Source organism: Cervus elaphus, chromosome 11, assembly GCF_910594005.1.
Source record: "Cervus elaphus chromosome 11, mCerEla1.1, whole genome shotgun sequence".
NCBI lineage: Eukaryota > Metazoa > Chordata > Mammalia > Artiodactyla > Cervidae > Cervus > Cervus elaphus.
Window position 1 is genome coordinate 85,636,113 of NC_057825.1, and position 72,089 is coordinate 85,708,201.

Genomic DNA, 72,089 nt, shown 5'->3' on the forward strand with positions numbered 1-72,089 from the left:
TACAGGATGTAATGAACAAAGCTATCCCAAAGAAAAATAAATGCAAGAAGCAAAATGGTTGTCTGAGGAGTCTTTACAAGTAGGTGAGGAAAGGAGAGAAGAAAATGGCAAGGGAGAAAGGGAAAGATATACCTAATTGAATGCAGCATTCCAGAGAATATCAACAAGAGATAAGAAGTGTTTCTTAAATGAACAATGTGAGGAAATAGAGGAACATAATAGAATAGGAAAGACTAGAGATCTCTTCAAGAAACCTGGAGATATGAAGGGAACATTTCCTGCAAGGATGGACACAATAAAGTACAGGAACTATGAGGATCTAACTGAAGCAGAAGAAATTAAGAAGAATAAATAGAAGAACCATACAAAAAAGGACTTAATGAACCAGATAACCATTATGGTGTGGTCATTCACAAAGAGTGGACATCCTGGTGTGTTAAGTCAAGTGGGCCTTAGGAAGCATTACTATGAACAAATCTAGAGGAGTTTATGGGATTACAGCTGAGCTATTTAAAAATCCTAAATATGATGCTGCTAAAGTGCTGCACTCAGTATGTCAGCAAATATGGAAAACTCTGAGTGGCCATAGGATTGGAAAAGGTCAGCAAAAACATTCATACCAATCCCATAGAATGGCAATGCCAAAGAATGTTCAAATTAGCATACAATTGCACTCATTTCATATGCTAGCAAATTTATGCTCAAAATCTAACCTAGGCTTCAGAATTATATGAACTCAGAAATTTCAGATATACAAGCTGGATTTAGAAAAGGCAGATGAACCAAAGATCAAATTGCCAACATTCATTGATTCATAGAGAAAGCAAGGGAATTCCAGAAAAAAAAAAAATCTACTTCTGTTTCATTGACTATGCTAAAGTCTTTGATTGTGTGGATCACAATGAAGTACAGAAAATTCTTAAAGAAATGGGTGTACCAGACGACCTTACATGTCTCCTGAGAAACCTGTATGTGGGTCAAGAAGCAACAGAGCCAGACGTGGAACAATGGACTGTTTCAGAATTGGGAAAGGAGTATGGTAAGACTATATATTGTCACCCTGCTTATTTAACTCATATGCAGAATACATCATGTGAAATGCCCAGGCTGGATGAAGTGCAAACTGGAATCAACATTGACAGGAGAAATACCAACAACCTCAGACAGCAGATGATATCACTCTCATGGCAGAAAGTAAAGAGGAACTAAAGAGCCTCTTGATGAAGGTCAAAGCTGGCTTGAAACTCAACAGTCAAAAAAACTAAGATCACGCACGGCATCCAGCTCCTTCACTTGATGGCAATAAAAGGACAAAAACTGGAAGCAGGGTTTTATTTTTGGGGGCTGCAAAATCACTGGGAATGATGACTGCAGCCATGAAATCAAAAGACAGTTGCTGAGATCTATCTCCCATCTCCTGTGTCTCCTGCATTGTGGACGGATTCGTTACTGTTGAGCCGTCAGAGAAGCCCTCCTTGGAAGGAAAGTTGTGACAAATCTAGGCAGTGTATTAAAAAGCAGAGACATAAAAAAAAAAAAAAAAAAAGCAGAGACATCACTTTGCCAACAAAGGTCCATATTGTCAAAGCTATAGTTTTTCCAGTAGTCATGTATGACAGTGAGAGTTGTTCTATAAAGAAGACAGAGTGCTGAAGAATTGATGCTTTCAAATTCTGGTACTGGAGAAGAGTCTTGAGACTCTTCTGTCTGACTGACTCTTCAGTCAGTCCTACAGGAAATCAATCTTGAATATTTACTCGAAGGACTGATGCTGAAGCTGAAGCTCCAATACTTTGACCATCTGATGTGAAGAGTCAATTCATTGGAAAAGACCCTGATGCCAGGAAAGTTTTAAGGCAAAAGGAGAAGGGGCTGCAGACGATGAGATTCTTAGCATCACCAACTCAATGGACATGAATTTGAGCAAACGCTGGGACATAGTGGAGGACAGAGGATCCTGGCATGCTACAGTCCATGGAGTCACACAGAGTCAGGCATGACTTAGCAGCTTAGTGACTGAACAACAACAGCAAATAGAAAATTTACAAAAATTGAAGATGTAGGATACAAAACTGCAATCCCAACTTTTCTGTATATTCTTTACAACTATATGTATATTATCTGTCCTCTCTATACTATTTACTTTTATGCCAACCATTTTGAAGTTCCTAAAATGTGTACTTATTAGAAATGATAAAGACATTTCCCTTTGTAATTTTATTCATACTGTTGAAAGGAAACTGGTAAATATCTATTCTATATTGCCCTCTGGTATTTCCTGGATAGTAAATAACTTTGAATAATGTAATTAACAGGAAGGGTCTTTTTCACTTTTAATATATGTTCTTATGTATAAATGACTTCTCAGAGATTATGTCTGATTAGTGAATTGGCAGAAAGTGAAGAGGAACTAAAAAGCCTCTTGATGAAAGTGAAAGAGGAGAGTGAAAAAGTTGGCTTATAGCTCAACATTCAGAAAACTAAGATCATGGCATCTGTTCCCATCACCTCATGACAAATAGATGGGGAGACAGTGGAAACAGTGTCAGACTTTATTTTGTTGGGCTCCAAAATCACTGCAGATGGTGACTGCAGCCATGAAATTAAAAGACGCTTACTCCTTGGAAGGAAAGTTATGACCAACCTAGATAGCATGTTAAAAAGCAGAGACATTACTTTGCCAACGAAGGTCCATCTGGTCAAGGCTATGGTTTTTCCAGTGGTCATGTATGGATGTGAGAGTTGGACTGTGAAGAAAGCTGAGCGCCGAAAAATTGATGCTTTTGAACTGTGGTGTTGGAGAAGAGTCTTGAGAGTCCCTTGGACTGCAAGGAGATACAACCAGTTCATCCTGAAGGAGATCAGTCCTGGGTGTTCATTGGAAGGACTGATGTTGAAGCTGAAACTCCAATACTTTGGCCACCTCTGTAAAGAGTTGACTCATTGTAAAAGACCCTGATGCTTGGAGGGACTGGGGGCAGGAGGAGAAGGGGACGACAGTGGATGAGATGGCTGGATGGTATCACCGACTCTATGGGCATGAGTCTGAGTAAACTCCAGGAGTTGATGATGGACAGGGAGGCCTGGCGTGCTGCAATTCATGGGGTCGCAAAGAGTTGGACACGACTGAACAACTGAACTGACTGACTGACTGACTGACTGAGTGAGTGAATTGCACGTATCAGTTATTCATGCTGTATATCATCAAGAAAAGAGACTCTGACACTTAAAGCACATGTGTACACACACACCACTATAATCACCATCATAACTTTAACATCAGAATTCTGTTGGTCTTTATCTAAAATATAAGTTGTATTATAATTAGGTTTGTGCTACAATATTTAGGCTTCATGAAAGTAAGAATTTTACCTGTTTAATTTATTTCTGAATCCTCGTATCCAGAAAAGAGTCTGGAATACAGTATATGTTCATTGAATATTTTCAAGTAGAGTACAGTAATGTGCTTATTGAATATAATTTCAAAAATTTAACAGTGTATTTCCAATATTAATTGATTTACTATATAAATGAGAATAACTCAGTTTTTTCAATTAACTTTATTTGAAACAAAGCAACTTTGGAATACAAACTGGCAACAAAAATTGGGCAAACATCTTTTGGTCTACTCAGCATGACCATCTCTTTATATACCCTTCACTCATTTTGTTTATTCCAATTTCACTAAATTAAAAGTTAAACTAAATTATTTCCTTCCTTCAGTAGAGAAAGATGTATGTGTGTATGTATGTGTTTCTGTTTAAACTCAAATTATCTTTTTCAAAGATTTGCTTTAATTTATTCATTTACTGAGCACTTACTCTATCTACAAGGTAGTTATGTGAATGCATAAAATCATGGTTTCTTACCTCTATCATAATCTGACTTGGATTATATTAAATTGTTTTATTTTTAACTCCTTGTATGTCTCAGAACTACAACAGAAGTAGATATAAAATGCTTTTGAGCAGAATGAAGGCCATTCATTTCATTCCAAGGAGAGAGAATTCTATAAACCACACTAAAAACTGTGTAAATATATCTAAATATAACTATTTGTTTCAGAATTTGAATGTAAGATTATGAAGCATTTAGCTTGGAATATAGAATGGTAAAGTGAAGTGTTAGTCACTCAGTCATGTCCAACTCTTTGCAACCCCATGAACTGGGGCTCACCAGGCTCTTCTGTTCATGGGATTCTCTAAGCAAGAATACTGGAATGGGTTGCTATTTCCTTCTTCAGGAGATCTTCCCAATCCAGGGATTGAACCTGGGTCTCCTGCTTTTCAGATAGACTCTTTACCATCTCAGTCACCAGGGGAAAATTTTTGTCTTTACACTGAATTATTTAACTACAACTTAAATCTACAAGATTCCTGGGAAATCATTCATACTCTGTGTTAAGAATTTTACAGAGAAAATATTGAATAAAGTGATTATAATGTGATACTAATGCTGAAATTATCAGTGTATTTTCCTCCATGAATATAGGAGGATACAGGAGGAAATAGATGATGTTTTGATAGCAAATAACTCTAATGCCATCTGGAGGGCTTTTTCTTTTCTTAATGGGCAAAGCAAGCATTCATTATATTATTTAGCAGAAAAGCACTTCGCTCTGGTCTTTGTAAGTGTGTGCTCAATCACTCACTCAAAGGGACTCTGAGACCTTTGGACTATGCCCACCAGGCTCCTCTGTCCATGAGATTTCCCAGACAAGAATACTGGAGTGAGTTGCCATTTCTTCCTCCAGGGGATCTTCCTGACCCAGGGATCGAACCCGTGTCTCCTACAATCTCCTTGCATTGGCAGGCAGATTCTTTACCACTGAACCACTGGGAAGTCCCTCTAGTCTTTGTTGTTGTTCAGTCGCCAAGTCATGTCCAGCTCTTCACATTCCCATGGACAGCAGCACAGCAGGCTTCTCTGTCTCTCACCATCTCCCGAAGTTTGCCCAAGTTCATGTCCATTGAATGGGTGATGCCATCCAACCATCTCATCCTCTTCACCTTCTGCCTTCAATCTTTCTCAGTCTGAGGGTCTTTCCCAATGAATCAGTGTTCCTTAAATGTAAATCTATTTTAGATTCTTCAGTTCTTCTGCCTTATAGTGGTTGTAAGCTTGGGTTTTGGTGTCATTCTGATTTAAGTTTGAGTCACAGAAGTCCCATTCCCCAGTTGTCTCTTGAGCATGTTACTGGAGTGTCAGTTCCAGTGTGCCTTTCTCTAGAATGGAAATGTTAGTAACTTCTGCTCTATATGATGATTTTATGTATTAAGTGGTGTACTGCACATAGAGCACTTTGCTAGCTGCCTGATCTGTAATATGTTTTCAGTAAATATTAACAGTCACCACCACCATCAACAATGTCACCATCACCTCATGCCTATGACAAGACTACCACCACCATATCACTATCTCTGCTGATATATTACCATTCTTCTAACTAAAATGTTTGTAATTAGGAAAACACATGTTAGTTGGCTTCGCTGCTGTCTACCCAAGCTAATATGAATTACCAGTGAATCAATGTGTCTAGCCAGGACTTGGATTCGGAAAACCATAACTACTTGAGTCACATTTCTATATCACAATGAATCATACTGTTTTATCTGCAATGTGTTACTTGTAATTTCCCTATACAGTGTACTCATTGTGGTCATGAAATACAATGGGGGGAAATGTATGCACAATATACTGGAAGCAAACTATAATTCAAACTCATCAGTTACTTGCTATACAGAAGAAAGACCAATTTTCCTGTATCTTTAATTGAAAATAGAAAATCAAAGTGTAGTTTTCTTGTTGATCATCTATCATCCTTGGGGTTTCTATTTTAGACAAATGGACATTCAGATTGAAGGAGTCTGAAAGTTAATTCTTGTTAAAAATTGACTTTGTAGAGAAAGAAAAAGAGGCTTAGAATATTGTATAAAAGTAATGGTGAATATAATAGAAATTATATTGATAAAGAGAAGTATATTAAGTATAATAAGTATACAGTGAACATAGTAATTGAATTAATGAATTTGTGGAGGATAGACATTAAGAAAAATGATATATTAAGAAAGATAAGACTGAAGAGCTTCTCTGTGTTAGCAACCCCAGAAATATGAAAAGCCAAGAACACTTTCAGTGTTCAAGGAAATGGAGCATAGGGCAAAGCTAAAAACGGAAATACACAGACACTTCTCCTGGTTGCTGTGGTTACGGGTCTTCCTACTCTGGTTAGCTTAATATAATGAAAAAAATCTACATGAAAATGAAATAAACAGTAATTAGTCACATACATTTTGGGTAAAAATTTGGAATAGATTTGTGCTGTCTTCAAGGAAAAGATGCTATCACAAGGGGATGGTGAGAAAAGAGATTGTACTGAGTCCATGAGATTAAAAGGCTGTGAGCTCTGTCAAACATTTTAGGTATCTCTGGTTTGTGCAAATAAACTAAACAGAGTGGCTATCCTCTTGGGCTTATATCAGTGCAATGTAGAAGGAACCCTGGTCTGGCAAAGGGAGTTTTCTTTCTGGCCATTTTGGGAGAAGTGATTTAGTTAGTAATGCTAACTGCTTGAAGCCTTCCCCACTTTCCCTGCACCTCGCTTCCACCAAGGAGGACATATATTCTGAGAAAGAGCCACCTGGGCAAAATGAAGTTAATGTTTTCCAGTAATACAGCATTCTTTGAACAAATTCATTCATAAAATTCATATGGGGCAAATTCTAATTACCAGCAACAGTTCTAGCACTGGGGATAGGCAATGAACAAATGAGAGAAAGTTGTCTACATTCATGAAATGTATATTCTAGTTCATTCATGAAATGAACTAGAGATAAAATTGCCAACATCTATTGGATCATAGAAAAAACAATGGAATTCTAGAAAAATCTCTATACTGCTTCATTGACTTTGCTAAAGCCTTTTACTGTGGGATTACAAGAAACTGTGGAAAATTCTTAAAGACATGGAAATACCAGACCACCTTACATGTCTCCTGAGAAACATGTATGTAGGTTATGAAGCAACAATTAGAACCGAAAGTGGGACAACAGACTAGTTCCAAACTGGAAAAGGAGTACATCAAGCCTGTATATTGTCACCCTGCTTATTTAACTTATATGCAGACTACATGATATGAAATGCCAAGCCGGATGAATCACAAGCTAGAATCATGATTACTGGGAGAAATATCAACAATTTCAGATATGCAGATGATACCACTCTAATGACAGAAAGTGAAGAGGAACTAGAGAGACTCTTAATGAGGGTGAAAGAGCAGAATGAAAAAACTGGCTTAAAACTCATCATTCAAAAAATGAAGATCATGGTATCCAGTCCCATCACTTCATGGCAAATAGATGGGGAGAAAGTGAAAACAATGGCAGATTTTATTTTCTTGGACCCCAAAATAACTGTGAACAGTGACTGCAGCCAAGAAATTAAAAGATGCTTGCTCCTTGGAAGAAAAGCTATGACAAATCTAGAGAGAGTATTAAAAAGCAGAGACATCATTTTGCTGACAAAAGTTCATATAATCAAAGCTATGGTTCTCCTGGTTGTTTTGTACAGATGTGAGAGTTGGACCATAAAAAAGGCTGAGTACTGAAGAATTTATAATTTTGAATTGTGGTGCTGGAGAAGACTCTTGAGAGTCCCCCTTACAGAAAGCAGATCAAACCAGTCAATTTTAAAGGAAATCAACCCTGAATGTTCATTTAAAGGACTGTTGGTGAAGCTGAAGCTCCAGTACTTTGACCACCTGTTGCGAAGAGCCAACTCATTGGAAAAAAAAACCTGTTAGTTGGAAAGATTGAGGGTAGAAGGGGAAGGAGGCGACAGAGAATGAAATTGCTGGATGGCATCACTGACTCAATGGACATAAGTTTGAATAAACTTCTGTAGATAGTGAAGGACAGGGAAGACTGGTGTGCTGAAGTCCATGTAATCACAAAGAGCTGGACACAACTCTGTGACTGAACAAACAAACAAACAAACAAAAAAAACACATGGTTATCTTTGGATATTTGTACTTAAGTGTAAATATACTTCAAATTTTACATTCTGATATTCCATAGCATGGATGAGGCTTAATTTATTTAATTATTTCTCTATTGCTGAACACTTATTTCATTAAGATTTAAAATCACAGTTGTTATGAATGTTATAAATATTAAAATGAATATAAAGAAATACAAGTATAAATCATTTTCATTGGCTTATGTGCATCTGTGACTTTGAGTACAGTTCTAAAACTGGCATTTTATATGAAAGGGTATGGGCATTTTGATTCTTAGAGATACTATTAAGTGAGTTCGTTCAGTCATGTCTGACTCTGCAATCCCATGGACTGTATGGCCAGAATACTGGAGAGATACTATTAGATTTACCTAAAAAATTATTTATAATATCAAAACCAGAAAATGATATTAATACAATCCACAGAGCTTGTTTAGATTTAACCAATTTTTGATGAACTCGTGTGTGTGTGTTTTAATTTTTGTCACATTGTAGATTTAAGTAGCACCACAATCAAGATACAGACTGTTTCATCACTACAAGGTTCCCTCATGCTGTCTCGTTGTAACTACACCCATCCCTTCAATTTTTTGGAATTGTCTTTTTAAATTCAGTATAATTCCCTTGAAATTATATCAAGTTGCTGTATGGATCAATAATTTATTCCTTTTTATTGCTAAATATTATTCCATGGTACTGATTACCAAAGTGTGTTTAAACATTTACTTTTTAAAGATATTTAGTTTCCAGTTTGGAGCTATTACAAATAAAGTTGCTATAAATATTACTGCACACATTTCTGTATAAACGTAAGTAAGCTTTAATTTTCTGGGATAAATGCCCAAGTGCAATTCTTAGGTCATATGGTAAGTGCACATTTAATTTTATCAGAAACTGCCAAACTATTCTTCAGAGTGGTTATATCATTTTATATTCCTACTGACAAAGCATGAGAATAAGCGGTTTTTCTGCATCTTAATCAACATTCGGTGTTACCAGTATGTGTTTTTTACTTTAGCAATTTTGATATTTAGATAATCCATTTTTAATTCATTATAAGGCAGAATATATTTTGTTATTTGCATAAGTAGATAAGTTGGGCATTTTAAACATATTAAAAAGGAAAAAAATGTGTACACATCAGCTAGCTATTTTAGTATATAATTATAAAATGATAAATAAAGGTGCTGAAATTAAATGGTGGAATAGATTAAATGGTGGAATAGATTCTAAAAGTCATAACTTCAAATTTATGCTCTGCTATTTACTAGTTATGTAATCCCTGGTACGTCCCTTTTGCTCTCTAATATTACTTTTTTATATGGTAGAGGATATGAATGCCAACTTTCAAGTTTTAGGTGAGAATTAGACAAAATACTGAGTTAAGCTACTTATAAACCCTAAAGGATCACGCTTATTTTCAAATATTTTCAAATATTTGATCTGTGTAGAAAATATTAAATATGGCTACATAATTTTTGATAAGGAATATGATACTGTGATCCTACAGGAATCCACAAAGTTAAGCTAAGTTGGATATGTGTGACAGCAAGAAACAGTTCAGACACATGTGACTACTTGGGAAAAGCACTGAATAGTCTTTTTAAAAATGTACCATATATGAAATAAAGAAATCCTCTGATGATTCACATTGAATTTTTTCTTTTAAATTGTTAGACTTTAAATTAAATGGATTAAAAAAATCTAGAATCTTTAAACAAATTCTTTTGACAGTTTTTTTTCCCCCATTTATTTTTATTAGTCGGAGGCTAATTACTTTACAATATTGTAGTGGGTTTTGCCATACATTGACATGAATCAGCCATGGATTTACATGTATTCCCCATCCCGATCCCCCCTCCCACTTCCCTCTCCACTTGCCTCATGCATCCAACCTGGGCTGGTGATCTGTTTCACCCTTGATAATATACATGTTTCGATGCTGTTCTCTCGAAACATCCCACCCTTGCCTTCTCCCACAGAGTCCATAAGTCTGTTTTGTACATCTGTGTCTCTTTCTCTGTTTTGCATATAGGGTTATCGTTACCATCCTTCTAAATTCCATATATATGCGTTAGTATACTGTATTGGTCTTTATCTTTCTGGCTTACTTCACTCTGTATAATGGGCTCCAGTTTCATCCATCTCATTAGGACTGATTCAAATGAATTCTTTTTAATGGCTGAGTAATATTCCATGGTGTATATGTACCACAGCTTCCTTATCCATTCGTCTGCTGATGGACATCTAGGCTGCTTCCATGTCCTGGCTATTATAAACAGTGCTGCGATGAACATTGGGGTGCACGTGTCTCTTTCAGATCTGGTTTCCTCAGTGTGTATGCCCAGAAGTGGGATTGCTGGGTCATATGGCAGTTCTATTTCCAGTTTTTTAAGGAATCTCCACATTGTTTTCCATAGTGGCTGTACTAGTTTGCACTCCCACCAACAGTGTAAGAGGGTTCCCTTTTCTCCACACCCTCTCCAGCATTTATTGCTTGTAGACTTTTGGATAGCAGACATCCTGACTGGCGTGTAATGGTACCTCATTGTGGTTTTGATTTGCATTTCTCTGATAATGAGTGATGTTGAGCATCTTTTCATGTGTTTGTTAGCCATCTGTATGTCTTCTTTGGAAAAATGTCTGTTTAGTTCTTATAGGTGCTTAAATGAACCAGGAGAAACAAAAAGAGAACAGTACCATTTTGGATGCCCATCATCTAGCAAATAGATCCACCAGCCCATATTAATCTAAAAATTAGAGGGAAAATACTGTCTTCAGTTTCTATAAGTCCAATATAGTATATTGTTTTTGCAATTGTTAATAAGTCAATGAGAAAATTGCAAATGCTACTAAAAAAGCAATTTCAGCTTATTTTAAATTGCTAAGCTGAGAGATTTTATAGCCAATTCAAGAAACAGGTGGTTTTTTTTTTTATGATAGTGTTACTCTCTCTATAATAACTGTATGACGATTCTAAAATGAAGCATTTTATTAATACTAAATAATCCCAGTGATGATGATGCAATGGCCAATTAAAGGTAATTTGCTTTGCTTATATTCCCACGGTAATATGAGTAACTTTATCAATTATTTGCATTGTTGTAAAATGTTGATGATTTCCATGTATTAATATCTTCACACTGACATAGAATAATGTAAAATGCAATAGTACATAAAATGTTCCATCACTTTTATTCTATTGTTTCCATAAACTCTTATAAAGAGTGTTATTACAGAACTATTTTATACTGAACCTATTTTATGCTAAGCATATTATGAATAGTCATTGCTTATTCTCATAATACCTCTGTCTAGGTCAGTTTTAAGATAGAGTCACATTAGGACTTACCTCAGGTGAAATGGTGAACTTAATAAAGAATAACTTTGGTGCAATGCTCCATTTCTAAGTGCAATGTCTCAAATACCGTTTGCCATCATGCCTATCAATTATAATAAACATCTCTCAAATACATTTTATGAATAACTTCACCTTTAACATTTGTATGTATTGAAGTTAAACTATGTATAAATATTAATAACTACTGATCAACCTTTCTTAAGATTAATCATTGAGATTTTCCACCTCACAACTATTCCCTGCTCTTTTCTCTCACTCTTTTCTCCTTTCTCAGCCTCCTATTCATGAGAGACTTAGTATTCTCTTTCTTACTCATTACACACCTGAACATTTTTATACCCAAAGGTCTCAACAAAAAAATCTAATTTAAAGGGACATTTGCCTTCCTTCTTCAATGTCTTCATCTATGGCTTATAATTTAGTTGCCTAATTGTGTGTTTTCTACTACAGGAAAAAAGTTAATGACTGCATATTATTTTAGTACAAGTGTATATCATAATAAAAGTAACCAAATGCCTACTGATGATGTTTGGTAGTTTTAGAATTTCAAGTATTTTTAAATGCTAAAATAAACTCATGAAATAAGCTCTTATTTTAATCCTTATAGAAAATTCTTAGAAGTACAATATTTGAGAAGCATAATCATTCTTTAAAAAGTGCTTCTCAGAAGAGTTGCAGAAATTCATGGTTAGATGAATACACACACAAACACAATGTTCATACACAAATAGGCATCAGGAGACTCAACTCTTTGCTAATCCAGGGCACTACAGTTTTTATTAAATTTATACAACTGTGATAGAAGAATGTGAATCTCAGTACTTAGTTATATTATTTGATTATCCTGAGGTTTAAAGTTTATATGTACATATATTTAATATTCAATCTTTACTGTTCTGAAAGTTGCCTTTATGTTTATGTCCATTACCTTTTTCAATAATATCAAAGATCATATTTTAGGAAAATTATTTTGGCAACACATGTTATTAAGTTCATTTAGGAGAACATCACAATATTTCATGAATGGGCCATGATGACATGAATTACAGTGGTAAGGTACAAATATAAAGCAAATGCAAAATGGAGAAGTTATGAGATAAATGCATGGTCAAGTGGTTCAGAAAGGTTTAACGCTAACTGAAAGGAGAATTAATCTGGGATAAAGATCATGGGTGCTTTGTTGAAGGTGGATTCAATATGAGAGTGAGCACATCCAAGCAGAAATGACCCAAAAGCAATTACAGATATGGGACAGCATCTCAACTGAGAGGACAAGCCCTATTAGTTATTTCTAGATTCCTACCAACTGAACATTACTATAATTAAACACTCAGAACATATTGTTTTCAATGTCAAAATGCATATTATACAACCTTAACCACTCATCGATGCCCAGAGGGAGCATTACATATGTGATGAACTAAACAGCATTCATATGAACATAGGAAAAAATGCCAACAGATAATTCCAAACAATAGGGTTTCATCTTGACTGATTAGGTTTTCTCAATAACCTCAGATGTGCAGATGACACCACCCTTATGGCAGAAAGCAAAGAGGAACTAAAGAGCCTCTTGATGAAGGTGGAAGAGGAGAGTGAACAATCTGGCTTAAAACTCAACATTCAAAAAGCGAATATCATGGCATCCAGTCCCATAGATGGGCAAACAATGGAAACAGTGAGGGACTTTATTTTCTTGGGCTCCCAAATCACTGTGGATGGTGACATCAGCCATGAAATTAAACGATGCTTGCTCCTTGGAAGAAAAACTATGACTAATCTAGGCAGCATATTAAAAAGCAGAGACATTGCTTTGCCAAAAACAGTCCATCTAGTCAAAGCTGTGATTTTTCTAGTAGTCATGTGTGGATGTGAGAGTTGGACCATAAAGAAAGCTGAGTGCCAAAGAATTGATGCTTTTGAACTGTGGTGTTAGAGAAGACTCCTGAGAGTCCCTTGGACTGCAAGGAGATCCAACCAGTCAATTGTAAAGGAAATCAGTCCTGAATATTCATTGGAAGGACTGATGCTGAAGCTAAAGTTCCAATAGAACTTTTTTCATTAGAGAAGACTCTGATGCTGGGAAAGATTGAAGGCAGGAGGATAAGGGGATGGCAGAGGATGAGATGGTTGGATGGCATCACCAACTCAATGGATATGAGTTTGAGCAAACTCTGGGAGATGGTGAAGGACAGCGAAGCCTGGCATGTTGCCGTCATGGGGTCACAAAGAGTCAGAGATGACTGAGTGACTGAACTGAACTGAACTGAATAAGCTTTTGATGAATACACCTTTGCATTCTATCAATAAGTTGTGATTATCAGAATGTAAGCAAATGAAACAAACCTTCCAGCAAGATTTGCAGCAAGAGAATTTGAAATTATCATAATTTCCTATTTTGTGCCAAGGCTTTTATCCTCTCTCAATTGCAGAAACTTAATTACCTCTGGAACCAAGATAAAGGTAGCTGTCTAAACAAACAGCAGCTTCCCTCTAATCGTACTCTATTATTCTGTTTCATACCTCCTGCCTCAAATATCATAGCCCAGAAACACAGCATGCTAGGATGGGGAAATGGGTGGACCAGTGAAAACTACAAAAAGCAAAGTGGTGAAACCTAACTGCAAAAAGAGGATTAAAATATTGATACAGTTCATCATATATTTAAGGGAACCTGGAAAATTGTGTATAATCTGCAAGTATCAGGCTTTAAGGTGACTGTCATGAGAAGGGCAGGAAGACTGGGGAGTAAGTCTAGGTCCAGGCAGTTCTTCCTGTCGCTCCGAGTTCAGGCTCTGTTCTAGATGAGCTACAGAAGTTTAGAAGCTGTTTGGGAGAATTGAATGAGAAACAGTCTAGCTCTGAGAAAATGGGTTAGGGTGAAAGGACTGAAAAGGGAGTTACCGAGTTTCTTTGTAATTCCACTGGTGCAAATACTAAGAAATAACTTGACAAATACATGCGAGCTGACATGAGTCCTTGAGCCCTTACTGAGAGGGGGGGAGGGGTGCTCTTTGATAGGGCTTGCCCATCTCCAGCCTGTACGGTACAGTATAAGAGGGTCGCAGCTTACTTCAAGGCCTTCTGTGAGGTGGAGAGGAAGTCAGGTATTTCTTCTAGCCTGAATGTTTCTGGTTTGTAAGGTCAGGGTGGCCAATCCTTCACTGAGCTCTATATCACGGTGGACATCTCTGGTAAGCTGAGCAGAGCGTTAGAATGTGCTGAGACCCTGACCGATGCACCACTATGAGCTTTGCAGAAAAAGCCCACTGCTACACTTCAGATTGCGTGAAGTGAAAAAGTGAAGTCACTCAGTCGTGTCCGACTCTTTGCCACCCCATGGACTGTAGCCTACCAGGCTTCTCCGTCCATGGGATTTTCCAGGCAAGAGTACTGGAGTGGGTTGCCATTTCCTTCTCCAGGGGATCTTCCCGACCCGGGGACTGAACTTCAGTCTCCCGCATTGTAGGCAGACGCTTTACCCTCTGAGCCAACAGGGAAGCCCGTAGATTGCATAGACATAGTAAAATAAACAATAAATATACAATCAACCAAATTTATTGTCTACTATGCTTAATCACATAAGGGAAACTTACAACCGTGGTTTAAAATATAGAAGCTGGGAAGGTTACAATCCATTTGAAAATAGCCAAGTAAGAATTAAAAAAGAGACAAGATCTCAGAATGATTCTAAAAAAATAAATAAGTTCTTTCATTTTTTTTTCATTTTTAATAGGTGCATGTCAAATGCCCTAGAAATGTGATGTACACACATTTCTACCTGTACATCTCTAAGTGTAATCATCTTCTAAGTGATGTTACACATAGAGGCATAAATATTTCCAATATTATCACTCTCAATGTACTTTCATATATAACATTATCATTCTTTTATTGCTTTTTTGGTGACTGTAGTATCATTTATTTTTCAGTATAGTCTATCTCTTTGCTAAGTAGGTCTTCTAGTAAATCAGTATTATGGTTTTATTTTTTCACTGTGGGTTTAAGGTTTTTATTGATTAGTTCTGGAAAAGTGAGACTCCTACAAATTGCATTAGCTGAAAAGATCAATGGCTCATTAGACTGGCATTTTATAAAGACCTAGACTCAATGCTTCAGGAGAAGGCTGAAAAAAATTACCTTTCATAAAGCACCTGTCCAATTGTTCAATATTATACCACAGGGGAAATTTTTTCCTAATTCCAGCTGGTTATCATTTTATGCTTTGAAACACAACAATTGATGATGCTTGTAATTTTAGCTTGGCTTGTAAAACTGCACATAGTTTATTATTTATAGTCACATAAATGCCCATTCTATTGTTTTAATCTTCCTAAGATATTGGCCACCATAATTTGCACCATAATTTGCAGCAGGCTTCAAAATAAATACTTTGAAGAATGATTTCTGAGAAAAACAACAATTTTGAGTTTAACCAAAACAAAAATGCATAGGATGAGTCTTCCTGGCATTAGGGCATTCCAGATTGTCCTGTCACAAATGTATGATAGAGCAGGGTGATAAGAGAAACCATGGAAATGGTTTTCCATGTAATATATGTAATATCTTCCTTCTATGCTGCAGTTATATACAAACAATGTGACCTGATTCTTTGCTTACTTCCACATCTAATGTTTGTATTTATTTATAAGGTCATTATTTATAAGGTCATGGTCATTTTCATGACTTTAAGGGAATCATTTTCTTTATGAGTTTCACTTGATTGCTATGTCTTGCCATCTGCATCATCTGTAGATGCTGATACTTTCATCCTACAGTCTCAGCCATACCTAGGTTTTCAGGGGTTTATTCCTGCCAAATTTGCAGACAAGAATAAACAAAGTCATATCTAGTGAATCTGGATTAAGCTTTGCATTCTGGGTATTTACTAAGCCCCTATTTCCTCTTAATCCTTACCATTTTTTGATACTTCATGCAAGCTAAAGTCTACTCCAGGATCTTAAAATTCATATGTTCACTACTTTAGGAAATACTAGAATTCTGTTATTTTTAGTTTTGTTCTTCCATGACTTTACCATGAGCCTTTTTCCTGAGGTGTAGAACCCTAATGAGAGTCTGTTCCAAGAGATAATTGGTCATGTACAACTAAGATGTTTCCATGCATCTGTCCTGAGTATTTTCACTATCTGAGAAATCTTTCCTGTCATAGCCATAATTATGAGCATCTTTCTATGTCAACAAAAAGGTGAGAGCCATTATCAAGTGTCAATCTGTCTAATTTTCTCAAGAGAATCCCTAGAGTTTTCTCTTCATAAACAGAATATTTAAATCTAAATTATTTAAGAAAATAATCCTGCCCTCCAGATAAGATATTTTATTGCTTTCAATGATGGAAGTTTAATAGCTTAGGTCAAATGAACAGTGAAAAGTAACCATACTTTCTAAAGGTCATTGCAGAGGAAGATTTTTTTTTTATTTTCCTCTTTCTTCAATTGTCTCCCTGGTGGCTCAGATGGTAAAGAATCTGCCTGCAATGCGGGAGACCCAGGTTCAGTCCCTGACTTGGGAAGATCCTCTGGAGAAGGGAATGGCTACCTTTGGATTGCAAGGAGATCCAACCAGTCAATCCTAAAGGAAATCAGTCCTGAAAATTCATTGGAAGGACTGATGCTGAAGCTGAAACTCCAATACTTTGCCACCTTATGCAAAGAACTGACTCATTGGAAAAGACCCTGATTCTGGGAAAGATAGAAGGTGGGAGGAGAAGGGGATGACAGAGGATGAGATGGTTGGATGGCATCACTAGTAGGCTCCAGAAGTTGGTGATGGGCAGGAAAGCCTGGTGTGCTGCAGTCCATCAGGTGACAAAGAGTCGGAAATGACTCAGTGACTGAACTGAACTGAACCCACATTAGTATTCTTGTCTGAAGAATTCCATGGACAGAGGAGCCTGGTAAGATATACCATCCATGGGCACAACTGAATGACTACCATTTTCTGTTACACTGGTGTGATATTTGAAAGCAAGATGCCTGAGGAGACAGGGTAACAGTAGAATAGTCTTTTCTCTCATGGAAAGCATGTTTTCATCAACATGAGGTATGTTGAGGTTACTGTAAATGAACAGCTGACAGTGAAGGTTTCTATGTATTTCATGCTCTCTTTCATATTGATAGCCAGAGGAGTCTTGGAAATGATAATTTTTTAATCCTTTATAAAAGAATAAAGTGAACACATGCTCAAGTAATTTTAAGCAATAGGAAATAGGATAGCAGATATCAACTAACCTTACTGGGAAAATAAGAAACTTTATGGGCTTCCCAGGGGGCTCAGTGGTAAAGAATCTGCCTGCTAATGCAGGAGACACAGGTTCAATCCCTGGGTCAGGAAGATCCCCTGGAGGAGGAAATGGCAACCCACTCCAGTATTCTTGCCTGGAAAATTCCATGGACAGAGGAACCTGGAGGCTATGGTCCATGGGTTTGCAACAGTGTCAGAAATGACTTAGCGACTAAACAACAATAAACTTCATAAAGTTCATATCTCCTTATAAGTACAGTTATCCTTCAGTATCCATAGAAGATTGGGTCCAGAATACTGTCCTTTCTCAGCCAGAAATATCAAAATCCAAGGATTCTCAAGTTCTTTATGTAGAAGGATATAGTATTTGCATACAATCAATGCTCATACTTCCATACACTTTAAATCATCTCCAGATTATTTATGATAACTTATATAATACAAATGCTATGTAAGTATCTATAAATACAATTTAAATATTATGTAAGTGGTTGCCAGGACACCACTTTCTAGAACTTTCTGGAATTTTTTTCCCAATATTTTTGATCTGAGATTGATTGAATCTGTAGATGTGAAACATGATTACAAATGGCTACAGCTGAAGTTCATATAAAATCATTATTAAATTGAATTTTAAATATTATACAGCTCATATTCATTATAAATCTTATTAATTCTGGAATTACTGTTAACACTTTTTGGCAAGCAATCTGAAGATATGAAATACTTTTTCTCTCATATTTTCCACAGATGTGGAATACTTTTATCTAACTCCCATATAGCAGCTTCAGTTTATCCTGAACAAACTTATACAGAGTTGAGTCGCACTTTGGAAAAGAGTTCTGAATTCCCTGGGGAAAGTCTTGTTTCTGTGAGCATTACATTAGCAAAGTAAAATTTCTATTATTTTGTAATCTTATAGCATAGATAGTGGTTTCCAAGCATGCTGAGATGGTACCCTTGGGAATGCAATCCATGGCAGAATATATACAGATATATGTATAAATATGGGCTTCCCTGGTGGCTCAGAGAGCAAAGAATCCTCCCACAATGCAGGAGACCTGGGTTGGGAAGATCCCCTGGAGGAGGGCATAGCAACCCACTTCAGTATCTTGCCTGAAGAATTCCCATGGACAGGGCTACAGTCTATGGGGTCACAAAGAGTTGGACATGACTGAGGGGCTAAGCACACCATGTATAAATAAATCAATAAATATGTATGTGTTTATATTAATATCCATCTAAACAGATATGTGTACATATACATATATACAATTATTTTCTCTTTTATGATTATGAATTTTTGATATATGATGCCGATGCATAGTCAGTTCTTGTTTAGAAATTTACAAACAAGTGTAGTGATTTCAAACTGTATAGGTAACTCAGGTGCTTGTTTAAAGAGCACATTTCCCCCAGTCACTGCCACAGAAATTCTCATTCCCTAGTGTGAAATAGGGCTCACTGCTCTACATTTTTACAAATCTTTCTAAGTAGAATTTTTGCAGGTTGAAAAGTATTTTTTGTATCTATTGGAAAAAACGACCAAGGCAATATTATCAACAATAGGAAGTCACTGATAGTATTCAGTAGGAGGAAAACAGTCTGGTTCTGAGCCATGACCAAGAGTTCATGTTCAATAAAGGTGAATATGACTATTTGGAACCTGACAAAGATAGGTATTTTAAGAAGTTTGCTTGAGGCAAACAATGTAGGGAGGAAAAGGGTGATTAAAGTGTCTAGGCAATTCATTAATATAAACACCCATGACTTTTTATCATAAGAAACAGTTTTCTTGGCCAAATCGAACATTTGATTAATTCCTTGTTCTGTTCTGAGTTACATTTCTGTGATTTTTTTCCTCTCAGTCTGTTAGAATGAGGTGTTTTCTGTTATTAAGTATCCTAAGAAAAGGAAATTTATGGATAAAATTTTAAAGTTTTATCTATATATTTTAAGTATTTTAATCAAGTAAACCCACAGCCACACACATTCATTTCTTTCACCACTTAAATATCAATCACAATTGTCTATATCAAGAGAAGTGCAATAAAAAGTTTAACTATAACTAGTGAAGACACTATAATTCAGAACTGAGGAAGAAGGGGCTTTCCCTGTTACACTCTGTAAGTAACGTAATAAAAATTCTTTGAAACTGTACATTCTGAGACTGTATCAGCCTTTGGCTACCCTATAATCGGTTTTCATTATAGTCTGAAATTAAACAGTGATAAAGCTGGCCCAATTTTTTACTGGCTGCCCAAGAGCTGGGGAGAGTTAAAAGTGATATAAAATCTTAGAGGTGATGTTATTTTTGAATGCAAGTGAATTTCACCTTCTTTTGCCTCAAGGGAGAGAAATGCCCAGGGAATTTTGTTGTCATCAAGAGCAGCTGAAAGACATCAAGATCAATTTGAATTTCTAACATGATACACAGTAATGAAATATGAATGCATGTAATTCTATACAAGAATTTGTGTGTGCATGAATAATAGATAGTGCCTATGCTTCCTATTTCCAGCTATTACCATCCCTTTGGCTGTTTTCTCAAAAATATGCACCGTAAACTGAGTTGGTATTAGTACTCCAGTGTATTAAGAGTCTATGAATTCTGAACGCCACATCTGTAATGCAGTATATGTATATATTCACAAATAAGTCCTTTTATTTGTATATTTAAAGATTAAGAAGCTGAAGCACTATCTAGTAAAGATTGTACATGTAGAATTCGTGTTTTTCAATTTCATAAGAGAAAAACTAGACATCCAGTGAATTACCAAAGTCTTAAGAACTACCAGGTTATTGTAATTCTATTAAGTTTTTTACTGTGTGAGAAATATGCTCAGTTGGACTGTTTAATTCATCTATAATAATGTTAAAACACTTTCTTTTGTTCCTAAATGTGGTACCTACCTTCTTGTAAGACAATATCTTTAATTCACATAGGCAATAACAAGTAAACAACTATCTCTGGCACTGGCTCTTTACTTCAAACAGCCAGACTTTCCATGGGCATAACTAAATGTATGAATTAGTGCAAAACACACATTTCTCTGAAAACTTATGGAATTATATCTTCCAGTAAAACTTGAATATCTTAAAAGGCATTTACACTGATAATAATAGCTAAAATCTATTAAATTTCTACTATATTTATAATATATAGATATGGGATTGTTAATCTAGTAAAAGCCATACAAAACAACTATTATTTAATATCAGTTTTGCAGATAAGAAAATAAGTTTTCAGAAAAATTAAGTAATTTACACAAGAGATTTTAGGTTTATTATATAGTTAATGGGTACCAGAAGGAAGATTTAAACATATTTCTAAAAGAATCCAAAGACTGATTATTTTGTTTGTTTGCTTAATTGGCCTTTTTTGAGTGTTTTGTGAAGAGTATCAATTTTAGTGGAAACAGATATTACATCTTACCCCACAAAATAGATGACAGATTTTGTAACTGTTGGGTTAAAGTTAAACAGTTGCTTTATTATAAGATTTCTCAGAATGCTTAGTACTTTAATAGGCAATACAGATTTCTAAGAGAGAAATAGATGATTTGCCATTTTCTAAACTAACATGAAAAAGGTCTCTGTTTTCAAAGGGGATAAGTTTCTATTAACTATAAATTTGTAACACATTCTACTCTGCTTCAATGGTATTGCATATTTATCAATTAGATCAGTTGATAGTTCCCATGAGTACTAAAAATAAATACTTACTGACTGGCCTGATCAAGCAATTAGAATAAATGCAAATCCAAGTACATTTTGGGCCTTTTGAAAATGTCTCATTGGTTCCCCAGGCTCTACGCCCCAAATTTTGTCATTATGGAGGCCACACATGCTCCACTTGCAAGTCCTATCTTCCTCTAGTCATTAGGATGAAGTCTCACCTCACTCTGTAGAGATTCTCACCAAATATTCTGTGTATATACTGTCTATACAGTATAGACATGGCCAGCACTGTGATGCCAACCCATCAGACTCTGCCCTGGTTAACTGAATGCTCACTTTGAACTCTTTGGACTGAATGTTTGCCTTGATAATATGTGGTTAATAGACCCATGAAAAAATAAATTCTCAGTCTCACTAATTATCAAAAATTGCCAAATAAAGTAATTATGAGGAAATTTCCTGTATAATTGAACAGAATTTGTTAAAAATATAATATTCAACATTAATTAATGTGTAGTTGAAAGGACATCCTCCTACCCTACTAATAGGGATGCAAATGTATGCAATTTTTAATCTGGCATTTTGGCACTTTAAATCTAAAATTCCTAAGGCATTCAAAATCTTAGAGAGTGATTTTTTTTTAACTGGGAATAAACAGGTTTTGAAATTTGCAGGCAAATATTTATATTTAAGATGTTTCTTAAATTTTGTTATGGTAGTGAAAATATAGAGTGAATAAATTAGTTATATATTCGATTCAAAATAAAGTAAAATAGAGTTATTAAATTACTACAAAAATGTTAATGGCATGGAAAATGTTTATAATATAATGTCATGTTAAATATAAAAAGAAATACATTTATATGCAGATTTCCTCAATTTGTGCCAATATGCAATTAAATGTTCTGAGATATTTCTGCAAACTGCTTATAGGTGGTAGAAAACTACTAGGGCTTAAATTTTTTTTTTAAAAAACTCTCCAAAATTACTGTAAAAAAATCAATCATTGAAAATATTTTCTTTTGCTTTATCATCAGTCACATTTTCATGTAGTAAAAACTTAAAGCATTATAATTTGTTTTTTTCATTCAGCAGCTTCTTTGGGCTTCGAATTCTCAAATATTACTAAACTTTTCATTTATGTATGTATGTGTTTACATATGATTAGTTTTAAGAGAGGATTTTTACAAATACGGATTCTTGAAAACCAGGAATTATGCAGCTAACTTTTGATTGTCTCACCCTTTTTAATTAAATATTTTTATATTCTAATCTTCAATCTTTCCATATGTACCAATTCCAATATATATGCAGATCTACCTGGGAACAGTCATTTTAGGAAAATCGTATTAAAGATCCTGCAGTGGTTCTCCACAGTCAGACAAACTACTTTCAGTCTTATTAAAAGTCAAATTAAGTCCCAACAGTTTGAATAGCTTTCAAGAGAGCCTGATGACTGTGCTGGGTGCCCTTTATTGCTTATTGCCAGTTCTACGCTGATTGTCACTTGTAAGTTGCTTGAAATGTTCTTTAGTCTTGTTGGTAGGGACTTCTGTTACTCTAGTGGATTGTCCAGGAAAGGGAGCCACGCTTTCAACTTTTCAGGATTGTCTCACTTCTATCCCAACTTCTACATCACAATATTTGCTCAGATTGGAAAACAGAAATTGCTCAAATGGTAAGGATCAGTTTACTCAGGAGTTAAATCTAATTCTAAAGTATTGTTTGAGCCAGATGGAGTTTCAACTAGCTCTTACACTATTTCACATTAAAGTACACTAAATTCTATGAATCTCTGCTATTGTCAGCTTCCATTCTTGCAAGACTATTTCAACTAGACTTTTAAGCTAACTATTTACTGCAGGTACTGTAGAAGCAAGGCGACTACTGCAATGATATTCACAACAATGATTCCATTTCCCGGCTCTCCAGTTAGACCAGGAATCAGAGTCTTATTACGTTTCAAGGAATTTATGACTATTAAAAACAAAAATGAAAACAACAACAAAAAAAACTTGCTTTAAAATACTCAAACAGCCTGAGCCCTGCAGGTTCCCAGGAATTTAGGACATACTTTATAACTGCTCATTTACATCCATGCCACAATGAAATCAATATTTGGAAGGAAGTGGATGATAGAGGGCTGGCAGGGGCAGAGCACAAGGTATTAAAATTCAAGTAGCCTGCTTGCAAGAATATGATATTTCATGCCAAACACAAGAAAAAAGAACACTGATGAATCATCTTTTCAAAAGAAAAGTAGTAAAATTAATTTTGGAATTTAAAAACTTCCTTTTAGCCATCTAACATAAACTAAATACCATAAATTACATTATCTCATATTAATTTATTTTGTTTACATCTCCCCCAAACCCTGTAAGGTAGATATTATTACTCTGGGCTTTTAAGGTACAGAAATGCTCTGTGGTCAAGTGATCGGTCAAGATTACACAGATTTCAATAGTTTGACTGAGATTATAATACAAATAATCACCCCAAACCCATGTTATTTCTGCTATATCACACTATCACTGAACCATAGATATTAGGGAAAATATTCTGAGTAAACATCAAACAAATTACTGCTGAAATTTCATGAATTTTTTGGCATAATGTTAAAGCATTCCTGTTTATTAAAAAAATTCACTAAAATTTTGTAAAATACAGAAATGTATGAGTAGAATATAAAAAGTAAAATTTTAAAAATTTATACACAATGCAAACTAGTACAGCCGCTATGGAGAACAGTGTGGAGATTCCTTAAAAAACTGGAAATAGAACTGCCATATGACCCAGCAATCCCACTCCTGGGCATACACACCGAGGAAACCAGATCTGAAAGAGACACGTGCACCCCAATGTTCATCACAGCACTGTTTATAATAGCCAGGACATGGAAGCAACCTAGATGCCCATCAGCAGACGCATGGATAAGGAAGCTGTGGTACATACACACCATGGAATATTACTCAGCCATTAAAAAGAATTCATTTGAATCAGTTCTAACGAGATGGATGAAACTGGAGCCCATCATACAGAGTGCAGTAAGCCAGAAAGACAAAGACCAATACAGTATACTAACGCATATATATGGAATTTAGAAGGATGGTAACGATAACCCTATATGCAAAACAGAAAAAGAGACACAGATGTACAGAGCAGACTTTTGGACTCTGTGGGAGAAGGCGAGGGTGGGATATTTTGAGAGAAGAGCATCGAAACATGTATATTATCAAGGGTGAAACAGATCACCAGCCCAGGTTGGATGCATGAGACAAGTGCTTGGGGCTGGTGCACTGGGATGACCCAGAGGGATGGGGTGGGGAGGGAGGTGGGAGCGGGGATCGGGATGGGGAACACATGTAAATCCATGGCTGATTCATGTCAATGTATGGCAAAACCCACTACAATATTGTAAAGTAATTAGCCTCCAACTAATAAAAATAAATGGAAAAAAAATTTATACACAAAGTAAAATTTATAACTCACTGATAAACCTGTTTTTGAGAGGCAACCAGAGTTACTAATGGGAACATGTCTGCATGAGATTAATTGTTCATCATCACCATATTACACTTTTAATGAATTTTGGAGTATAAAAAAAAAACCAATTGGAGCTGGCCCAGTCTCTATCGGATGGCAGCTATATAGTCATTTACAACTATTTAAGTGAATTTTATTCAAGTGTAGTTGAGTCAGATGCTCTTAGCACACTAATACTAGAGCTATTGTTTTATCCTCATGAAAAAAGGTTAAAATGATGCTCACACACACACACATACACACATATATATGTATATTCTCATTTGAAATTATACTTGATGTCACCAAAGAATGACAAAATGATGATTATCCTCCCAAAAAAAAAGAAACGCAATTATTGTGAGCTCACACCACAGTCTAATCTTAAACAGAGGACATGAGAATTCCTGTAGATATAGACTTCAGGGATTGGGCTCCATGGAAGGGATTGAGGGACATCAATAAGACAGAGTGAAACAAAAGAATAGACTTAAGCTTTGAAGTTAAATTACAGCTTTTGTCCCTTCCATACTTTTCTGCTGTGTTGAGATCAACCAGAATTTTAGTAAAGACATTGGATACTCGTCCTGAAAGAGTCACTTATATTTGAACAATAACTACTACTCAGCCTCCTTACTGGGTCTCTTGTGGGGACAAAGATGAGGGTCGTCAATTGGCACTCCCTCTCACCACCCCATGACTAGATGAAGTCACCACTGTTTAGATGCAGCAACAGATCTTAAATGCCATTAACACATAGAGACTGTAAAAGTAACTTCTTGCTTTCAGGCACACATAGGTACAGGGGTAGCAACAAAAATGATGTGATATGAATTCAAGGTCTATTATTATTACCCAGTATTATATTCGAAATATTTTCTTATGACATCAAAATTCCTTGAAATCGTGACTTTAAGACAACACAATTTAGTCATATGGAGTTTTAATGGTGGTAATTAATTCATTCATTCCCTTGAAGATGTCACCGGTATTTTGGCTTTATTTTTTAAATGTAGTGATAATGTTTTATGTAGAACTCTGTGCTTATCCTTAGGATACATTTCCAGCAGTTATTTACTGAGAAAAAATATTTAACATTTAAAATACTCTTGATATACATTGTCAATTTATCCTCTAAAGAGATAGTTCTTTTTATACCTCCTGCCAGCAGAAGAGCTATCTTTTTATTGCACTCTTGCTGACACTGAATATTATCTTTAAAAATGTATCCAGTGTCTTAAATTTGAATTATTTTGATTATGGGACAGTATAGTTTTATGCTTGTTTTTTATATTTTTTCAATATGAACATTAACAAAATTATTTACTTTCTTTTTTATTATTCTGCATTATGGAATTGCCACAACCATCCCAAATTAAAAAAAAAAAAAATCACTGTTAAAAGTCAGAAAAGAATAATGCAAAATGTAAGCACTTTTAGTACAGAAAGACCTGGGGTTCAAATTCCAGCACCAAGTCTTATATGACAGCAGGTGTAACATCATTGGGCCTCCTATTTCTCATCTTTAAAATGGAGATAGTATTTTAAAATCTTTGTGATTTCTGTGTATCTAATATAATCTATATATATGTATATATATCTAACTTGATATATATATATTGTATGTATATATATTAAAGCTCTAATCAAACATGAATTTCTGTCTTATGACACCATAGACAACATATTTTATTAAATATAGCTTGTCAAATTAAACAATTTTCTGATAATTTTATATTGCTTTATATCTTCAAATGAATTCTAATTGCTTTGTTTCATTTACCGGTTGCACAGTTTTCAACATCTTTAAATAAATAGTTGATGCTAGCTTTGTCTGCAACATACCCCAGTGTTCTGGAAGGAATGTGGTTGGAGAAGAGAAAAGTGATGCGGATGTTTTAAGGGAAGTTGTGCTTGGTAAAGGAAGAGCGGGTTTCAAGGTAACCCTCTTTCTAGACAAATTTAATGGGACTTCCTACTCCATTTTAGTACATCTAAGTGCTTCCCTGGTGGCACAGGCAGTAAAGAATCCGCTTGCAATGCGGGTGACCTGGTTTCGATCTCTGGGTTGGAAAGATCCCCTGGAGAAGAGAACAGTTACCCACCACTGGAAAATTCCATGGACAGAGGAGCCTGGAAGGCTATAGTCCATAGGGTTGCAAAGAGTAGGACATGACCAAGAGACTTTCACTTCACTTCAAGAAGCATAATGCTATAAGAAGTGATATGAATATGTAGGAAGATACTGTTTGTTTGTGTGCATTTGCTTAAAAGCAAGTGAGCATACAGAAAGGAAAGCAACTTCAAAGACCAGTTGTCCATACTCAGAATTTTACTGGATTGAAACCAATTTAATCCTTTAACTTCTAAAAAAAATGATAAAAAAATCTAAAGTGGCAATTCCACGGAATCAACTCAGGAAATTAAAAATAAAACAGGCTTTCACATAAACCCTTACGTCTCTCTAACCAGTCCAGTACTTTTAATCAGGAAACTTGACCATACCACACAATCTGTTGTGTCATGTTTTGTTACTAAAAGTGTGGCCTGAAGAATGATAACACTCTTTTCACTGGAGACTTTTTATAAATGAAGAATATTTTTTCCACACCAGACCTACTCTATTCAAACCTGCATTTTAGGAGGATATCCAGGCATGCTAAATGTAGGTCATTGTGCAAAGAGCAAATACTTTTACAAATTATATCCAAGGAATTGCATTAGCTCAGAGTTTGTATTAGTATTAAAGTAAAAAACTGCCCCTGTAAAGGCTCAGCAAATCATTTTCTCATCAAGTAATTATTGGCAAATACAATATGTCAGAAACTCTTTACAAACGGAGAACAATAGTGAAAAAAAAGCACATAAAAATTCCCATCCTATGTAGCTAATGTTCAAGAATATGGGAGACATTCAGTAAACCAAACACCAAGGGAGATATGTCAGCTTGTATTAGTTTTCATGGATTTTTAAAAAGTGGCAATGTAAGAGTGATAGTTATTCTAAATAGGATGATCAGGGAAGGCATCAATACTAAGTTGACTTTACAGCAGAGACTGAAGGAGGTGAAATAGAGAGTTATCCATTTATCTCTAGGTAATATTTTCCAGGAAGCACACATAACAAGTGCAAAGGCCCTGAATCAGGAGAAGTTTTGTCCTAAAGAAGAACCAGGAGACTGATGTGCCTGAATGGCATCATCAAGAGAGAGTTATAGGAAGTAAAGTGGTCTGACAGATAGCAGATGGCCAGGTCACATACTGTAGGACATTGTAAGAACTTGCTTTTACTCTGAATGAGGTAAATAACTGGATGATTTTGAGCAGAGGCATGACAAGATCTGACTCACATTTTAAAATATCCTGTCTTTCTCTATTGAGAACGTAGAGTGGGCGGCAAAGGAAAAAATGATCCCTTAGAAAGTCAGGACAGTAATTCTGAGCAGAGCTGATTGCAGCTTATATTGAAATGGTAGCTAAATGAATCTTGCAGGAAGAGGAAGCAGGATTTACAGTTTAGGATGAAAGTACAGCTCTGAGAAGAGCATACTTAATGATGCTGGATGGTGAAAGAGGTTTACAGTTCTGCTGATCCTCACTAACACCACCCAGGCAAAGAATTTGGGTCAGAAGACGGAGTACTGCTGCCTGCTTCCATCTCTTGTTAAAAGTCAGCTCTCCATTGGCCCTACCAATACCGATGCAGGAACACTTGAGCACCATGGCTTGCTTCCACCAGGCGGTGAGTAGAAAACCAGCTCCTCACTTAAGCTTACTGAAATTGCAAGGATAAGGAGGTGAGTGTTTCCACTCCAGTTTGACTAAAGTAGGACACGTGGTGTCTGAAAGGTTTTCTATACTCTTAGGCTGCTCCTTCCATGTCCTACTCGGTGGGAAAGTACACTTTCCTGGATGCTTTTGTTTGCATCTTTTTGTCTTTTCTGTACCAGTTTTTAGTTCTGGGTTGGAGGCTTTTCTATAGCTCCCTGTCTGGGAGGCAATGAAGGATAATCAGGTAACTTACCACAGTGTATTTCCTCAAGCGGCAAGGTTTTCTGATCAGACATCCTTTTTCTTTCTACATATATTAGTTTTTCAAGACTGTCAACATATAAACCATAAACTTGGCGGCTTACAGCAACAAATAGATATTCCTTAACAGGTCTGGAGTTTAGGTGTTTAAAGTCAAGTTGTTGGCTTGGATATGCTTCCTCCAGAGTTTCTTAGAGTATCTTCCTATGCCTCTTCCAGCTTCTGGTGTCTCTTGGTGTTCCTTGGCTTGTGGCAACGTAGCTACAACTTCTGCTCCATCTTACATGGCTTTCTTCTCTCTCTGTCTTCCATAAGGATCCTGGTTATTAGATTTAGAGTCTTCTCTAATCCAGGATGATATTCCCTGGATAGCCTTAATTTATTTACATTAAGCAAAGATGTAAATACAGATAAGGTCATATGTCCCTGCTCTAGAAGTTGGAAATTAATATATTTTGAAGGGATATGATTCAAACAACTACAACTTTCATAGCTTTCTTATATTAATATTTGTTGGTTGTGCTATGTCAAATATGTTTTATCTGCAAAAGGAAGAGCCTGAGAGAAGTGGGGCTACTGTAAAACATTTCATTTTTAATACTTAGCTTTTTGCTCATGTGTTCTATTGAAAATTGCTATATTGTAACAGACTTTTACATTGTTTTTTGAATGATAGGAATAGACGGAGTTCTGAACAAGAAAATAATCCCTTATTGAAAAAAAAAATAAATGCCTTGAAGGCCTTTATCTTGGTTTATGAATTGTGCCCTCTCTTTTCTCTACTTAACACTTATATCAGTTTTCTTTGGCCACCAGAGCGCTTCATAACAAACCCACCCCAAAATTCTGTTGCTTAAATGATAATTTACAATCATTTATTAATAGGATCAGAATTTTACTCTTAGATCAACTGGGCGATTTTTCTGATCTCAGCTGATCTAATATGGTTTCAGCTGGTGTCACTGAGATGATTCACTGTTTGCCATTTGTTCCTCATCATCTGGAAAACTATAGTGGACACGGTCTCATTGGTAATGGCAGAGGGTTGGAGTGAGCAGAAATGTGCAAACGCTTTTATAAGCCTCTGTATCATGTTGGCAGAAAAGTTTATATGGCAGGGTCCACAGTGAGAGTGGAAGGACAAGCCTGCATTAAAACTGGGGTCATGCATCTAGTCAGTCTACCATGATGCTACTCTTGTTCTGGAGTGCCAAATAGCATGTGTAGAGTGATATCATCTTCAAAAAGAGAAAGAGTTTCACAGAGTCCACTGACTAATCTCAAACACAAAATTCATGTCAAGGTACATGGCAATATACCTATATACTATATATATATATACATGTGTGTGTGTGTATATACATACATACATGTATATATTGCTCTCCCAGAATTTTCTTTTCCTTTAAAATGTAAGTAGCACTTTCATCTACTTGTACCTATTCAATAAGTGAGAAAAGAATTTTATTTTTTAAGAATTTTGATATACTGTTGGAGTGAGAGAGGATCAAGACATAATTTGCCCTTTTCTGCTGAGAATCTCAATTAGTGTTGTTGTATCCCTAAAGAGAGATTCACGTTCTAATAACAACTCCTCCCTTCTGTACACAATCACAACTTTTATTCCCTCAAGACAAGTGTCTATGCACATTTGTCCTTCAAAGTTTCCAAATTTAATTCACATGGGGAAATTAAACTGATATAATATGTTAATCCAATAGCAAATAACCTGTAGTTTTTATGTCAGGGTAGAATTTTAACAGAGATATTCTGAAGTGAGAGGACTTAAATGATTGAGAAATCTTCCCAGACCTGGAGGCTTCCTGTTTGTTGACATAAGTTATCAAGCTCAAAGGAGGTCACCTCTTGATTCCGTTAGTTTGGTTTTCAAAACTGGACACCTAAAAGCATTTCAAAGAGCTACCAATGAAACTAAATAATTCATTGATCTTAGATACTCCCTCTAGTCACAGAAGTGACCTAAAGCATGGCTAATTTAGTCAGTGCAGATCAGGTGCCTTAAATTTTTGTTGTTGTGGCCTCATTTTGGAAGTGTGAGAAGGAGAGGGACTATAAGCTTGTATATGGGACATTTTCTACAGTATGTATTTTAGTCAGTTTGCTTTGGATAAAATGACTAAGTGTTGTACTGAACATGTTTACTCACTATGAGTTGTTTCTTTTTTTTCTTAGTGACAGAATATTTAGAATAAAATCTGAAACATATTTTTGTCAGTCAGGTGAACTAGAATTAATATTGCTACAATCTCTCATTATTATAACTTGCTTCTGAAGCAATGAAAAGCAATTGAGTCAATAACTCAATTTCTAATTCTTTGAATAGATATGAGTATATGATACTAGGCATTATATAATGGATAGAAAAACCATTTAAAAAACCCAAGTTTCCCACTTTGTATAAGATTCATGGAGAAAGAAATCCATGAGGCCTAGATCCTGCCCCAGTAGGTTGGAACTGTGGTATAGGCAGTATCATAAATGTACTGAGTCTAGAGCAAGTCATGGAAACTCAACATGCATGGTTGCTTAAGGGCTACTTTGAAACCCAACTAGACCCTCATGACTTCCTCTGCAGAAAAAAAAAAAAAAGCAGCTGTACCAAAAACACCAAGGACAAGGAAAATCTTGTTATGACTCTAAAGAGAGAACACCCATCACATTTATTATCAACTGGCTTCGCTTGTGGCTCAGCTGGTAAGGAATCTGCCTGCAATACGTGAGACCTGGGCTCAATCCCTGGGTTGGGAAGATCCCTTGGAGAAGGGAAAAGCTACCTACTCTAGTATTCTGGCCTCGAGAATTCCTGGAGCTGTATAGACCATGGAGTTGCAAAGAGTCAGACACAACTGAGCAACTTTCACTTTCATATCCCTTTGGAAGATTAGGGCTTGAGTTGTAAGTATATATTGCCTTGGTACCAGCACTGGGAAATTAGATGGGAGATAGCAATCCTTCCATCTCTTTTCTTATATGGACACTACACCCAATATTTAGGTTTATTTGTATTTGCAACTGCCTGTATTGTGTTCCCATTTTCAGACACAGTCTGAAAGTTATACCTTCGTGCCATCAGTATTCCAGCAACTTAGGAACCCATTTAAACTATTCCTTATGGATGCTTTTCCAATTATTACAAAAAGTTTGCCATTCTCTCTTTTCCTTACTTTTTTATATAAATGGGTACAGTTTTGTATTATAAAATATTTTACAGGCTTATAATTTGTTTTTGTTTAAAAGCTTTAAAGCATCAGACCATTTTGCATATGAATATAATGAGACACAATCCAAATAAAAATGTCAACTTTTAAGGCATTCTTGTTATTGTGACAGTTGTGTTTGGAAATGTGAATATACATTTGTATATATATTTATATAAATTTTGAATAAATTTTAAAAAGTATAGTAAGATTACCTAAGTGTTATTATTAGAGTGTGTCCAGGAGAGGCTGACCTAATTACAGAAAGATAAGCATGTTTGAAAGCAGTTTCTTAATGAGTCTGGTTTTTGCCTTACTTACACTTGTGAAAGTATATGAATTCACCTTGCATTGTTTTTTGAAAGGAAATTTATGTGCTTTTTATTTACTGCATATGATTATATTCTAGAATTCATAAGACTTAAAAAATTGATTTGAATATCTTGGTAAGCCTGGGAGAGCTATGTTCAAAGCATCATTATTGTGAAAGTACTTAAATAAGAAGTTACCATGGTATTTAAAATCAATATTCACTTTTTCTACCAGCTGCTTGCTGGGTCATATCAAGCAAGTTTTATCATTCACAGCTGGAACTGCTCCAGCTGGGCACTCTGCAGTCGAGTTGTTCTTTGCTTCAAACCATTCAGAAAGTTACCTCTGTACTTCCACAATGTTTAAATGACTCTTCTGGCAATTATTCAGGCAGATTTTTTTTTTTTTTAGGAGAAAATACCCTTTTTCTTTAATCAAAGGGCTAACCCCTACTGTTTTAACAAATATTACTTTTTTCATTTAATACTGTGAGGGGAGATTATTGTAAAAAGAAGCTGTTTTCATCTGTATAAAATAACTTATAAACTCCTGATTTATTTCTCTGGAAACACTGTAAAGCAACAGCACATCTGGCATGTGAAGATGATGAAGAATTATTTAAACAAAAGTTCTTCCCTCCAGACCTTAATGGATGAGACTGACACAGCTATGGAATTAAAACATGAATCTATTTTTAATATTTAAATATTAATACTTTGTTAAAACTAAAGAAGGGATGAAAAAATACACATAGCTTGTCAGGGGATGTTTGACGGGAGGATTCCTACGTGCTGTCTCTCGTGAGTCCTCTGTCCCTCTTCAAGCGGAACAGCACGCTGCTCCCAGGGACTGAGGTCATTGTGTGAGGCAGGCTTGGGTCTCCTATAGTAAACATTCTCTTTAGGACAAAATTGCTTAGTCTTGCTCCCCTTTCTTGAGATATGGATTGTCTCCTGACCTTGTGACTAACATTACCCCTTGTTCCCTTGGTAACGGTTGCTGTACATTTGGTTTTCTGATCTCTATCATTCCCGAAAGAAGTTTCTTGTACTATAGCCTATGTATACTCATAGAAAAATCATTAAAGCACCTTTGCTCCATCAGAGCTTAGATCCCCGGGTCTTTTTTTGTCTCTCTCTCTTTCTCTCTTTTGCTTTCTTATCACTGACTCCATACCACCAGATTCCGGTCCATTAAAGGACCCCAACAAATGGCGCCCAAACAGGGACACTGGTATACGTGGCATATCGGGCGGAGTGACTCAGGGACCTATTGAGGTCTGTAAGTACTAAGGCATGGGTCAAACGGCTGGCCAGCCCCGTTATTTTTCTACTTTACTTCACCATTTGTTTAAATTTCAGGGACTTCTGGTTTCACACCAATTAATAGAGGCTTGCCTTCAAACAGTAGTTGAACATAATCCTTAGTTTCCCGATAAATGCAGTTTTGATTTAGAAATTTGGCTCCAGGTCAAAGAAAATGTTAAATGAGCAGCCAAACAAGGAAAAATATTCCAATTGATCTCTAGCCCCTATGGGCTCTTATTAAAGCTGTAATTCTGCCATTTCAAGGTACATTCTAGCCCTTCCAATATTCAGCAACAGACAGAACACTTACTACATAAGTATAAATTAAATGATTAAACTTTACAAAAGGCCCAATTAAGATAATACAAAATATCTCAAAATTTTCTTACTAGCCCTGCCCCGGCTGCTCCAAATGCTTCTCCTCTCCCAACAGTCACAACTTCAAAAGTCTCTCCTTTGTGGAACCTAATGAAAAGTTATGCTAATTTTTAAGCTAGATTAAAAGCTGCTATTTCCTGTACTGTAATCGGAGGAGAAACCAAAAAACAGCTAGAGAAATTACTTGCTTATGAAAATGCAAATCAGAAATGTCAAAGAGCTATAGCTGCAATTTGTGAGACTAAGACTATTATTGATTATTTGAAGGCTTGTCACAATCTAGGATCAAAAACTTAAAAGATACAAATACTAGCTGAAACAATGGCTACTACCTTTTAAAAAGAGAAATGAAGGATGCTTTACATGTGGAGATAAAAACCGTTTAAAAAGGGACTGCCCTAAGAAGGCTAATAAAAAAACCTCCAAAAATTTGCCCTTGCTGCCATAGAGGAATACATTGGGCCAAAGACAGTAAATTTAAATTTGATATTGAAGAAAAACCTATTCCAGGAAACTCCAAACAGGAACCTCCCAGGTACCCTACAACAAAAACCAGGGGCAAATTCTATCTTTTCCCTCAAACCCTCAACATCCAGCAGTGCTGCCATTAATATACCAGCCCTAAATGATTTTTTCCTTTACCCTTAAGCAGTCCCTTCTAGAGTATCTACTGGACTTTTTGGACCCCTGCCCCCACAAACCTTCAGTCTTTTACTTGGCTGATCTAATTTGGCTTCTAAAGGAATTACTGTTCACCCTGGAATAATTGATTCAAATTATAAAGGAGAAATTCAAATTATGATGTCAGCTCAGATTCTATGACAATTCAAAAGGGGGGACAAGATTGCTCAATTACTTCTTTTGCCTTACATTTATGTTAACTCTTCTAATGATGTGCAGACAGGCAGATTTGGCAATACAGATCAAGGACAATCCTTGTGGACATCATTGGTGTTTAAATATGTCCGAACAAATAAAAATATCAAAATTAGTGATGAAAGATTTTCTGGTCTCCTCGGCACTGGATCTAATATTATTATTGTTTCCAAACACTTGTGGCCCAGATCCTGACCTATGCGAAAGGTCTCTTGCCAAATTGCAGAAATTTCTCAAACCAAAGTACAAGAAATTTATCAAAATATTCAAATCTACGCATATGATGGACCAAAAGGCCAACCTACAACATTGAGACCTTATGTGATGGATGCACCCCTTGGTCTAATAGGAAGGGACTTGCTTGTGCAATGGCAAACTCAGATATACATTCCATATTTTTCCTAGGGGCCACTGCTCATTTAACAAACAAAACAATTATTAAAATAACTGAGAAAAATTATGAGCCTATTTGGACAAAGCAATGGCCCGTAAAGAAAGAAAAATTACAAAGCTACTAAAGAACTTATAAACACAGAATTAAAATTGAAACATATTGAGGAATCTTGCTCTTTTTAAAACTCTCTTATTTTTGTTATAAAAAGGAAATATAACAAATGGTGTCTCTTAACAGAGTTTAGAAAAGTTAATTCTTTTTTGAAACCTATGGGTGCATTACAACCAGAGATCCCATCACCTATTACTATTCCTCAAAATTGGCACATTATTATTACTGATTTACAAGGTTGCTTTTTTAATATACCGTTACACCCTTTAGACCAGGAGAGATTCACTTTCTCTCTCCCTTATCCTAATCATATCGGGCCTCATAAAAGATTTCAGTAGACTATGTTACCTCAAGGTATGCTTAAAAGTCCTGCTACTGCTGCTGCTAAGTCACTTCAGTCGCGTCCTACTCTATGCGACCCCATAGATGTCAGCCCACCAGGCTCCCCCATCCCTGGGATTCTCCAGACAAGAGTACTGAAATAGGGTGCCATTGCCTTCTCCATAACAGTCCTAGTATTTGTCAAAATTTTGTAGCCAAGGCTTTACTTCCTATGTGACAGCAATTCCCTCATGCATATATCATTAATAATATACTATAGCTGCAAAAAAGAAAAATGATATTTTTAACACTGAATGGCTATGATATTCTTTAGACTCCAGAGAAGACTGATTAAAATAAAATCTTTTTTGAAATTGCAAAACTGGTTCTTCTTGCACGTGCAGTTAGGAAAAGGTTAACTTGTTAAAATATTTTTTTTGGAGCTCCAGTTCTGCCTGGGAAACTAAAATAGGTCTAAAAAAAAACCTTAAGGTAACTCTTATCATGTCCTTGGTATACACAGCCCACTCTATCTAGGACTCCAGCCATTAACAAATTGGTAGAGCTCAAAATAAATAAATAAAACAAAAAGATATTTTAAATTTCAAATGGAAAACTATGCCTATGTATCTAAAATGATCTATGTCTCAATGTATGTCTTTGTTTTTAGATAATATAAAGTTAATAAGCTCTATTTAAATTCAGCTTCACATGAACTGAAAAATGTTCAATATTAAATGTAATGTTTATTTAAATATAAATATAATTTAAATATAATTATTTGTTGGTCTAATTAGGACATGTCTTAAGTTATCAACATTGTATAGTACTTTTGTTATGCCTTGGTTTAAGGTAGGCTGGGTTTGTCGGCAAACGGGTAACTCTTTATGTATATCTATACAGATATATGAATGAGATGGACGCTTTTGGATGGGCTCTATTAGAAATAATTATATTTTTAATAGAATAATCTATTGTCTATAATCTGGAACAATCTCTTAAGGTTAGAGTGACTTGGGTTTCTGGAGTTGTACTGAACTAAATAGTGAAAGTTTATTGAATGGCTGAGTCATTTCCAAGTGAAGTAGGATTTTAAAGCATTGATTGCTAAACATTGGCTTACTCTTGCAAGGGGTTTTTCTTGCAGAGGAGCTAAAGAGATTTTGAACTGTTGATGATTGTAAATACATATTTATATAAGAATGGATATATATATAATATAATATGATTTAATAAATATATTCAACAGTCTATAAAATACTAACATACAAGACATTTCATGGTTGCTATGGAAAAGTAAAATACATGCATTTAATAGAAAGAAATAAAAAATGGCAAATAAAATGATGAATACAAAAAATATTTTTTTAATTGTTGAAACATTTATTATAAAATAAAGTAGTATTTATATAAGCTTTACTAGACTAGTTTTTCATTGTCGTTCTAGCTACAACAAATGTTCTTTCTCCAAATTAAACCAAATTAGAAACAAGATAAAAATTCTGGGAAAACAACACTTAACAGAATTAACTTTAGTCAGCAGATACATTCAGACTGCAAAAATATTAGAAAATACAGTTAAAATACTTGGGTAGATCACAGTGAAAACCACAAAATATGATGTGTTTGTTTGAGATAAACATTGCATTTGTTTATTGTGCTATCATACTTTGTTTTGGCCTTTTAACTTTTGAAGATATTTAGTGCTAGAATTTTAAAAAGGTTTATGACAAATAAAAGAAAATTTTATGGCAGATAAATGTGACTCATTGTCCTGAACTTTCTTCCTCTTCCTTCTTACATGTCTCAATCAACGCAAATTCTTCTTTTCTAGGGGCAATGCCTCTCTAAGGTAAAACTACACAACATGTTATAACCCACCTATCAACTTACTTCACGATAATGAGAATACCTAATTCTATAAAAACAGACAATAACTCTGCCTATATTTCTAAGCAGTTCAAAAATTTTTACATTCATTCTCTATTAAACAGATTACAGACATTCCTTATAATCCACAAACACAAGACATAATTAAACAAACACATTACACGCTGTAACTGCAAATAAAAATTAAATAAGAGAAAATACACAAGAACACTTTTATCTTCCTTATCCAGAACAAACTTTACCAGATTCTAATGTAATATAGTCTTTAAGCCTATAACTATTATTAATATGACTTTATTTCTGTTTCCAATCTGTAAGATTCTTAAAACGAAAACAACATAAAAAAAGACACCATTTTCCGAATAAATTATTTGTTCCTAAGAATATCAAAAATGTAAAATATTCACCTTCTTTTCGGGTGTGTCTTGAAGGTGTGGTCATCTTCTTTAACACACTGAACAGTGAGATTCAACAGTTGCTAAGCTGCATTTCTTTTTCAAAGACAAGGTCAAATATATTTGGATGTGAGCAACATTTCATTTGTCAAGTTGTTCTGCATCACCTTTTCAATAATTTCACTTAGGAAAAAATATTTGAATGGTTACTCCTAATCCTTTGCCCCAAATAACACAAACCACAGCCAAATACCAGTCCCAAACAGATTTCTGAATGATTTTTTTTCTTTTGGACTGAAATATTTCCTAAGAATGTTTTCATCATTATCGCTTTCCTTTCTTTTTATAACTATTGTTAATATAGCCTTATTTGTTTTAAACTTTTTAAACTTACCACAAAGAGATGTTTTGACAAAAGCAAAAAACAAAAAACAAACAAACAAAAAAAGAAGTTTTGAAACATTAAAGGACACCTCCTTTCCTTTGCCCATTTGATATCAAGACGGGTTAACTAATCAATGAAAATCTAAAAAACTAATCTTACAGGGAAAGGGTATGCTTCTATTTCTCCAGATGGATCCAATGAACTCACATGACTTCCTCTTCAGAAGATTCAACCTAAGGGGGCCCCCAGCATTCAAACTAGAGATGAAACAGCAAAAAAAACAAGAAAAATGAATTCCAATACAAGCCATGGCGACATTAAAAATTTCCAAAAAACGCCACACTCGATGTCATCAACCTTATGATCTCCCTACTTGGGGACAGATAAAAACCCTTACTGATTAAACTAAAAATCTGATTTCTCAACAGGGAATGCCTCGGAATCCTGAAAATATTTTTCTTTGCTATACTTGCTTTGCTTGCTTTTGCTTCCTCCACTCAGGCTGACTTGATTGATCACACTTACTGGGCTTATATACCTAACCCCCCTTTTTTATTGTAGCTTATAAAATAGACAGATATAGGACCAATCATATCCACTAATGAGTCAACACATATGCTCCCTCCTTGGACCTTGGAGGGGCCCTCACATCCTGAAATTAAAAAAACTAATTAATATCTTTCTAGGTTATGAAATCCTTCCTTTGTGTATGGGCACAACGAAATTATGCATAAACGTTAGCCGACAAACAGACCTTCCCCTGCCTCCAAAAGAGGACTTTCTGATGCTTCTTGGATTACTTACTGCCCTTTCTTTGTCCATGAATTATGTTTATACTACTAAAACTTTAAGAATTAAAAAAAAAAACAAAGAACACTATACAAAGGGTTTACTAATAAGAACTTTAAGTATATTCCTGTTCATTAAGACGTCAGGCCAAATCAGGAAAATTAATGTTTATAGCTAATCATACAATTGTCAATTGGGGACCCCATAATATGTGGTTATTGAACTGCTCAGATGATATTAACAATACTATGTATGATTATATTACTCAAGTAACATGGAAGGTTACTAATACTACAATGGAACATTACCATGACAGAAGACTTCTTGGCTAGCTTGACAATAGAATGGCCCCCACCTCATCCTCGAATCATCCTTGATAAACAGATTGGGCCTAAACAATGAGACATCTGAAAACTTGCTACAAACACCAAAGAACTTGGGACTTGGACCAGACATTTCACAGAGACCAATCATAGCTATAGCAATTATTTCTTTCACTATAATCATATTTTATACAAGCCTATATTCCACTTCCTTTTGTTGTAGCTATAAGAAATTTACAGTTCAATAAGACTTTATGTTCTGTAACTTGCATAAATTGTAAATTATATACTTGTCTTAACTCCTCTATTTCCTTAAAAAATGACTCCCTTTTGATTCTTCGATCTCGACATAATCTATGGTTACCAATAAATTTCCAATGGCCCTGGAAAAAGGTCCCAAGGCTAGACTTGCTTCCCAGTTATTTACTAAATTGCTCTAGCAATCTAAACGATTCATTGGATGGCTGATTTTTGACATTATAAGATTAATAACTATTTGCACCATTGCTGCCATCACTAGCATTACTTTACAAACCTCAATATAAAAACACATAATTTAATCCAAAATTGCACTAAAGATGCTCATACTATGTGGGCCACTCAGGCTCAAATAGGTGAAGATATTAAAAAAGAAACACAGGAACTGAGAACAGCCATCAAATGGGTTAGAGATCAATAAACAGATGTACAAAAACAGATGATGCTAAAATGTGATCGAAATTCTACTCAATTTCATGTTACTCCTGTTCATTTCTATAATAGTGGCTACAACTGGAAACAAATCAAGTTTCATTTACAAAACATATATGATAATGCCTTTCTGAATGTACAGTTATTATAAAAAAGAAATATGTGAAACTTTTTCTAATAATCTGCCCTCTTCCACTAGTATGAAAACTTTAGCTAAACAATTAGCTGATCAATTATCTGGGCTAGACCCACATGGATAGTTTCAAAGCCTTACTCATAGCATTGGGTCTAAAACTATAATTTTGGTGATTGTCTTAACAATTATATTTGTTGTCTACCACTGCCTTCATACAAAGATTGTCAAAACTAAATAAACTCTGATGGTCAGAACTCTTCTTACAAATATTATAAATAAATAAGGGGGAATTGTCAGGGAATGTTTGATGGGAGGATTCCTATGTGCTGTCTCTCATGAGTCTTTGTCCCTCTTCAAGCGGAACAGCACGCTGCTCCCAGGGACTGAGGTCATTGTGTGAGGCAGGCTTGGGTCTCCTTTAGTAAGCATTCTCTTTAGGACAAAACTGCTTAGTCTTGTTCCCCTTTCTTGAGATATGGACTGTCTCCTGACCTTGTGGCTAACATTACCCCTTGTTCCCTTGGTAACGGTTGCTGTACATTCGGTTTTCTGATCTTTATCATTCCCAAAAGAAGTTTCTTGTACCACAGCCTATATATACTCATAGAAAAATCATTAAAGCACCTTTGCTCCATCAGAGCTTAGGTCCCCGGGTCTTTTTTGTCTCTCTCTCTCTTTCTCTCTTTTACTTTCTTATCGTCGACTCTGTACCACCAGGTTCTGGTCCATTAAAGGACCCCAACAATAGCTAATGAGAAATTAATACAAATTCTATTTTAATGCTCAACAAACTGAATGCTATCATGTACTGTAAAAGCATATGTTTTTTCAAATTTCATGGAAAATCAGGTTTTTTTCCCTCAATATATTAATCCTTATAAGCTCAAATTCCTACTTAAAAAAATACAGAGTAAAATTGTTCATTTCAAATGTCAGCTATTTTTGTTATAACGTCATTTTTATTTATTGATGAAGTATTGCAGTGTGTGACAAAATTTATGACCTTTAATTACAATGTGCTGCTTAAGACAAAGTTTTCCCAGTGTCTATTGTCAGGAATGGACCAGACCACCTTACCTGCCTCCTGCAAAACCTGTATGCAGGTCAAAAAACAACAGCTAGAACCAGACATGGAGCAATGGACTGGTTCCAAATTGGGAAAGGAGTTCATCAAGGCTGTATATTGTCACCCTGCTTATTTAACTTCTATGCAGGGTACATCATGTGATATGTCAGGCTGGATAAAGCACAAGCTGGAATCATGATTTCCAGGAGAAATATCAATAACCTCAGATATGCAGATGACAACACCCTAATGGCAGAAAATGAACTAAAGAACCTCTTGATGAGGGTGAAAGAGGAGAGTGGAAAAGTTGTCTTAAAACTCTACATCCAAAAATCCAAGATCTTGGCATCTGGGCCCATCACTTCATGGTAAATAGATGGGGAAACAGTGGGGGAAAAAAAAAAAAGATGAAACTTTCTCAACTGCTTCAGGATATATCAGTAACATTGAATCTAGGAGGTGATTGACGACCAGTTGGTAAATCCACCTTATCCATGGGCCTGGTCCTTACAGTGAGGCTTCTTGTACATCTATGCCTACCCTCAGTTGGAAACCTTTTAGATCATTTGGTAAATGAGTCAGACACACATGTCTTAAATGTGGAACATATTCACAATATGATCCAGAGAGGTCCAGCTACCATTCTGCTTCTTTATGTTAAAATACTGTGCAGCAAGACCTTCACCGAGGAAGTTATAACCTATAAACTTTGTTAAATTGGCAAGATTTTACTGTTGTGTGGGAAATTACCCACACTGATATGCATGAATTTTGCCAAAGTATCTCAAGTGGCTCTCACCCTTAAAATGTAGACTTAGATTTGCCATAGGATTCTACAATTCAACTCCTGTATATATGTGCAAGAGAAATAACACTACAGGTTTATACAAAGATGTGTGGACTAATGTTCATAGTAGTATTATTCATAACAGCTCAAATGGTAGAAAATTCCAGACACTCATTATTGTGAAGGGAATAAAATATCCACATAATAGAGTATTACTCAGAAATAAAAACAAGTGTAGTAATATACATTGTACAGTACAGTTGAACCTTGAATATATTGTGGTAAATGAAAGAAACTAGACACAAAAGACCACATAATGCATGATTCCATGATATGACATGATCCCAAAAGGCCAACCTATAGAGATACAAAGTAGATTAGTGATTGTCTGAGGTAGGAACAGGAAGTGATTAAAATGTTCTAAAATTTTGATTTCAGTAATGGTTATATAATCTGAAAATTAACTAAAATTTATTGAATTACCCACCTAAAAGGAGTGAATTTTGTAGATTATACCTCAACTAATCAGTTTTTAAAAATCTATCAAACAAGGTTATTCCAGAAAATTCTTAACTGAGGAATAAAAGCAATTTTCATTCTATAATCATAAAGAGCACTAGGCTAGGAAGTCCTAACTCCCTAGTTTAGCTGCATTCATTGATGTCCAGTCAAGATTGGTTAAATTCCCAGAAACCATTCTATATATTAAAACCAAATGGAATTTAAATCAATAAATTTTTATACAAGTGAAAGTAGAGGTGATAAGTCAGAGGGGAGAATGAGGCAACCAAGAGATCAGCAGGATGCCAATTTTAATTCTCTCCTTTAATTTTCTGACAAGTGGAAGGTGTGGCTTACTGGAATCTGCAGCCCTGGGAGACCTACAGTCATTGCTGGAGAAGTCACATGAGGCAGAGATAGAACAAAAACCAATACAATATTGTAAAGTAATTAGCCTCCAACTAATAAAAATAAATGGAAACAAAAAAAAAAAGAGAGAATTTTCCTGGAGTCTCTTTTCCTACCATCCTCTTATCTTTTTCCAGTGTCTCCTACTGACTTGACTTGAATGATAAGCCATGTACATAGAATTTGTCACCTTCTTTGCTACACACAACAGAGCAAAAAAAAGGTAGGAATGAATCTGAGGCAAAGATGTGCAGAACTAGAACAGTGGTACTTAAGTTATTTTGACATTTATGTCCAGCTTAACCTTTTGCCCATACCACTTTTGATAACACTAAGTGCTCTCTGGGCTTTAGACACCTCTATGGCATTCTGTCTCTAGCCCATCTCAGATCTTGCATCAAACATCCAGGCTTCTCTTACTGTACTTATACTCAGTGACTATGTTCACTTATAAAACCACTGCAGGAAGTAAATACTCTATGGTTCAATTTACAAACAAAAATCACTTTCTTGGTTTTTAAATGATCTTGTGTTTTATTGTCCCAATTTGATTATAACTATCATGAAGACAGGTTTATGCCATAGGCATTATACCCAGTTGTCGTTGTTCAGTGGTTCAGTCTTGTCCAGCTCTCTGTGACCCCATGGACTGCAGCATGCCAGGCTTCCCTGTCCTTCACCATCTCCTGGAGCTTGCTCAAACTCATGACCATTGAGTTGGGGGTGCCATCCAACCATCTCGTCCTCTGTTGTCCCCTTCTCCTCCTGCTTTCAATCTTTGCTAGCATTGGGGTCTTTTCTAATGAGTCATCTCTTCACATCAGGTAGCCAAAGTAATAGAGCTTCAGCTTATACTAGATTGTACACATGGCTTATCCACCACCATGTCCCCTTGTTAATAGGGTTTCTAAAAGACAAGACGTAGGCCTTAGTAGCTAGGATACTTCATTTTCCTTTAGTAGCTGTTTATGGCTCTGCCTTTTATCAATTAGCTCTAATGTTTTCAGAATCCATTACATTTCTTCTACAAAGCAAAACAAACACACTGAAAAGATTCTGGGCTGCCAGATTCAAAATCTGACACTGACACTTATATGCCTGGATCATCTACTCACTGTTTGCATGTGTCCTTTTGACAATAATCAAGATGATCCAGTACTTGCTTCCTTCTAGGTCTATTCTTCTTCTGCTTTGATAGGACAGCTAGTACTTGGAGCAGCAGCCATCAGTTAAATAATGCAAAATTTTAGGCTGAAGATAGAAGTGTTAGCCAAGTTTCAATCTTTGTGTTTACTGATTATTTCTAAATATTTTAAAAGGCTGATAAATTCTGGCTTAGAAGAGGTTTTTCCAGGGTTATACATACAATTTTCTTGGCTTACACTGTTAGTAATGTGAAAATAAGTATTGTACTGGGAAACACCATGAAGAGGACCAGTTGTGAGAGGAAATCAAGCATTTATATGTAGCCAAGCAATGAAAGGGAAAAAACAGTCAAACCAATTAGTCCAGTTGGCTAATGGTCTTTTTAATGAGAGATATGGACAGCAGCACTGTTAGCTTGGGGGGCATAATCTTATGTAGCTTGATCTAAACTTCCTCAATTATCCTGAGTTCTCACATGCTACAGTTTATTCTAGATGACTGTGGCCTGAATATAAAACTCTGGTTTTATATCCAGTTTATCAGTGATAGCTTGTTGGAATTATGTCTGATAGTTAACACTGTATCTAAAAATGCTATATTCACTACAAGTTGGGCTAAAGCCACTTTAAGGTGTGTATCTATATCTTTCAAAGGTGATCTGTGTAAGTTACTCACTTTATAAGAATTGAAATGGCATAGTTGACATAAAGGAAGAATTTATTAGTTGAATTATTGGAATAAATATTAATATCATTTGGATTTTAAAAATAGTCTCATTATATATGATACTCATATATATATACATATATATATATATATATATATATATATATATGATGTGAATAGAGTTATCTGCAACCACAGATAGAACTGGGTCAAAATGAAATTCTACACCTCTGAGAACTTTCAAATCTACTACTTGAGTTTCAATATTGAATCTTCTCAAAATTAATCAGAATATATTAGAATATAATTATGTAGCAATCTTTTATCCAGAAAGTTCAAATGCAAATGTATTGCCTCTTTGTGGAGTATAGAGATTGGTTAGGTAGGAGAATTGTAATTTAACTGAGAGTGCTATATTCTTACTCATTTATTCAAATTATATAATTATCTAACTAATTAGATAGAAGCATGACTTGTTCTAGTATTCATTAAATGTGAAAATTCTTCCCAGAAAAATATAACTCAATGAAAAACTTATCTAAAGACTGACATAAAACTTAAAATATATACCAAGGAAACAGTAGTAACTTAGAAATAATTTTGGTTAAATGAAGTGAAGAAAATGGAAATAGGTTGATTCTACCATTGATTAGTTATTTAAAAGATCGTTTTGATTAGAGGAAGTAGAAAAAAATATGTAGCATTCTATGCTTATCATTATAGAAATAATTGAATCAATTTGTCCATGTTGAGAGATTCTGGTTTACAAATTAAAAGAATATTACATTATGTCTTTAATTACTATCACTATATACAAGAGCATTAAGGAAGAAAAATATACTTATCAATTACAATTTTAAAATTTAATGATATGAGATATCTATCAATCAGTAAGTATTCATTAAACTCTGCATTAGGTTTTTAAGCAAAAAAGAAGTAAAGGACATAGCATTGTGTATTTTTATTCTGTACCAAAACAGCAGGTGGATATTCATAGTGTTATGCATTTTCTTTCAATTTATAAGTGCCAGAAAGTATTATATTAAATCATATTACAAAACTGTGGAGAGTTGTTTATTTCATATGAACACAAAACTATTGTAACTTGCAAACAGCAAAATGATACGCTTTAAAATAAGATCAAACAGCTTATTTTTCATGATTTATAAAAAGGTACAAGATAACTACATTTTATAATGTGCAAGATGACCATTCTTTTCCTTTGTACCCAAATCCTTGCCTAATTTAAAAACTTAGTATATGATTTATGAACTTAGATGTGTACAAGTATTTTGTAAGGCACATATTTATACACTAAAATAAATTACTTTTGTTTCCTATTAGTTAGATGAAAATTTGAACAACTGAAAACACTTTGACTCTCAAGTACAAAACCCACTCCAGTATTCTTGGGGTTCCCTTGTGGCTCAGCTGGTAAATATCCACCTGCAATGTGGGAGAGCTGGGTTTGATCCCTGGGTTGGGAAGATCCCCTGGAGAAGGGAAAGGCTACCCACTCCAGTATTCTGGCCTGGAGAATTCCATGGACTATACAAGAGGCTGACAGGACTGACCGACTTTCACTTTCACTTTTGATTGCTTGTTTGAATTAATTTTTTAAACCTGGTCATTTTATCCTTACTATGAAAAATAATTTTGTTTTTTGTGTCCAATCATCAAAAATCTAATTCTTCAGCCATTTTCAAGTCATCTGTTACAGAATGATCCTAGGAATCAAAATTGAACTCTAGCACACATCCTTAACTTATTAAATCTTTAATATGCCATAGACATGAGACACAATATTGTACCAATAACTCCCTGTGCTCTTTCATAGAAAACTGTTTCATGATCAGTTTTATATACGTGTGTGTGTATGTGTGCGTGTGTGTGTGTGTGTACTTTTACTTTGGTTCATGGGAAACTAATTGAAGTATTATTTTCCTAACATAATTTCTGTCCCTAGAGCATAACGATAAATTTGAAATCTGACACCTGTGATGCTTTCTTGGACTCCCTTACTTCATTTGGTTAGAATTCATAACTCAGTATAACCTTAAACTGCAACTAAGATATCATTCTCTCAGACAAACGTTAGATCAATGTCTAATATAAAGGGACCTTTGAAGTTCAATGAAATGTATTTCTGCTTTGTTTGCAATCTTAATGAGGCCTGAGTCCATGCCATTGAAAGTTAACATTACAACTAACTTCTACATCTAATATATCTGACTTTGATTTCAACCAAAATGTTGCTGCTGTGTTTACCATATTGTCTTGGTCCTTTTGTGGATGAGTCTTCAAACATGCTTCCATCTTTGCCTTGACTAAGTTCTAAACACTGTTTAATGTGAATCTAGATACTGATCACGAAACCATTTAAACACCAAATTTCCCCTTTCTACTTTCCCACTTATATATTATTTTGCTATGACTACCTATTATGTATCTACTAATCACCCATTGTTGGAACCATGAGTCTTTATCCTCCTGAGTTGAGGTTCTGTTTTTCAATGACGCCAGAGTTGATAGAGTATAAATTCTGACTTCGTGTATATATAACACTGACTTTGATTTTGCTTCCTGAAATTTTAGGTGTAGACATTTTAAAACTCTGCATAATTTGCATAAAGTAGGCAAAGGTCACTGAGTAGAATACAGTTAATATAAATAACGGCAGCTAGTTTTTCCCAGTTTTATGATTAGTGATTAATTTTTAAATTATTTTCTGCACACTTATGGAAAGCATTGTATGTGACTCATCAATTAGTGAACATTAGCATTTTGGACTATTAGGCCAAAAAGTTTTCAGACATTCGTCATTTTACAGATGAGAACAATAAAGCCCATAGAGAGCTTTATGCATGCATACATACATATAAGCAAAGCAGTTAATGCTAGATTCAGTCCAAAATGCACACTTCAGAGTCTAAGACTATTATTGTTTTTGTTTTGGACTCATTTGCTTTAAGAAATGGTTATTTTAAGAAATGAAGATATCAACCTAAACCAGCAGTTGTTAATTAGTATTATAAGATCAATAATTAGGCATTTAAAATTTATATTTCTGTTATAACTGCACAGGTGAGGACCACAAACAATTATTACTTCCAGTCACCCAGAGATACCTTTCATTTAGTGAGATCTAAGCTACTCCCTCACAGATGGCCATGTGACAGCATTCCTTGTCAGATACAATTTTCCCTAACTTCAACATGTGCCTCTGCCTTTATATAAAATGGTCCTCTTTCCACCAGCTTGTGATTATTCTCCTTTGAAAGTGAAAGTTGCTCAGTCATGTCCAACTCTTTGAGACTCCCTGGACTATACAGTCCATGCAATTCTCCAGGACAGAATACTGGAGTGGGTAGCCTTTCCCTTCTCCAGGGGATCTTCCTGACCCAGGACTCAAAGCAGGGTCTCCTGCATTGCAGGTGGATCCTGTATCCACTGAGCTATCAGGAGAGCCCAGGGAATCCTCCTTTAGTCCATTGTAAAAGTCATTTAGCTCTTATCCTATCATTCATTATCTCCTAGAGACAAGCCCAGTGGAACTGATTTTCATTCATCTTCATTTCATCTTCCTGAGATGAGACAAGCTCTGGTATTTTACTATTAACTATTTTTAATATTAGAGGTGATACATTAATAATGTCATATGTTTTCTTGTAATGAGGTATAACAATTATGGTTTTAACAGTTTTTACTTTCCTGAAAATATTAGTTTGGAAAGTTGGGCTTCTGTTTTGGAAGATTTACTTTTGGTTTGAAAGTTGATGCCAAACTTTTTCCAAATTCTTTTTGTTAAGCCACGTAATAATAACCCAACTTCATTAATATAGTCTCCTTTCCTTCATGTGGTATGCAATTGAAGCATTTTTGAGACCACTATCATGGATAATTTTTATAAGAAGTAGTGCTTCTATACAAGGCAAATATAAATATGCTTATTTTAGGAAAAAACTCCTATTTACTCTGTATGGTAAGCAGATAATAAATGTGCATTTTAGTTATGGTTGTTTGGTTCCTTTCAGTTCAGTCACTCAGTTGTGTCTCTTTGTAACCCCATGGACTGCATTACAATTGTTACTATATAGGAAATTTCTAAAGAGACTATTTTATGTACTTTTTTAATGGTTTGATAGACTCAACCAAAGTTTCTGAAATTCTACAGTGGTGAATAGAAAATGCAGATCCTCATCTGAAGGTATATGAAAATACACTTAAATGAGATAAAAGCAATATTTTGAAGTGTCATCTAAACATGAGTTGGACTAAAGATATGCAATAAGTAAGCAAATGTTAATTCAGCCTCTTATTCTTCATATTTGAGTATGATAATTGATGTCTTACTGCAAAATGACTATTTTTTATTATAGCATAAATATTAGGCTGTGGGGATTAAACTGACAGAAATGGGGAAATCTTTTTGAACACTGAGTTTGGAAACAATATGTCTTACTTTTTAGGTAAATAAATCTGGGAATAAGAAGTATACATTGACATTTCTGGAAAGGCTTAAAGTGATGGGTATTGATCAGAAATGTTTTCATAATAAGAGAGAGACCTTCACATCCAAGAAGATGAGGTGGCCACTTTTCCAGATTTCTCTTCCTAAATATTACTAAAAACTCTTAAATTGTATGTAAAACAAACATAATAATAAACTTGAAGGGAGAGAAAAGGTAAATTAGTTAGGGACCTTGAGATTCAAACAACAACATGGCAGTGAATTCCTTTGGTTATCTTTTTACCCTATATACTCCAGACTGGGTGCTGGGAAAGCTGAAAACCCAGAAATGCAAACAGCCAAAGACCAAAAAAAAAAAAAATCCTCAGTCCTCCAAAAAACCTGATTTCTCTAGCCAGATGACCATAAAAGAATTGTACTAGAAAGGCAAAATGTTTTTAACAGTTAAGTATGCTAGTGCAGCCAAACTCCATGAGGTTGCGGGAAGGTAACTCTGTAGTACAAACTTGACCTTTCTCAGCAAACAGAAGTGGAGAACCTATTTTTCTTCCCTTAAGTGAATACTGTCCTTTTCTCATATTTTTAATTATATTGCTATAGGCTGATTTTTCATATATGTATGGATTGATTTCCAGGCTTTCTATTCTGTCCCATTGATCTATGTATCTGATTCTGTGCCAGCACTGTACTGTTTCAGCTAGTATAGCTTTGTATCAGAGGTCGAAACCAGGAGCAAAATATCTCCAGCTTTGTTCTTTCTCAAAATTATTTTGTCTGTATGAGGTCTTTCTGGGTTTCATACAAATTTTAGAATCAATTGTTCTAGTTCTAGGAAATATATCATTTACACTTTGATAGGGATTGCACTGAATGTGAATATTGCTTTGGGAGTTCAGTTCAGTTCAGTTCAGTCGCTCAGTCATGTCCGACTCTTTGCGACCCCATGAATCTCAGCTGAATCTCAGCATTCCAGGCCTCCCTGTCCATCACCAACTCCTGGAGTTTACTCAAACTCATGTCCATCGAGTTGGTGATACCATCCAGCCATCTCATCCTCTGTTGTCCCCTTCTCCTCCTGCCCCGAATCCCTCCCAGCATCAGGGTTTTTTTCCAATGAGTCAACTCTTCACATGAGGTGGCCAAAGTACTGGAGTTTCAGCTTCAGCATCAGTCCTTCCAATGAACACCCAGGACTGATCTCCTTTAGGATAGACTGGTTGGATCTCCTTGCAGTCCAAGGGACTCTCAAGAGTCTTCTCCAACACCACAGTTCAAAAGCATCAATTCTTCGGCACTCAGCTTTCTTCACAGTCCAATTCTCACATCCATACATGACCACTGGAAAAACCATAGCCTTGACCAGACAGACCTTTGTTGGCAAAATAATGTCTCTGCTTTTTAATATGCTGTCTAGGTTGGTCATAACTTTCCTTCCAAGGAGTAAGTGTCTTTTAATTTCATGGTTGCAGTCACCATCTGCAGTGATTTTGGAGCCCCCCAACATAAAGTCTGACACTGTTTCCACTGTCTCCCCATCTATTTGTCATGAGGTGATGGGACCAGATGCCATGATCTTAGTTTTCTGAATGTTGAGCTTTAAGCCAACTTTTAGCAATAGTAAAAGTATATAAACATTATAGCAATGCTAATTCTTCCAATCCATGAGCACAAGATGATTTCCCATTTTTGTGTATCTTCTTCAGTTTCATTCCTCAGTGTTTTGTTGTTTTCAGTGTACAGATCTTTTACCTCCTTGTGTGTGTGTGTGTGTGTGTGTGCACACGTGCTTAGTCGCTCACTCGTGTCTGACTCTTTGCAACACTTTGCACCGTAGGCCACCAGGCTCCTCTGTCCATGGGATTTTCCAGGCAAGAATAGTGGAGTGGGTTGCCATTTCCTCCTCCAGGGTATCTTCCTGACCCGGGGATTGAACCCACATCTCCTATATCTGCTGCATTGCAGGCAGATTTTTTACCCACGGAGCCATCAGGAAAGCTTTACCTCCTTGGTCAAATTTATTCCTAGGTATTTTATTCTTTTTGATTCAATTATAAATGGGATTGTTTTCTTAATTTCTTTTTCTGATAGTTTATTAGTATATAAAATGCCACTGATCTATGTTTATTGATTTTATATCCTGCAACTTTATTGAATTCATTTATTAGTTCAAAGAGTTTTCAGTGGGATCTTTAGGAATTTCAACATATAGTTTTTTGTCATCTGCAAATAAAGACAATTTTACTTTTACTTTTCCAACTGAGATGCTTTTTTTCCCTTGCTTAATTGCTGTGGCTAGGATTTTTAATACCATGATGAATAACAGTGGCCAGAGTATCTTTCTCTTGTTTCTAATCTTAGAGGAGAATCTATCAGTTTTTTGCTGTTAAGTATGACATTATTTGTGGGTTTGTCATATATAGCCTTTATTATGTTGAAATATGCTCCCTTTATGCCTACTATTTTGAAATTTTTTACCAGGATGGATGTTAAATTCTTTTCAAATGCTTCTTCTGAATCTATTGAGATGATCATATGATTTTCATCCATTTTTTTTTACTGTGATTTATCACATTGACTGATCTGCAGATGTTGTACTAAGTTTGAACTACTCTTACACCTCTGAAATAAATCCCATTTGATCATGGTGTAAGAACTTTTAATGTTTATTGAATTCAGGTTACTAACATTTGTTGAGGAGTTTACATCTATGGTCATCAAGGATCCAGGCCTCAATGTCTTTTTTTGTGTGTGTGTGGTGATCTTTTCTGCTTATAGAATTGGCACTTCCTAAAATGTATTTGGAAGGTTTCCCTCCTCTTCAATTTTTTGGAAAGCTTTTAAAAGGATCGGGGAATTAAATATTCTTAGAATGTTTCGTAGAATTCACCAGTGAGGCCATTTGGTCCCGAACTTTTGTGTTGGGAGCTGTTTGATTACTCTTTCCATCTCATTATTTGTAACTAGTCTATTTAAATTTCCTAGTCCTTCATGATTCAGGGTTGATAAACTATTACTAGAGTTTATTGATTTCTTCCAGGTTGTCCAATTTGCTGGAGTGTAATTGTTTATAGTAGTTGCTATGATTATTTGTATTTCTATGGTATCAGCTGTAACTTATTCTTAACCTTATTTGCAAAAACATAAATTTGAAACAGTCATTATATTACCTATCATATCAAATACTCACTTTGCCTAAATAATACCCTCTTGGAGCCCTTTGTTCCCCAATTCTTATTAGATTTTTTTCTTTTGGCTTGTAGCATTGTTAATCCTGAGGATTCTCATTAGTGTTTTTTTGATCACATCAAATGTTTCTGCATACCTTTTATTTATTCCTCTTACTAGTTCACTTTCTCATTTAATGAATCTATTCTCAAATCACCTTTGAAAAAGAGATGGCCTCAGAAAAAGTTAAAGAGGTATATTATGTTAAGACATTTTGTTGTTCCTTCCAATGACTGATTCAATATTTTGAAGGAATATGATTATAATACATTTTATCAAGACTGCCAGGGGAAATATCAATAACTTCTGATGTGAAGATGACACCACCCTTATGGCAGAAAGAAAAGAGGAACTAAAGAGCCTCTTGATGAAAGTGAAAGAGGAGAGTGAAAAAGCTGGCTAAAAACTTAACATTCAAAAAACTAAGGTTATGGCATCGGGTCCCATCACTTCATGACAAATAGAAGGGAGAGTGATGAAAACAGTGACAGACTTTATTTTCTTGGGTTCCAAAATCACTGCAGACAGTGACTGAAGCCATGAAATTAAAAGACGCTTGCCCCTTGGAAGAAAACCTATGACAAACATAGATAGCATATTAAAAAGTGGAGACATTACTGCCGACAAAGGTCTGTGTAGTCAAAGCTATGGTTTTTCCAGTAATCATGTACGGATGTGAGAGTTAGGCCATAAAGAAGTCTGAGCACTGAAGAACTGATGCTTTTGAAGTGTGCTGTTGGAGAAGACTCTTGAGAGTCCCTTGGACTGCAAGGAGATCCAACCATTCAGCCCTAAAGAAATCAGTCCTTCATCTGAAGGAATGGTGCTGCAGCTGAAATTCCAATACTTTGGCCACCTGATGAGAAGAACTGACTCATTGGAAAAGACTGTGATGCTGGGAAAGATTGAAGGCAGGAGGAGAAGGGGATGACAGAAGATGAGATGGTTGGATGGCATCACCAACTCAATGGACATGAGTTTGAGTAAGTTCCGGGAGTTGGTGATGGACAGGGAAGCCTGGCGTGCTGCAGTCCATGGGGTCGCAAAGAGTCGGACACGACTAAGCGGCTAAACTGAACTGAATTATATTTATTCTCTAAAAGTTTGAGTCTATTCTCTGTCTTTTTCTAATGCTTAGAATTGCCATTGAGACACCTAAAGTTTAACTCATTGTTATTCCTTTTGTTTAATGTCTCCTTTTTTTCTTTTTTTCCTGATTTTTTTTTTGGACTTTTTAAAAATTTCACATGATGTAAGCTTTGGTCTTTATTAACTTACATCTTTCAGCATCCAGCAGACCGTCTACTTACTATTTATTTAATAATATCCTCTATTCTGTGTTTTCTGTTCCATTTTTCAATCAGTATTAACTGCATGTTGACCATCACATACAACTCTTGCCTTTGAGTGTTTAGAGCAGTCTCTCACTTTACTATTAACAATTTATCTACTTATTATTTTAATTTGCCTATCATATTTTAAATTTTTAAAAGCACTATATTATTGTAAATTTTCATTTTTAAGCCACTTTATTTTCATTTTATAAATTCAATACCTAATATCAACTTAAATAACTCTGAAGATATTGTTTAGATTGTTATTGTTGTTATCTCATTTTTCCTGAAAAACTTTTTTGCAGGAGACATGTTCACCATGGTGTATCTTAGACTTTCTCTGTCATGACACACTTTCCTCAAAGTGTTAAAGTCTTAGTCATTCAGCTGTGTCTGACTCTGCAATCCTGTGGACTATAGCCTGCCAGGTTCCACTGTCCATGGGATTTCCCAGGCAAGAATACTGGATTAGGTTGCCATTTCCTTCTCCAGGGGATCTTCCAAACCCAAGACCTTTCTCAAACAGCTAATTAATTATTAAACATCCAATCATATTTTAGAATGAAACAGAGGCAGGTGTTTGAGAGATTTCAGTACGTAGATGTAGTTTGTTTCTAGCAAGAAACTAGTGGTTATAATAGAATTCACATTGCCAAAAGTTAGATAGATTTTCTCTGATATAACAGTGAATTAGTTTTTAGGGATGCCCTAATAAATTATCAGCAAAATTGTTGACTTAAAACAGTGGAAATTTGTCCTCTCACAGTTTAGGCTAGAAGCCTAAAATCAAGATGTTGCTAGAACTGCACTACCTCTGAAGGCTCTTGAGGAGAATTACTCTTTGCCTCTTCAAAATTCTGATATACCCATGCAATCCTTGACTTGGAATTGCATAATTCCAAACTCTTTTTCTACCTTCACATGACTTTCTCCTCTGTGTCTATGTCTTCTCTCCTTATTGGAACAATCTTTATTGGATTTGGTGCCCCACTTAGAAAATTTTGGGTGATCTTATCTAGAGATGCTTCATTAAATCTGCAGGGTCTTTTTGCAAATAAGGACAAATTCAGAGTCTGAGTAAATATATCTTGGGATGCCGCCATTCAACCTACTACCAACAATATATAGTAACCCTTCAAGAATTTTAAGTGAAGACTACTTGTTAAAAGTAAAAGATGCCTTTTAGAACAGGAGAAAAGTTCACTTTTTGTCTGGGTTTTGGTGAGAAATATTCTTGCTATCATGATTTAAGCATGAAGAGTAGAGTGGTTGGCAGTTCTTATGAATACTTCAGTTTATCTTGTTCTTCTCAGCCTCTCCTCTCCATCATAGTCTCAGTTGCACTTGCCTCTTTTGAGACTGAAGCTACTCTTGTATTCTGCCATAGAGGTTAATACTCTTGTCAGTGCACTCCACTCAATACATAACATCGTATTCATGAGAATTGCCATAACATAGCTTCCTTCTTCATGGTCATCCATCTGTGTTTTTCTACCTACATTTTCTTCTCCAGAAAGCTTTCAAAACCTGAGGTTTACAAATCTCTCTCATTTTCTTATCAATATACTTAAAAATATATAAACTATTATTTATATGAAATCTCATATAAAGAGGTAAAAAAGCTTATCCTGTTAATGATAAACCAACATTCTAAGTATTATTTTTCTTTATGAAATACAAGTTAAAATTACATTTAATGTTATCATTTGCAAGATTAAATGCTATATGTGTAAGGAAAATTGTCTATATGGTCTAAGATTTTCTATATAGAAGTGTTCAATAAATATTAACTATTATAGAAAATAAGTCTCTATCCAGATATTTAAAGAATTGGTAAATCATTTGAAATTTTTTTTCCATTTATTTTTATTAGTTGGAGGCTTATTACTTTACAATATTGTAGTGGTTTTTGCCATACATTGACATAAATCAGCCATGGATTTACATATGTTCCCCTTCCCGATCCCCCCTCCCACCTCCCTCTCCATCCCATCTCTCTGGGTCTTCCCAGTGCACCAGCCCTGAGCACTTGTCTCATGCATCCAACCTGGGCTGGTGATCTGTTTCACACTAGATAATATACATGTTTCAATGCTGTTCTCTCGAAACATCACACCCTCGCCTTCTCCCACAGAGTCCAAAAGTCTGTTCTGTACATCTGTGTCTCTTTTTCTGTTTTGCATATAGGGTTATCGTTACCATCTTTCTAAATTCCATATATATGCATTAGTATACTGTATTGGTCTTTATCTTTCTGGCTTACTTCACTCTGTATATTCACTTAGATTTCCTAATAGATCATTTGCTTATTTACTTCACTTAAAAATGTAAATATTAATTATCACAGATTTTGTTTCACTCATTTGCTACTGAAACATCAACTAAATGCAAGAATGTCTTGTTTTTAATCTCAATACAATTTCCTGGAACTTGCCAAAATAGCATTTGTCATTTCCCATCCCACCAACTTTGAAAGGAATATACATTAATACATAAATAAAAATTGTGTAGGTCTTCTCGTTAATTTTTTCATGAATTAATCAGCTTAAAGGGAAAGTGTGCAGATCATGCCACTTGATATTTAAAAATTAATAACTACAAGCTGAATTTTGAAAGACAGTCATAATTTAGTGTTATGCTTGAATAAATTATACAACATTCAAGGACAGTTGTTTATCATTTTAAAAATTAGGCAACTTGTTTCCCCTTGGGGAAAAAAAGGTTGGTTTTCTGTTTACTGAGGTTAATTAAAGTGCAAAGGTATAATCTACTCACTCTCCTCAAGGCAAGAAGTTACTTTATTTCTGAGCCTATAGTAGTCATGCCAAAGCAATAAGAGTAATTATCGTGTTTAGTAATAAGTAGATTTTGGAGTATAAGCCTTTAATAGATGAGAATGTGTTTTGTTTTCATCTGTATCCATAATGATGACACAGTCCAGGCACACAGTGGTCACTCAATATATGGGTACTAATATAATAACACTTTTACTATTATTCATGGCCAACTGTCAGTCAAGTGAATTTTTGGAAAATGTGTCCTATATAAAGCAATAACACTAAGATGCTATATTTATATATAAATATAGTTCTAACACAAAACTTTAAAACTATACTGTTTTATTGTTTTAGTCACTAAGTCATCTCTGATTCTTTGTGACCCTATGGACTGTAGCCTGCCGGCTCCTCTGTCCATGGAATGTCCCAGGCAAGAGTACTGCAGTGAATTACCATTTCCTTCTCCAAGGGATCTTCCCAACCCAGGGATTGAACTCATGTCTCTTGCATTGGCAGGTGGATTCTTTACCACTGATCCACCAGAGAAGCCTATACATATGACAATAGTTGGCTTTGAAATGGAGGTAGTAGATACTTTTCCTCATATACTTCTGATTTTAAAGTAACAATTATTTATTGAGTACATTTTATATGACTCACAGTACCTAGCAAAGGTAGCACACAAAACAGTAAAAGTCATCTTTCCTCTACTGAAAAAGACTACTGCTTCATTAGTGAGATGTGGGCTTGGTCGTTAGAAAAAAGTCTAAGTATCCAAAAATTTGGTTAAATAAACTAATTTCATCAAATGAATTTGTTGACTATAAAAAATAATCTTGTGGGTGTGTGTGTGTGCTCAGCTGTGTTTGATTTTGCTACCCTCTAGGTTCCTCTGTCCATGAGATTTTCCAGGCAAGAATATTGGAGTTGCCTTGTTTTCCTCCAGGGGCTCTTACTGACCCAGGGATCAAACCCACAATCTCCTGAATTGACAGATGGATTCTTCAGAACTGAGCCACTTGGGGAGCTCCCATATAAAATCGTCTCACATAAGAATATTTAATGTCATGGGACATATTTATGACAAGTATAGGTCATCAAACAATACATTTAATACATTGGCAATTTTGCTGAAAGAAAAAGCAAAACAAACTATTCACTGAAATGCTAGTGGTTGTTACCTCTTGTAGGAAGTACTTGTTTTCATTTTAAAATGTTTCTATGTTTCATTAATGCTGTAATTAGTTTAAAAATAGAGTACAGCTAGAAAATAGTATTCAAACAACGGATTCTAGATTTAATTGCTGAAATGAGCAGAGTAAGGTTAATACAACTAAATTGTTGAGGCTAATAACAGTCATTAGCATTAATTTGAAAGCAAATCATGTTTCATCTTGAGACAAGTATTCTGCACTGCTAAGCACACTCACAAAATATGTCTTTGAATATAGCATTCTGATAATTATACAATGGCATGACTACTTTCATGCAAACATCCTGATGTGGAAACACTTTGATAAGACATAAGAAGTCATTTCTACTGAATTTCATTTTTTAAATATAAGAAATGTACAAAACAGACATTCGCACTACATCTAAGACTAACACCTAAATTATCAATTACCATACGTTCATGTTAGTAGTGAGTAGAGCTCAGAAATAGAATGTACTAGACATGGATGATAGATCAGAAAGGAAATAAGAATTGAGCATTTATGTTAAAAAAACAAACAAACAAACAGCATTGCTTTGATAGAAGAAGAAACGCATCTTAATCTTCCAATGTTAGAGTCCATGATGGAACAACCAGGACCGGGCTTCCTGCTTTAAGCCACCAGAAAAAAATATACAAGATATATGAAACTGTCTTAGAATTCTGGACAGCACATAATTCTAGATCTGTATCCATTAGAGATGGTCGACAAACAAAAGTAACTTTAAGAAGGCCTGGGTTCCTCACTAACGGTACATTCTAGCGGCAGAGCAGGGAGTACAGTCACAGTCAGGATATGATGATATTGCCAATTAGGGAATCAGGGAACAGGGTCAATGAGACTGTGGGAGATGGAAGTTGCAGAGTTCCAAGTTACAGGAAAAAGGTTCAAAATCTGAATAGGGTGTTCTCTCGAATCTTTGCTAAATACATAGCAGTATATGTAGAATGAAACACTATGAATAGAGCAAAGTGCAACCCGGGAACAGTGAAACTGAACAGTTTCCAAACCTTCCCCAGGGCTGGGAATCATCTGACAGTAAAGAGATGGAAAAAGTCCCCCTGTGAAAAACTAATCATAAGAAAGTAAAGTTGCTATCTTTCTATCCAAAAAAAGAATACATTTTATAATGGTAAAGGTATAAATTTGTTATGAAGATGTAAAAATGAATCATGTCAAAGCGCCGTGTGTGTGTATCTGTGTTAAGAACACGAACACATGAGATCTACCTCTGAACAAAAAATTTAAATACACAATACAGGATTATTAACCTTAATATTGGGTTGGCCAAAAAGTTTGTTTGAGATCTTACGGAAAAACCCAAATGAACTTTTTAGTAAACCCAATATATGTAATATTATGGGAATTCCTATTCAATAAAGGTTTAGAAGAGTCAGTTTAGATTTGTATAAAATGCTTTCATTCACTTATCTAATGGTTTGATTACATGAGAAAACAGTTCTCTGCTTTAGTGTAGCAATTCTAAGTTATAAATATAGCATAAATTCAACAACAAAATCATTCATGGGATAATCATAATCATTTCACAAAACATGATAAATCTGTACTACATTAAATAAATAAAAATTCACATTTGTGAAATTTGTTATGGTTTGTGATTATAGCAACAGTATATGACATGGACATTGTCATTTTTTATAGATAATTTTATTCTCCTTACAACTTTCATTCATCTTTGTTTCAAAACATCTTTATCAAAGAAAATGTTCAGATACAATATATTTAAATTACTGATTAAGATATTTATTTTCAAACATTGAAATATTACTGCTGCTGCTGCTGCTGCTGCTAAGTCGCTTCAGTCGTGTCCGACTCTGTGTGACCCCATAGACGGCAGCCCACCAGGCTCCCGTCCCTGGGATTCTCCAGGCAAGAACCCTGGAGTGGGTTGCCATCTCCTTCTCCAATGCATGAAAGTGAAAAGTGAAAGTGAAGTCGCTCAGTCGTGTCCGACTCTTAGCGACCCCAGGGATGCAGCCCACCAGGCTCCTCCGTCCACGGGATTTTCCAGGCAAGAGTACTGGAGTGGGGTGCCATTGCCTTCTCCGTGAAATATTACTATTGTCAGTATAATCAAGTCTCACAAATTTCTTAATTAGATACAATGTTCTAGATAGGCTTATTTTGGGTATGAAAGTAGTTCTACAGTAATGATCTAGTTGTTGCTTTCTTTAATGCACTTCTCATTGTTCTAGGCACCTTTTTCTCATGAAGCTTCTTCTCTTCCAACATTTAAGAAAAATTTTGTTCTGTTGGGTATCTTTTTAAGTAGTGTAAAAGCTAATACTAACTGTAGTTTTAGTTTCTCACTAAAACTACATCACCACCATCATTAATCAGTTGCATTTTTGTATTTTTTATGTAAATAAACATTACAAATACAGGCTATGAAAGGTATACTTGTCCCCTCTAACTAAAACAGTTTTCTAAATCTTGGTGCTTTGGTTCCTATGCAACTAATACTTGTGACTTCTGTGTAGATAGACTGGATGACCATTTGATATCATTCTAGTAATTTTATTTTAACATATGTTATAATTCTCTGCAGTTAATTATTGTGAATAATTTATTCATGTAACATTTTAAAAAGCTGAGGATTTACTCTATTACATGATAGTGTCATTTTTGTAAAGCACACACAAGCTGTAGAAAGTCTATGGGATTATGCAGTTTAAGAACGAACAGGAGAAAATAACTCTTTCAATTTAAGCCACTGATGTGGATTATTATACATATTGCAATTCATCTATATAAATTTTATTGAAGTAACCCTAGGAGTGAATCAGGATGAGCAAAAGGCAAAAGCAAAGTGGGGAAAAAAAAAAAAAAGTCTATTACTCTATGTTAGAGGGCTTGTTTTCCAATACAAATAAAGACACATTCTACTTTGTGTTTTTGGTAAGATGGAAGCACAAAAAGTGAAGTTACAATGCTGCTGAATATAAAATTTTAATATTGATAGCCTACCAAAAAAAATAGCATCCAAAGATGCTCTGTTCAGTACTTTCGCTTGACAAAGTTGAGAAATTTTTTAACCACCAACAAATTTTCTACCCACCAGAAAATTGTTACTATTTTACACCAAGTTCTGATACAAGCTACTGATATCAGGTTCATTTCTATATCATAAACTTTACTGTTCTGGGACATGGTCTGTGACTTTATGGGGACCATCAAATTAGTACCCATAAGTGCTGAAGCTACATTTTTCCCTTGGTCTGTTTGAAAAAGGACATCAGTTGCATTCCATAAACTTGTTCATAGAAAAATAAAATCTGCATTTAAAAAGGTATCACATAACTGACTTGTTACCCATTTACTTCACTTCATCATGATTCCATTTTCATTAATTTAATCAATATTAGTTATTTTTTCCAATGACAAATGTAGCATCCTGTTTTATAAAAAGCAGTTGATAAATGCTTTAGAACTGGATTGAAAGGAATTTTAGCAGTTAAAAACATAATAATGAAAAGAATATTATTAAAGTAAGAACAGCATGGCAATTATTTGTAATCATGGTTTATTTCGCACTGTAATTATGCTGGGTGTACTGAAATCTCCAGTTTCTGGTAGTTTGTGACTTATGCTCAACCCCCTACAGAGGCATTGCCCCCAGAATTGTACAGATTTTAAAAATAAGGAATTTATATCACCAGTTCCAATAAAATAAATACATTTTAAATGCCTAATTTTCTCAGAATACCCCTTGCCATTCTAGTGGAATTAATCTGATATTTCTTAGCTTGGGCAGGGAATATACAGAGCAGCAAAGGAGAAAATGCAGGTGAAGTTAATACTATGCCCAGAACATAGGAAGTATTCAGTAGGTAAATTGTATTCTCATGTCATTATTATTTTTCTCTCCAAACAATTAAAACCTAACCTACTCTTGATTTTTCAAATATTGTAATATATTATCTTAAAGACCATATCTTTTTTTACATCACACAGGTTTGGCATCACAAGCCTAGGAACATAGCTAGTATTCAATAAACATGTCAAAAACTGGACTCAAGTTCCCTTTCAGCTTTAAAATAGCATGAGTTTCTGGATGGTATTGAAGTGGTGACTTGTTATCTGTACTCTGAAAGCAAGTCATTTAGAGCAGCATAGCTCAATCTAGCATCAAAGATACCTGATTGAATTGTGCCAGTTGTTTGTTTATTGACAGTGGGATAGGTATTGTTTACTGGTGTTCAGAGGTTAGCTTTTGCCTTTAGCAGGGCTCTAAAGAAATCCAGCATCTTCAATGAAATAAGATCAGACTCCTTTGGGAAACTAAAGCTATAAAACTGGTATCAATTTAGTTCAGTCGTGCAGTTGTGTCAGACTCTTTGTGACCCCATGGACTGCTGCACACCAGACTTCCCTATCACCAATGCTTACTCAAATTCATGTCCATCGTGTTGGTGATGCCATCCAACCATCTCATCCTCTGTCGTCCCCTTCTCCTCCTGTCTTCAATCTTTCCCAGCATCAGGGTCTTTTCCAGTGAGTCAGTTCTTTGCATTGGGTGGCCAAAGTATTGGTGTTTCAGCTTCAGCATCAGTCCTTCCAATGAATATTCAGGACTGATTTCCTTTAGGATGGACTAGTTGGATCTCCTTGCAGTCCAAGAGACTCTCAAGAGTCTTCTCTAACACCTTAGTTCAAAAGCATCAATTCTTCAGTGCTAAGCTTTCTTTATAGTCCAACTCTCACATCCATACATGACTACTGGAAAAACCATAGCTTTGACTAGATGGACCTTTATTAGCAAAGTAATGTCTTTGTTTTTTAATATGCTGTCTAGGTTGGTCATAGCTTTTCTTCCAAGGAACAAGTGTCTTTTAATTTCATGGTTTCAGTCAGCATCTGCAGTGATTTTGAAGCCTAAAAAATAGAGTCTGTCACTGTTTCCATTGTTTCCCCATCTATTTGCCATGAAGTGATGGGACCAGATGCCATGATCTTAGTTTTCTCAATGTTGAATTTTAAGCCAACTTTTTCACTCTTCTCTTTCACTTCCTTCAAGAGGCTCTTTTCCAGTTCTTCTTCACTTTCTGCCATAAGGGTGGTGTCATCTGAATATCTGAGGTTATTGATATTTCTCCCAGAAATCTTTATTCCAGCTTGTGTTTCATCCAGCCCAACATTTTGCATGATGTACTCTGCATATAAGTTAAATAAGCAGGGTGACAATATACAGTCTTAACATACTTCTTTCCTGATTTGGAACCAGTCTGTTGTTCCATGTGCAGTTCTAACTGTTGCTTTTGGACTTGCATACACATTTCTCAGGAGGCAGGTAAGGCAGTCTGGTATTCCCATCTCTTTCAGAATTTTCCAGTTTGTTGTGATCCACACAAAGGCTTTGGGGTAGTCCATTAAGCAGAAGTAGATGTTTTTCTGGAACTCTCTTGCTTTTTGTATGATCCAATGGATGTTGGCAATTTGATCTCTTTTCTTAGTCCAGCTTGAACATCTGAAATTTCACAGTTCATGTACTGTTGAAGGCTGGCTTGGAGAAATTTGAGCATTACTTTGCTTGTGTGTGAGATAGATACCACAGTGAGAAATCTCAATCTTAGATTAAAAGGGGACAATTCCTTTAAAAGCACTTTAAATGACAGCTGGAGAACCTGACTAGATGCCATTGGATATTTGTTCCTTTGGGCTCTACATAGGTGAAACTATGTAGGAGCTATGTATCATACCACAGTAAATTTTTAGGGCTTCTGGTCTTTGCTGACTCCATTTTCCTATCCTTCTGATTTTTATTTTGTGCTCTCAGCCTGCTTTTATGTCTCCCTGAACATGTTTCTTATTTGTTTAGAATGTATCTCTTTCAAAGGTGATCAATATAAATCTGATCCTGCCCTAAGACTCTGAATATTTCTTCAGAGATAAATTTCAAAGCATTATCTTGTTTTGAAATTGAGTAACATTTAATTCTGATTATCATTACACTGTTTTTCAATGGAAGGATCTAAACCTACATCTTTCAATAAGAATTTGTATATGAAGCAATTTTTAAAATTTTATTTCCAAAGAATTGTCTCATTTTTATATTAAATTTTCTTTGAATTTCTAAGTTCTTATGCATCAGCCTACATCTTATTCTTCCCATAAACATTGTGAAAAATTATTTTATGTTTCAATTTATTCTATAAACAACCACTAATTGATGAATCACATATTATTTACTAGATCAATCTATGCATTTCATTCATATTCAGTTTAACCTAATGATGGCTCCTACATAACTGGCATAGCTCCTAAAATCAGAGGTCTGTGAGGTTGAGAGGAGGGGACAGACGCTAGTCATTCTTGATGTGAAATAATATATCTTAAACATGTCATGTTGTTGTTTGGAATTTTGTTCTGTTTCTCTCTTTCTTTCTTCGTCTTTGTTTTATTTTTTGTATGATGAAGGAAACCAGATGACCAGTTTGACCAGCACAATCCAGTTTACAAGAGTTGTCTGGAATAATTATTACCACTGTTTTCATTCTCAAAAGTATCATTATTTGGATGATAAATTGTGTGGTAATTCACAGAGCACTCAAGTGGAGGCAAATTTCTCTGCACTTGTTGGATCAACCACACGTCTTGTGTTCTGCAGAGTCATCTAGAAACATGCATTCTATGAATTAGGGGCTTTATTCTCTGTGAATCACTTTCTTGATTATAATGTATTATGTGCAACCATAAACCCAAAGGTGAATATGAATTGAAATTGAGGTGTAATATAAAATACTTGGCAGTCACACATTTCTTGAGTTTCTAGTTTCGGGGAAAACTACTATTACATAATTTCATTATAATTGATTTAGAGAAGAAATAGGCAATAGAATAAAAAAGGAAGAAGAAATGTGAGAGTATTCCCTTTTTATTTAAAGAGTAAACTAATTTTTTTACTAACAAGTGGGGGGAGAAATGAGAATTTGACCTACATATCAGATTTCTCTATAGAATGAACCCATTAGTTAATTCCTATCTTCTAAAAAATGAAGGAAATACCTTTGTTCATCACACTTAAGATCAGAAGTTTCCAAGTCTGTGCTTTAAAGACTGAACTGGTTTTCAAAAATCTTCCAAGATATAAACTAATAGGATTTTATTCTCAATAATAATATAAACTAGTAATTTTAATAAGGTTTTATGTCCTTGCTTTTTTTCTAACTGAATGTATACTTATTCTTTTCAAACTTTAACAAACTGTTTTATTAACATTCTATAAAGTTATTATTCTCAGATCATATAATTTCATGTCAAATTAACAGCCTATAGAGAAAATTCAATTTAATTAACTAAGCTGATTATATTGTTGTTAAAGAATAAAAAAATTTTTCTCTAATTAATTGCTTTTACCTAAAAACTCTTTTGTCATATTAGCAACTTAAATGTACTTATTTGCTGGATTGAAGAGCATTATTCTTACCCCTTTAAAACATAAATACTATTTTTTATTATATGTTAATTTTTCTTCTGCTATAAATAAGCTTCAGCTTCTTTGCATATCGAGAAGTGCCAGTATTTTGCTTTAAGTCTCCTATTTTGTTTCTTCTTGAATAGGCTCTTCAGTAAACTGAGTCATATCCATGCCATGTAACATAATGTACGTTTTGATGTTCTTTAATGAAATTAGCATATTATATTCCAATAAATATACAAACTTTCCTACTACATTTTAATTGTTGTTTTTTTGTTGTTCATTTTGTTGTTGTTGTTCATTCACTAAGTTGTGTCCAACTCTTTGTGACTCCTTGGACTGCAGCACACCAGGCTTCTCTGTCCTCTGCTATCTACCTGGAGTTTCCTCAGATTCATATTCACTGAGTTGGTGATGCTATCCAACAATCTTATCCTCTGCTGCTCCTTTTTCCTTTTGCCTTCAGTCTTTCCCATCATCAGGGCCTTTTCCAATAAGTCGGCTCCTGCCATCAGCTAGCCAAAGTATTGAGGCTTCAGCTTGAGTATCAGTCTTTCCAACAAATATTGAGGGTAATTTCCTTTAGGACCGACTGGTTTGATCCCCTTGCAGTCGAAGGAACTCTCAAGAGTCTTCTCCAACACCACAATTCAAAAGCATTGATTCTTTGTTGTTCAGCCTTCTTTAAGGTCCAAGTCTCACATCTATTCGTGAATACGGAAAAAATCATAGCTTTGACTATACGAAATATTGTCAGCAAAGTGATGTCTTTTCTTTTTAATACATTGTATAGGTTTGTCATATCTTTCCTTCCAAGGGACAAGCATCTTTTGATTTCAAGTTTCAGTCACCAGCCAGTGATTTTGGAGCCCAAGGAAATAAAATCTGTCACAGCTTCCACTTTTTTCCCTTCTGTTTGCCATGAAGTGATGGAACCAGATGTCTTGATCTTAGTTTTTTGAATGTTAAGTTTCAAGTCAGTTTTTTCACTTTCCTCCTTCACTTTCATCAAGAGGCTCTTTAGTTCCTCTTTACTTTCTGCCATTAGAGTGGTATCATCTGCATATATGAAGTTGTTGATATTTCTACCAGCAATTTTGATTCTAGCTTGTGATTCATCCAGCCCACCATTTTGCATGATACACTCTGCATAGAAGTTAAATAATAGGGTGACAATATACAGCCTTGAACTCCTCTCCCAATTCCGAACTAGTTCATTTTCCCATGTCCAGTTCTAACTGTTTGCTTCTTGACCTGCATACAGGTTTGTCAGGAGTCAGGTCAGGTGGTCTCGTATTCCCATCTCTTTAAGAATTTCCCAGTTTATTGTGATCTACAGAGTCAAGGGCTTTAGTGTAGTTAATGAAGCAGAAGTAGATATTTTTGTAAATTTCCTCGGATTTTCTATGATCCAGCAGATGTTTGCAATTTGATATCTGGTTCTTCTCCCTTTTCTAACCAAGCTTGTACATCTGGAAGTTCTTGGTTTGTGTATTGCTGAAGCCTAGTTGAAAAATCTTGAGCATAACCTTACTAGCTTGTGAAATAAGTGCATTGTCCAGTAATTTGAACATTCTCTGGCACTGTCTTTCTTTCAGATAGGAATGAAAACTTACCTTTTCCAATCTGGTGACCACTCCTGAGTTTTCCAAATTTGCTGACATATGGAATGCAGCACTATAACAGCATCATCTTTTAGGATTAGAAATAGCTCAGCTGGAATTCCATTACCTCCTCTAGCTTTATTTGCCCTAATACTTCCTAAGACCCACTTGATTTCCCACTCAAGGATGTCTGGCTCTATGTGAGTGACCACACCATCATGGTTGTCTCTGTCATTATTGCCACCTCTTCTTAATGTCTCTGCTTCTGTCAGCTCTTTCCAGTTCATGTCCTTTATTGTGTCCATTCTTGCATGAAATGTTCCCTTGATAATTCCAATTTTCTCGAGAATATCTTTAGTCTTCCCCATTCTAGTGCTTTCCTCTACTTCTTTTCATAGTTCACTTAAGAAGGCCTTTTTATGTTTCCTTGCTATTCTCTGGAACTCTGCATTCAGTTGGGTATATATTTCCCTTACTTCCTTGCTTTTCCCTTTTTTATTTCCTCAGCCATTTCTAAAGCCTCCTCAGAAAGCTGCTTTGCCTTCTTGTGTTTTGCTCCCCCCACCCCCTTCGGGAGGGTGTTGGTTACTGCCTCCTGTGTACCATGTTATGAAACTCCATCCACAGTTCTTCAGGCACTCTGGCTACCAGATATGATCCCTTGAATCTACTTGTCACCTTCATTGTATAATCAGAAAGGATTTGATTTAGGTCATATTGGAATGGCCTTGCAGTTTTCCCTGCTTTCTTCAATTTAAGCTTGAAATTTTCAATAAGAAGCTCATGATCTGAGCCTGCACAGGAGTGGCTGTGAGGAGATACCACATGTCCAAGGTCAGAGAAGCCCCAGCAAGACGGTAACTGTTAGAATGGGTGAATTTAGCTCAGATGACCATTATATCTACTCCTGTGGGCAAGAATCCCTTGGCAGAAATGTGGTAGCCATCATAGTCAGCAAAAGAGTCCAAAATGCAGTGCTTGGATGCAATCTCAAAAACGACAGAATGGTCTCTGTTCATTTCCAAGGCAAGCCACTCAATATCACGGTAATCCAAGTCTATGCCCCGACCAGTTCTGCTGAAGAAGCTGAAGTTGAACGGTTCTATGAAGACCTACAAGACCTTCTAGAACTAATGTCCCCAAAAGATGTACTTTTCCTTATAGGGGACTGGAATGCAAAAGTAGGAAATCAAGAGATACCTGGAGTGACAGGCAAACTTGGCTTCAGAGTACAGAATGAAGCAGGGCAAAGGCTAACAGAATTTTGCAAAGATAAAACACTAGTCATAGAAAATACCCTCTTCGAACAACACAAGAGAAGACTCTACACATGGACATCACCAAATGGTCAATACTGAAATTAGATTGATTATATTCTTTCAGCAAAAGATGTAGAAGCTCTATACAGTCAGCAAAAACAAGACTGGGAGATGACTGTGGCTCAGATCACAACTACTTATTGCCAAATTCAGACTTATTGAAGAAAGTAAGGAAAACAACTAGACTATGAAGTATGATATAAATCAAATCCCTTACAATTATCCAGTGGAAGTGACAAATAGATTCAAGGGATTAAGTGTGATAGACACGGTGCCTGATGAACTGTGGACGGAGGTTCGTGACATTGTACAGGAGGCAGGTATCAAGACCATCCCCAAGAAAAAGAAAGGCAAAAAGGCAAAATGGCTGTCTGAGGAGGCCTTACAAACAGCTGTGGAAAGAAGAGAAGAGAAGGGCAAAGGAGAAAAGGAAAGATATAACCATCTGAATGCAGAGTTCCAAAGAATAGCAAGGAGACATAAGAAAGCCTTCCTCAGGGATCAATGCAAGGAAATAGAGGAAAACAATAGAATTGGAAAGGCTAGAGATCTCTTCAAGAAAATTAGAGATACCAAGGGAACATTTCATGCAAAGATGGGTTCAATAAAGGACATAAATGGTATGGACCTAACAGAAGCAGAAGATATTAAGAAGAGGTGGCAAGAATACACAGAAGAACTATGATTATCATGGCCCAGATAACCACGATGGTGTGATCACTCACCTAGAACCAGATATACTGGAATGTGAAGTCCAGTGGGCTTTAGGAAGCATCACTATGAACAAAGCTAGTGGAGGTGATGGAATTCCAGTTGAGCTCCTTCAAATCATAAAAGATGATGCTGTAAAAGTGTTTCACTCAATATGCCAACACATTTGGGAAACTCAGCAGTGGCTACAGGACTGGGAAAGGTCAGCTTTCATTCCTGTAATCAGAAATCTTCCAACAAACAAAAGCCCAGACTAGATGGCTTCACATCTGAATTCTACCAAAAATTTAGACAAGAACTAATACCTATCCTACTCAAACTCTTCCAGAAAATTGCAGAGGAAGGTAAACTTCCAAACTCATTCTATCAGCTTCCATTCCAATCCCAAAGAAAGACAATACCAAAAATGATCAAACTACTGCACAATTCCACTCATCTCACACGCTAGTAAAGTAGTGCTCAAAATTCTCCAAGCCAGGCTTCAACAGTTCATGAACCGTGAACTTCCAGATGTTCAAGCTGAATTTAGAAAAGGCAGAGGAACCAGAGATTAAATTGCCAGTGTCCATTGGATCATGAAAAATCAAGGGAGTTACAGAAAAACATCTACTTCTTCTTAATTGACTACGCCAAACCCTTGACTCTGTGGATCACAACAAACTGTGGAAAATTCTTAAACAGATGGTTATCCCCATCACCTGATGGGTACCACCATCAGGTGGTATCCCAGGCCACCTGACCTGCCTCCTGAGAAATATGTATGCAGGTCAGGAAGCAATAGTTAGAACAAGAAATGGAACAGAACTGAACAGACTGGTTCCAAATTGGGAAAGGAGTACATCAAGGCTGTATATCGTCACCTTGCTTATTTAACTTATATGCAGAGTACATCATGAGAAACGCTGGGTTGGATGAAACACAAGCTGGAATGAAGATTGCTGGGAGAAATATCGATAACCACAGATATGCAGATGACACCACCCTTATGGCAGAAAGCAAAGAACAAAAGACCCTCTTGATGAAAGTGAGAGAGGAGAGTGAAAAATTTGACTTAAAACTCAGCATTCATTTTATTTGCATATAGCTGCTGGTGGTAGTCTCTTATGATCCTTTGTATTTCAGTGTTGTCTGTTGTGATCTCTCCATTTTCATTTCTAACTTTGTTGATTTCGTTCGTCTCCCTTTGTTTCTTGATGAGTCTGGCTAACGGTTTGTCAATTTTATTTATGTTTTCAAAAAACCAGCTTTTAGCTTTGCTGATTTTTGCTATGGTCTCTTTTGTTTCTTTTGCATTTATTTCTGCCCTAATTTTTAAGATTTCTTTCCTTCTACTAACCCTAGGGTTCTTCATTTCTTCCTTCTCTAGTTGCTTTAGGTGTAGAGTTAGGTTATTTATTTGACTTTTTTCCTGTTTCTTGAGGTAAGCCTGTAATGCTATGAACCTTCCCCTTAGCACTGCTTTTACAGTGTCCCATAGGTCTTGGGTTGTTGTGTTTTCATTTTCATTCATTTCTATGCATATTTTGATTTCTTTTTTGATTTCTTCTATCATTTGTTGGTTATTCAGAAGCGTGTTATTTAGCCTCCATATGTTGGAATTTTTAATAGTTGTTTTTTTTTTTTTTCCTGTAGTTGAGATCTAATCTTACTGCACTGTGGTCAGAAAAGATGACTGGAATGATTTCAATTTTTTTGAATTTACCAAGGCTAGATTTATGGCCCAGGATGTGATCTATTCTGGAGAAGGTTCCATGTGCACCTGAGAAAAAGGTGAAATTGACTGTTTTGGGGTGAAATGTCACAATTTGTATGGAAATACAAAAAACCTCGAATAGCCAAAGCAACCTTGAGAACGAAGAATGGAACTGGAGGAATCAACCTGCCTGACTTCAGGCTCTACTACAAAGCCACAGTCATCAAGACACTATGGTACTGGCACAAAGACAGAAATATGATCAATGGAACAAAATAGAAAGCCCAGAGATAAATCTACATGCCTATGGACAACTTATCTTTGACAAAGGAGGCAAGGATATACAATGGAAAAAAGACAACTTCTTTAACAAGTGGTACTGGGAAAACTGGTCAACCACTTGTAAAAGAATGAAACTAGAACACTTTCTAACACCATACACAAAAATAAACTCAAAATGGATTAAAGATCTAAATGTAAGACCAGAAACTATAAAACTCCTAGAGGAAAACAGGCAAAACACTCTCTGACATAAATCACAGCAGGATCCTCTATGACCCACCTCCCATAATATTGGAAATAAAAGCAAAAATAAACAAATGGGACCTGATTAAACTTAAAAGCTTTGGCACAACAAAGTACACGATAAGCAAGGTGAAAAGACAGCCTTCAGAATGGGAGAAAATAATAGCAAATGAAGCAACAGACAAAGGATTAATCTCAAAAATATACAAGAAACTCCTGAAGCTCAATTCCAAAAAAATGAATGATCCAATCAAAAAATGGGCCAAAGAACTAAACAGACATTTCTCCAAAGAAGACATACAGATGGCTAACAAACACATGAAAAGATGCTCAACATCACTTATTATCAGAGAAATGCAAATCAAAACCACAATGAGGTACCATTACATGCCAGTCAGGATGGCTGCTATCCAAAAGTCTACAAACAATAAATGCTGGAGAGGGTGTGGAGAAAAGGGAACCCTCTTACACTGTTGGTGGGTAGGAAAACTAGTACAGCCACTATGGAGAACAGTGTGGAGATTCCTTTAAAAACTTGAAATAGAACTGCCATATGACCCAGCAATCCCACTCCTGGGCATACACACCGAGGAAACCAGATCTGAAAGAGACACGTGCACCCCAGTGTTCATCACAGCACTGTTTATAATAGCCAGGACATGGAAGCAACCTAGATGCCCATCAGCAGACGAATGGATAAGGAAGCTGTGGTACATACACACCATGGAATATTACTCAGCCATTAAAAAGAATTCATTTGGATCAGTTCTAATGAGATAGATGAAACTGGAGCCCATTATACAGAGT